Source organism: Oncorhynchus nerka, linkage group LG20, assembly GCF_034236695.1.
Source record: "Oncorhynchus nerka isolate Pitt River linkage group LG20, Oner_Uvic_2.0, whole genome shotgun sequence".
In the NCBI taxonomy this organism is placed as follows: domain Eukaryota; kingdom Metazoa; phylum Chordata; class Actinopteri; order Salmoniformes; family Salmonidae; genus Oncorhynchus; species Oncorhynchus nerka.
This window is the reverse complement of record NC_088415.1, coordinates 71,299,479-71,371,567: the sequence shown is the minus strand read 5'-3', so window position 1 is coordinate 71,371,567 and position 72,089 is coordinate 71,299,479. Positions and strand designations below refer to the sequence as shown.

At 40.8% G+C, this 72,089-nt stretch overlaps 1 long non-coding RNA gene across 1 annotated transcript; it reads right to left on the bottom strand.

Annotated features, from left to right (window-relative positions):
- Positions 1-21,740: 21,740 nt before the first annotated feature.
- On the bottom strand, positions 21,741-59,101 carry LOC135563036 (uncharacterized). Its single transcript, XR_010460222.1, has 3 exons — positions 59,020-59,101; positions 58,584-58,835; positions 21,741-22,518 (listed from the first exon to the last, which is right to left on the bottom strand). It is a non-coding gene; the product is annotated as an uncharacterized LOC135563036 (long non-coding RNA).
- Positions 59,102-72,089: the final 12,988 nt, after the last annotated feature.

Below are 72,089 nucleotides of genomic sequence, written 5' to 3'. Positions count from 1 at the left end.
GCTTTAATATTACAAATATATTGTAGCTTTCATAAATGTAATTGTCTGCATCACTTCCAATCCCCCATATATGTTATAGCAAATATATTTACACAACTGGTCAAAAGTTTGACTATTTTCTACATTGTAGTAGTGAAGACATAAAAACTATGAAATAACACATATGGAATAATGTAGTAAACAAAAAAGTGTTAAACAAATACAAATATACAGTGAGGGAAAAAAGTATTTGATCCCCTGCTGATTTTGTACGTTTGCCCACTGACAAATAAATGATCAGTCTATAACTTTAATGGTAGGTTTATTTGAACAGAGAGAGACAGAATAACAACAAAAAATCCATAAAAACGCATGTCAAAAATGTCATCAATTGATTTGCATTTTAATGAGGGAAATACGTATTTGACCCCTCTGCAAAACATGACATAGTACTTGGTGGCAAAACCCTTGTTGGCAATCACAGAGGTCAGACGTTTCTTATAGTTGGTCACCAGGTTTGCATATATCTCAGGAGGGATTTTGTCCCACTCCTCTTTGCAGATCTTCTCCAAGTCATTATGTTTTCGAGGCTGACGTTTGGCAACTCAAACCTTCAGCTCCCTCCACAGATTTTCTATGGTATTAAGGTCTGGAGACTGGCTACGCCACTCCAGGACCTTAATGTGCTTCTTCCTGAGCCACTCCTTTGTTGCCTTGGCCATGTCACGCCCTGACCGTAGATTGCTTTGTATGTTTCTATTTTCAGTTTGGTCAGGGTGTGATGTGGGTGGTTATTCTATGTTTTGTTCTATGTTTGTATTTCTATGTGTTTGGCCTGGTATGGTTCCCAATCAGAGGCAGCTGTCAATCGTTGTCTCTGATTGAGAACCATACTTAGGCAGCCTGGTTTCGCCCTTGAGTTGTGGGTAGTTGTTTTCTGTTGTGTGTCTGCACCAGCCAGAACTGTTTCGGTCGTTCTCTTTGTTATTTCTGTGTTCATTAAATAAATATGGACACATATCACGCTGCACCTTGGTCCTCTCCTTCCAACAGCCGTTACAGGCCATGTGTTTTGGGTCATTATCATGCTGGAATACTCATCCACAACCCATTTTCAATGCCCTGGCTGAGGGAAGGAGGTTCTCACCCAAGATTTGACGGTATATAGCCCCGTCCATCATCCCGTTGATGAGGTGAAGTTGTCCTGTCCCCTTAGCAGGAAAACACCCCCAAAGCATAATGTTTCCACCTCCATGTTTGACGGTGGGGAGGGTGTTCTTGGGGTCATAGGCAGCATTCCTCCTCCTCCAAACACGGCGAGTTGAGTTGATGCCAAAGAGCTCCATTTTGGTCTCATCTGACCACAACACTTTCATCCAGTTGTCCTCTGAATCAATCAGATGTTCATTGGCAAACTTCAGACGGGCATGTATATGTGCTTTCTTGAGCATTGGGACCTTGCGGGCGCTGCAGGAATTCAGTCCTTCACGGCGTAGTGCGTTACCAATTGTTTTCTTGGTGACTATGGTCCCAGCTGCCTTGAGATCATTGACAAGATCCTCCCGTGTAGTTCTGGGCTGATTCCTCACCGTTCTCATGATCATTGCAACTCCACGAGGTGGAGATTGACAGTTCTTTTGTCACCTTCTCACCAAGCTGCTTTGCGATGGTCTTGTAGCCCATTCCAGCCTTGTGTAGGTCTACAATCTTGTCCCTGACATCCTTAGAGAGCTCTTTGGTCTTGGCAAAGGTGGAGAGTTTGGAATCTTATTGATTGATTGCTTCTGTGGACAGGTGTCTTTTATACAGGTAACAAGCTGAGATTAGGAGCACTCCCTTTAAGAGTGTGCTCCTAATCTCAGCTCGTTACCTGTATAAAAGACACCTGCGAGCCAGAAATCTTTCTGATTGAGATGGGGTCAAATACTTATTTCCCTCATTAAAATGCAAATAAATGTATAACATTTTTGACATGCATTTTCTGGATTTCTTTGTTGTTATTCTGTCTCTCACTGTTCAAGTAAACCTACCATTACAATTATAGACTGATCATTTATTTGTCAGTGGGCAAACGTACAAAATCAGCAGGGGATCAAATACTTTTTTTCCTCACTGTAGTTAATATTTGATATTCTTCAAATAGTCACCCTTTGCCTTGATGACAGCTTTGCACACTCTTGGCGTTCTCTCAACCAGCTTCACCAGGACTGCTTATCCAACAGTCTTGAAGAAGTTCCCACATACAGTGGGGCAAAAAAGTATTTAGTCAGCCACCAATTGTGCAAGTTTTCCCACTTAAAAAGATGAGAGACGCCTGAAATTTTAATCATAGGTACACTTCAACTATGACAGATGAAATTAGGAGAAAAAAACCCAGAAAATCACATTGTAGGATTTTTTATGAATTTATTTGTAAATTATGGTGGAAAATAAGTATTTGGTCACCTACAAACAAGCAAGATTTCTGGTTCTCAAAAACCTGTACCTTCTTCTTTAAGAGGCTCCTCTGTCCTCCACTCGTTACCTGTATTAATGGCACCTGTTGAAGTTGTTTTCAGTATAAAAGACACCTGTCCACAACCTCAAACAGTCACACTCCAAACTCCACTATGGCCAAGACCAAAGAGCTGTCAAAGGACACCAGAAACAAAATTGTAGACCTGCACCAGGCTGGGAAGACTGAATCTGCAATAGGTAAGCAGCTTGGTTTGAAGAAATCAACTGTGGGAACAATTATTAGGAAATGGAAGACATACAAGACCCCTGATAATCTCCCTCAATCTGGGGCTCCACGCAAGATCTCACCCCGTGGGGTCAAAAATCCCAGAACCACATGGGGGCACCAAGTGAATGACCTGCAGAGAGCTGGGACCAAATTAACAAAGCCTACCATCAGTAACACACTACGCCGCCAGGGACTCAAATCCTGAAGTGCCAGACGTGTCCCCCTGCTTAAGCCAGTACATGTCCAGGCCCGTCTGAAGTTTGCTAGAGAGCATTTGGATGATCCAGAAGAAGATTGGGAGAATGTCATATGGTAAGATGAAACCAAAATAGGACTTTTTGGTAAAAACTCAACTTGTCGTGTTTGGAGGACAAAGAATGCTGAGTTGCATCCACAGAACACCATACCTACTGTGAAGCATGGGGGTGGAAACATCATGCTTTGGGGCTGTTTTTCTGCAAAGGGACCAGGACGACTGATCCGTGTAAAGGAAAGAATGAATGGGGCCATGTATCGTGAGATTTTGAGTGAAAACCTCCTTCCATCAGCAAGGGCATTGAAGATGAAATGTAGCTGGGTCTTTCAGCATGACAATGATCCCAAACACACCGCCCGGGCAACGAAGGAGTGGCTTCGTAAGAAGCATTTCAAGGTCCTGGAGTTGCCCAGCCAGTCTCCAGATCTCAACCCCATAGAAAATATTTGGAGGGAGTTGAAAGTCCGTGTTGCCCAGCAAAAGCCCCAAAACATCACTGCTCTAGAGGAGATCTGCATGGAGGAATGGGCCAAAATACCAGCAACAGTGTGTGAAAACCTTGTGAAGACTCACAGAAAATGTTTGACCTCTGTCATTGACAAACAAAGGGTATATAACAAAGTATTGAGATAAACTTTTGTTATTGACCAAATACTTATTTTCCACCATAATCTGCAAATAAATTCATTAAAAATCCTACAATGTGATTTTCTGGGGTTTTTTAAACTCATTTTGTCTGTCATAGTTGAAGTGTACCTATGATGAAAATTACAGGCCTCTCTCATCTTTTCAAGTGGGATAACTTGCACAATTGGTGGCTGACTAAATACTGTTTTGCCCCACTGTATATACTGTACTCTATACCATCTACTGCATATTGCCATCTTGATATAATACATGTATCACTAGCCACTTTAAACAATGCTACTTTTATATGTCTACATACCCTACATTACTCATCTCATATGTACATACTGTACTCGATACCATCTACTGTATCTTCCCTATGCCGTTCTGTACCATTACTCATTCATATATTTTTATGTACATATTCTTCATTCCTTTACACTTGTGTGTATAAGGTAGTTTTTGTGAAATTGATAGGTTAGATTACTCGTGGGTTATTACTGGATCTAGAAGCACAAGCATTTCTCTACACTCTCATTAACATTTGCTAACCATGTGAATGTGACAAATAAAATTTGATTTGATTTCCAAAGATCTATCTGCACCTTTCAGTGATAATTTTTCTTACTTTCTCCTCAGGCTTGGCCCCGTTCTCATGTGAAGACGATGGTGTGCCATCCACAATTATGTTATTACTCCTGCATTGTCCCTCAGATAGTATTCCCAGTCATTGTTAATAATGATTCACAGACAATGCAGATGTCTTCTCATGTTGACTTACAGTTGTCATCTTGCTGCAAATCTCTCAGGACATCCACCTCTACCTAGGAGAACTTCAAACTGTTCCTAAGGTCCTGGATAGTCCATTATTTTGTTCGTTTTGTCAGTATTTCGACAAAGCTCTTGAAGCTATTTTCCTGTTTTAACAACTGCTTGTAGAACTATTTTTGTTTAAATTATCCTTCACCTGGGATAGAGAAACATTGTCCTCTCTGTTACTCCCACCGGCTTTTGCTTTGGATGCCATAGTAGCAATGTCACGGCAGTCAAAAGAAGTGGACCAAAGCGCAGAGTGGTGAGCGTACATTTTCCTCTTTATTTTGGAATGGTGCCAACAAAACAAGAAACAAAATGAACAACCGTGAAGCTTACAGGGCCAAGTGCCACTAACAAAGATAACTACCCACACTGAAAGGAGGTAAAAAGGACTACATAAGTATGATTCCCAATCAGAGACAACGATAGACAGCTGTCCTTGATTGAGAACCATACCCGGCCAACACATAGAAACACAAATCATAGAAATAAAGGACATAGAATGCCCACCCAAATCACACCCTGACCAAACCAAAAAGAGACATAAAAAAGGCTCTCTAAGGTCAGGGCGTGACAAGCAACGTAGACTAACACTGGTACTCCACGCAGTTCCAGACTGGGCAGGTCGCAGGGCAGATGGAAACAGCAGCAAACAACAAGGATTTAGATAGCCACAAGCCTCAGTCCCAGCCACAAGGGCTACCGCGTCACGGTCTGTGTAGAAGCTGTTAAGGAAAACTTGCTAGCTTCATGGCTAGTTAGCAGCTAGGCTAGATGAGACACCAAGCATTTCTTCCGAATTTTGTTTGGCAGGATGCCTGGACAGATAGTAGCGGTCCCAGCAGCTGATGCTAACCCCATTGCGGGATCCAAATTCAAAATGTAGCTACCTAGTAACCAAACTTTTTCAATAGAACACTTTTTCATCAGGCATGAAGTGGACGCAAACGGTCCTGAATGGTGAGGTACTATCTGAACTTGTCCAATAAGAAGCACTTACGTTTTTTGTTGTACACCTGTTTTAGAGTGATACATAATATATCTGAAAGAGGCCAGTGGTCAAAGTTACCATGTACCCAGATGGTCCTATACCCTTCTAAACCTCATATCACTATTACTCTTGAGTGGTAGCATATGTCTGTCATTGATTCTTTTAGTCAATTGCTCAATTTAGGGACTTTTTAGAGGTCATAAGGTTATTTAGATGTCAACCACAAATTAGTCTAAAATTACAACGATTGAATTTAAAGTCGACCCAATTAATCTTAATTGTTTGGCCCTCACAAATAGATTATTCTGCATTGAATACTATGGCATGTTAACTTGGGAAATGAGCCATCATCACTTGAAGGATACATGTTGCATTTACTTCAACACAGACCATCCTACAGAGAACCATACTGATCTGGCAACCCTTATACAGGATAACATACTGCTCTGGCAAAATTGGGCCAATAACTGAATCTTTAGAATTGGAATCCTACAACACTACACACTCATGAATCCTGTCCCAGAAAATATTAACTCACATGCACAGTTCTTGTCATTATTTGGGCCAACAAGTTATCTATCCTTATTATGGGGTTAACCTTTGTCCTGTGGTGGAATGAATGTTTCCCCCAACATGCCCGTCAAGCTGCAGAGGGCCATGTTAAGTCTTTGTCCCTGGTCAACACCCGTGGGTGATCCCTCCATTGTCCCACACTGGTCCTGTTGACCTGAAACAGAACAAGGAAACAGTGCCCAACTCTGTCATGTCATTGTTTGACACATTGAGAAGGAAATTGAATCATTCACAAGAAACCTGTCCCAATTCAAGGATTAAAGGGTTTTATTCATTCATTGGAGGAATTGGTTTGGCAACTCAAAGAATTCTGTGGGTGGAGGTCTGGTCCATGCAAGGATCTGGGTGGTCCAAAACAGATTGTGAATATACATAAAATGTGTGCATTTTGAGTGGAATTGTCCAATCTAATTGATATTGTCATATCTTATTAAAATATACTCTGACCTTAATCCCTTCCCTACAGCACACTAAGGCTTTTGATGGGTTCGTCCATCTGGTGGCTATTTCTAGCTCAGCATTTTCACTGAGCCTGCCTAGACCATACAGTTGGTTCCATGGCTTCCCTCATTGCCTAAAACACTGGATTTGAAGAGAATTGAGTGAAATAATCCATATAAGAATATGTTTCATGATTATTCAAAAAGGTCAATGTTGCAGCTTTCGGATTAGAATGGGAAAGTACAACAAAATCAAACAAGCAACAAACACTGGCCTGAATGGTCACGCAATCCTTTGAAAATATGAGAAAAGAGCAACTGAATATCACATGTAGAATTACAAAAGTGTATATTTTCATATTTGATTATGCCATAATTAACTATATACAGGACATATAGACATGCAAATTCAGAAGAGGAAGAACAGCATGGAAATAGGGAACTAGTAGAATGCCACTCCTTAATGTACCCTTGTTGTGAGAACTAATGTTCCGGTGAGACTTTGAGACTGACAATAGAGCTAATCATAGTCTGTTACTTCCAACTTCAGTTTTTATAAGACAACACCTGCATGAGTTAGCCTTATTCTTTTCATGAATTTTCCTTGCCACACTTACAATGAAATCAAAAGTTATTTCAAGCTATTGTATTGTGCTACATCAATAACAATCCTGTATAAATCTGTTATTACTAAGGAATCCGAACATTGCGGATAGCTGATGTAAATTAGAAAGAATGTGTCACGATCAACAAACTAAGTGTAATAAGTGTAAGTATTGTTCCTACAGCTTCTCGAGGGGCTTTATTCAAGGTTGAAAAAGGTTTTATATCCTGTAAAAATAAAAATAAATCACGAGAGGCAACCACATTGTCCACAAGCGTTTTATAGTCGCAGAGACAGAGAAAGAGAAAGAGAGGGAGGGATAAGGGAGAGAAAAAAGGTCAGCCTGGAGGAGTGCATTGCATTGCTTACACATCATCCTCTGTGGAGAGACATCACTCCCAGTTACCAGAAGTTTAATTCAGTTGAATGTGTAAGAGTGAAGCATTATGTGAGGCATGGCCAGGTGATATACAGGAAGCAATGACTGTTTAAGGAGGTCTTTGACCATTTGACATCTCCAAATGCTTTATGACCGGAAGAAAAGCTCCAACTCCCCTCTCTACACCCCTACACTACCCTGTACAGAGTTCCAGAGGATTTACTATTCCTTCTCTGGTAAATCATTCTTAATCCCCACTGATATGAAAATAGGAGCTGTTTTTCTGGTTTGGAGAGATTGGGAGTGTAGGGTTCTGTAAACTATGGCAGTTGACCTCTTTTACTCCCCAACTATATACAGTAGGCTTATATTCTCAGTGTACAAGACCGTCCGAATGTTTTCAGAATAAATAAGGTCATCATTAATGCAATGTTTGGATGAGGACAATGTTAATGTTATAACACACATGAAGAATGCCCTGTCAGCTAAATGCCATGTGCAGCTAAATGTCTGTTTTGTAGACAGAAAAATGTGGAAATCTGTTGTCTCATTTTTGACACGACAAAAGGTCAAGCAGCATCGGCTGTCATAAATGCCTAAAAGCATCTGTACGACTATGGAAAACAATATGGTATGGTAGGAGTTGTCTGACAGTAGGAAATCATTCAAAGCCTTTTACTTTCGGAAACGATTTGAAATGAAAAGTTTAGTCTAACTTTTTTATTATTAAGGATTGTACAATCTTAGGTCATTTCAGCAGCTCAGCTCGAAGGCTCATGCTTTTCTAATTTCTTTCAAGGTGTTATTCTTGGAAGGACAGAGTAGAACATGCCGTTTCAGTTGGTTTTGTGCAGTTGCTTAAGAGACAGGGAAATGTCAGGAATCAAGGTAAAACCCAGATGCAGACACGTTAAATTGACAATGGTTTAATATTCCGACAGGGGCAGGCAATAGACAGGTCAAGGCAGGCAGGGGTCAGTAAACCAGAGGTTTGGATGGCAGACAGGGTCAGGGTAGGCAGAGGTCAACAATCCAGAGGTGGAGCAAAGGTACAGGTACAAAGGTACAGGTCGGCAGGCAGGCTCAGGGTCAGGCAGAGTGGTCAGGCAGGCAGGCTCAGAGTCAGGACAGGCAAGAATCAAAACCTGGAGAGTGAGAAAAAGGAGAGACTGGGAAATGCAGGCAAGGGTCAAAACCAGGAGGGTGAGAAAAAGGAGAGACTGGGAAAAGCAGGAGCTGAGAACAAAAATGCTGGTTTACTTGACAAACAAGACGAACTGGCAACGGACAAACAGAGAAAACAGGTATAAATACACAGGGGATAATTGGGAAGATGGGGGACACCTGGAGGGGTTGGAGACAATCACAAAGACAGGTGAAACAGATCAGGGTGTGACAATAACAGAGAAACAAACAGATACAAAGGGACACATTGCTACACTACATATTTAGAAAACTGAAGAAAAAACATTGTACAATATACCAGATCAAAACAATAAACCAGATCCCTCTTGAACAAAACATAAGGACAACTATCTCCATCTTTTGATTTCTCTTTGCGTTTGTTGCACCATTTTCCTAGAAAAGCTCAGATCAAAACACACCAGGCACAATGGGATCCATATAACATTAGAGGGCCCCTGGTGAATTTGATTTGGCAACCATTCTATTTACAGTCCACCAAACCTCACAGGGCCTTGATTTAGCAGAATTCCTCCCAATGCATTAACACAGTGACAATTGAGAGAGCGAGAGAGAGAGAGAGAGAGAGAGAGAGAGAGAGAGAGAGAGAGAGAGAGAGAGAGAGCTGCAAGCACGAGTGAGGAAACAGAATGCGGTTGGTTTATTTTTTGTTGTTCCTGGCTCAACTGAATAATATACTGGAAAATAAACATGGTCACGCTAGATTTCCTCATGGCTAGCTGTTGCTCCTCTTCTTCTCTGGTTGATATGATATTGGAAAGTTGTCACTTCACATGGTGAAAAGGGTCAGATTTTGTATATGCTGATACTGAGATAACATTCATTAGAGCTCAGAAAGGGACAACAAATATGACAGATTCATTCTTCCATCAGCACAATGGAAAATATGCACAGTTTTTATAATAAGGAAAGTATATCTGAAACCTAACACGTAATACATTTGAGTATGCAGTAGAATAACTGCAAGCTCCATATCTCTCAATGTAATTATCAGCTCCTCAGCAGACCAATCAGTGCCAAGCATGTGTCTCGAGAGAGAGAGACAGATTTATTATCCTTTTGAAAACGACACCGTTTGGCATTTCTACCAATGAATAAATCAATAGCAGTAGTCCATCCCTCCCTCAACATATGGTGCCTGTGTCACATGATACACTTGGTTCACATAGGATGCTCAATGCTGGGGTTTAAGTATATGAAGTCATGCCATTTTTTTTTAACCTTTATTTAACTTGGCATCAGGATGAAATCAGAGTAATAAAAAGTAATAATTTGAGGGCAGTTATGCCACTGATAAAGGGTCTTTATTGGACAAATTATCATTATGTAGTTAAAGTATAGACCTATGGAAAAGGAGGCCTGTTTGTTTCAGTATCTCTTAATTCTCTCGTTTCTCTATACTTCCCCTTATGTCCAATTGGTGCACAGTTCCATCACAGCAGGCCTCTGCAACTTATTGTGGTCAGACCATCTCCATCTGTCCACTGTTATCAGAGCCGTGTACATCTACCTCCACCTTACCTATCTTTTGTGTTAAATGTGGCTGTGAGAAGTTGCCATTTGAGGGAGGTCTCTGATCACATCGGCGTGAGGGCCCAAGGTTAGCCTTCGATGTGTTTATATTAGCAGTCTGCTGGGATTGAACCACAAGCCCCAATCTCTTTCACCACAATCTCACAGAATTGAATGGTGAAGCCAAGAGGTTCTCGCACTATTCGGGTTCTGTTCAATCAAATGACATTCTAGATCTGCCAAGAGTAGAGGAATGCCTCAGGCAAATAGTAAGACGGCAGCATTCAATTAACCTTTACAAATGTGAAGGGAGATTGCAAATGAAGACTCCTCACAAACCATACTGTACACATTCACTCTTCTTTCTTCTGAAGGAGCACATGTACAGTGCCTTCAGAAAGTATTCTTACCCCGTGACTTATTCCCCATTTTGTTGTGTTACATCCTGAATTCAAAATGGATTAAATATATTTTTTTCACCCATTCACACACAATACCCCATAGTGAAAACATGTTTTCAAATGTGTTGAAAATGAAATACAGAAATATCTCATTTACATAAGTATTCACACCCCTGAGTAATGCTTTTAAAAAGCACTTATGGCGGTGATTACAGCTGTGAGTCTTTCTGGGTTAGTCTTGCCATAATTATTTTCAAAAATCTTCAAGCTCTGTCAAATTGGTCGTAGGTCATTGCTAGACAACTATTTTCAAGACTTGCCATAGATTTTCAAGCAGATATAAGTCAAAACGGTAATTAATCCACTCAGGAATGTTCCCTGTCTTCTTGGTAAGCAATTTCAGTGTATATTTGGATTTGTGTTTTAGGTTATTGTCCAGCTGAAAGGTAAATTCATCTCCTAGTGTCTGGTGGAAAGCCAACTGAACCAGGTTTTGCTCTAGGTTTTTGCCTGTGCTTAGCTCCATTCAGTTTCTTTCTTATCCTGAAAAACTTCCCAGTCCATAACAATTACAAGCATACCCATAACATGATGTAGCCAAAACTATTCTTAAAAATATGATGAGTGGTACTCAGAAATGTGTTGTATTGGATTTGAACCAAACAGTATTACTTTAGTGCCTTGTTGCAAACAGGATGCATGTTTTGGAATATTTGTATTCTGTACAGGGCTTCTTCTTTTCACTCAATTAGGTAAGTATTGTGGAGTAACTAAAATGTTGTTGATCCTTCCTTAGTTTTCTCCTGTCACAGCCATTAAACTCTGTAACTGTTTTAATTTTCCCATTGGCCTCATGGTGAAATCACTGAGCAGTTTCCTTCCTCTCGAGCAACTGAGTTAGGAAGGACGCCTGTATCTTTGTAGTAACCGGGCGTATTGATACACCATCCAAAGTGTAATTAATAATAAGGGATATTCAATGTCTGCTTTTTTATTGTTACCCATCTACAAATAGGCACCCTTCTTTCCGAGGCATTCGAGAACCACCCTGGTCTTAGTGGTTGGATCTGTGTTTGAAATTCACTGCTCGACTGAGAGACCTTACAGATAATTGTATGTGTGGGTAGAGAGATGAGATAGTCATAAAAAAATAATGTAAAACACTATTATAGTCCATGGAACTTATTATTTGACTTGTTAAGCATATTTTTACTCCTGAACTTATTCAGGCTTGCCATAACAAAGGGGTTGAATACTTACTGACTCAAGACATTTCAGCTTCCCATTTTTTATTAATTTATATAAAAAATATTTAAAAAATAACATATTGTAATTACACTTTGACATAATGGGGTAGTGACCTAAAAAAATCTCAATTTAATCAATTCAGGCTGTAACACAACAAAATGGGGAAAAAGTAAAGGGGTGTGTATATTTTCTGAAGGCACTATAGCTATTTGTCAGACAACCAGTCAATCACAAACAAACAACAATAACATCCACCTTATTGCCTGAATGCCCACTCTCTGTTTCAACATAATTCCTTTATACCCACAAAATTAATTTGATCAGCCTTTTTGTTATGGACATTATGAATGATTTATTGAGTAATTGACTGATCTGCTACACTATTGAAATAATAACGAATTGAACCACCTCATATAATAAAAACAATAACGGTCTTCAAAACTTGGCAAATGGCTTTGTATCAGTCACCAGTTATTTATGCAAAGATATTGTTCTTATCACATTATGCCCCCCTGATACCTCAGATTATGCTTTCAAACGATGTTATCCAGGGATTTTTGAATGGAATTAAACTGTAGTGTATTAAATCGATTACAGTAGCAAACGCTATAGCACATTTGCTATCCCTCTATTCTGTCTGAAGGGTGACACCTTAATCCGTGGTGAGAGTGGTGTGTTATTCAAACTGGGGGATCAGACAGAGCAGGTCTGCAATAAGGCAGACATACTATAACATACACACTCCTCTCTCCTTCAGTACACAACACCATGGAACAATATCAGCATCTGATCTTACTCTCAGTGGTTTGCCTTTAAAATAGGTTACAGGTTTTGGTTTTTCCATTTATGTTTTGAGGGAGGATTTTATCACGTATAGCTTGTTAGCACATACGGCGCACCGATTGGTGTCACCTCGTTAGTCAGTATGCGTTACATCTGTTTTGGTTGCGATCTCGTTAGTGGCAAGGTGTTTCACCTGTGCTGGCCCAGGTGCTATTTAATAGTGGCTGGCCCAGTTATCCAGTTGTCTTGAGAGATGTGGAGGGTCAACACCTTTAGTTGGCACGTCATATTTGATTGCCAGACAAACATTCCTTTGTCTGATCTTTCCTGTTTTTGTTTTGCTCAACTTTTTTGTTTGCTTCCTGTCTTTAAGTTTGGTGTGGGTTTTAGTTCTGTTCGACTCTTAGTGGGCAAATGTAGTGGGCGCACATGGTGGGTGTCCTTTCAGTTCTAGTTTTTGTTGGTAGTCAACTTTCAGTGGACACCCCCATGAGTGTCTTTCAGAACCCCAACTGTTTCGTTTTGATGTTGGTCAGTGACTCTTAGTTAGTTACCACTTCTGTTTGAGTGAAGGTTTTGGTTTTCTTGCTGGGGAACGTAACAAATGTATAGAACATTTCTTACATAGTTAATACGCTTTTACTATTGGCATTACAAGTTGTGTGCATAATAAACTCATCAAAAAAAGAAACGTCCCTTTTTCAGGACCCTGTCTTTCAAAGATAAGGACTGGCAAAAATGCTCTTCACTGACGAGTCAAGGTTTTGTCTGGTGGTCAGATTTTTGTTTATCGTCGAAGCAATGGGGATTGATCTGGAGGTGGAGGGTCCGTCATGGTCTGGGGCGGTGTCACAGCATCATCAGACTGAGCTTGTTGTCATTGCAGGCAATCTCAATGCTGTACATTACAGGGAAGACATCCACCTCACTCATGTGGTACCCATCCTGCAGGCTCATCCTGACATGAACCTCCAGCATGACAATGCCACCAGCTATACTGCTTGTTCTGTGCATGATTTCCTGCAAGACAGGTATGTCAGATTTCTGCCATGGCCAGCGAAGAGCCCGGATCTCAATCTCATTGAGCATGTCTGGGACCTGTTGGATCAGAGGGTGAGGGCTAGGGCCATTCCCCACAGAAATGTCCGGGAACTTGCAGGTGCCTTGGTGGAAGAGTGGGGTAATATCTCACAGCAAGAACTGGCAAATCTGGTGCAGTCCACAAGGAGGAGATGCACTGCAGTACTCAATGCAGCTGGTGGCCACACCAGATACTGACTGTTACTTTTTTTTTTACATTATTCCATTTCTGTTAGTCACATGTCTGTGGAACTTGTTCAGTTTATGACTCAATTGTTGAATCTTGTTATGTTCATACAAATATTTACACATGTTAAATTTACTGACAATAAACACAGTTGACAGTGAGAGGACGTTTCTTTTTTAGCTGAGTTTACTACTTGGCACTGTATGTCACAACCAAAAAGTTGTTGACGTGGTAATACTACTGTAAATTACTACTGTGTAATATTAACACTACAATCAGGTATTATTGTGAGGGGCCCAAGACCATGTGCATAAGGTTAGAGTTGAACAATACCAATACTGTGCATGCTACTGCATATCTCCATGCATTAGAATAATAGTGCAGTTTAGGCTGCTTTGGATTAAATTACATTTGATCTTTGGGGAATGCTGCGTAGTTAAATGAATATACATTAGACTAGTGACAGCTACGGTAGCTTCCTACAACCTATCTATTGAATTGGTGATCGGCCATGGAACATTTTTAAGAACAATTCATGTTGTAGCCCTAAACTGACAAAATATGAGGTCATGTCCCCTAATGCTATAATAGGGCATAGCTTAACCTGTCTTAACACAGCATCCTATCAGATCATTTACACATCAATTTGATAGAATAACAAAGCTGTCTGTCTTCTACAGTCCACACAGTCCCAATAGCCCAAATGGGTCCCTCTCTCATATCCTGATATTTTGGAACCGTAGTAAACCACTACTGAGAACATCTGCAATACAACATTTTACTTTGACTTTTCGCTTCATTATGCTTCAGTAACAAGAGTATGAACCTGTTCCTCTCAAGCCCATCTCTTTCCTGGAATTATCATACAATGACAAAGCTGACTTTTACATTGTCCCAAAGAGCCAAAACGTGGGTTTCTCTTCTGGTTGAAATCCATCTTACAGAATTGTTGGAACATTACCCACTATAGATGAAATAGATGACCTTGTATGCAACCCAAATGACACCCTATCACCTAAGAGTGTAGGGTGCCATTTGGGATGCATCCTTCGCAAGGGTGCACTGGTCATTCGCACCGGCTTGAAAAAGGGAAGTAACATTAGCTAATTGGCATGTCTCGTTGACATCCATTAGGAACACTAGCTAACTGTCATCACAGATGAATGGGGAAACCAGTTAGATATATTTGCTTACCTCACCTACTAGGGACACTAACTAGGATAGCTAACTATCTTCACTCTACCATAGCAAAATCACACATTTTTGCTTCCCTCCATAGCTGTATACCATCTAGTCCCAAAGCTACGCTCTTTCTCTGAGCACAGAGATATAGATGCCCAGACTACACTATAGCACATCACATCCTACCAGGAGACTGCAGTGACACAATTTACCCAGCACATCATTCCATCATTACTAAATTCAACACATATAAAACAGATATTTTAGCTTCCTGTTATTCAACAGCTTTTTATCTTCTATCACCTTGTTTTTTTTTGTAATTAGCCAGAACAGTTCTTTTTGATTCATCAAAGCACTTTCTCCATAAATGAGGCATTATCCAATTGTTCCAACCCTTACTTTTCTTATGTTATTTTTTTACAATCTTTTAATTGTTCTAGGCAATTAAGAATTTGATGAGAGGCGTTGCTTCTCACTCAGCAATCTAAATCTGTTGCCATAATAAAAAAATAACCTTACGCTTCATTTCACGGCTCTAAATCAAACTACATTATATTTTTACTACCATATTTTGAAAAGCAGTACGCTAGTCAATGGACAGTTAATCATTATTCATCCCTACAGTATCTCATCTAACTGTTGCTACAAATAAAACATCTACCATGATTGAAACAAAATATCAAATGTCAACATCTGATTTTGTGCAGCATCCCCCCCAAGAGAGAAATGAATGAAAATGAACAGCACACTCTAAAAAAAGTTGCTATCTAGAACCTAAAAGGGTTCTTCTGCCGTCTCCATAGGATAACCCTTTGAAGATCCCTTTTTGGTTCCAGGTAGAACCCTTTTGGTTACACAGAGGTTCCTACCTGGAACCCAGAAGGGTCATCCTATGGGGACAGCCAAATAACCCTTTTGGAAGCCTTTTTTCTAAGAGTGTAGAACAATAGAGGTTTTCAGTTCTTCCACTTGTGGACAAGCCTTTTGTGTTTGCATCATTTTCATAGCCTTGTTTAACAATTGCATTGAATCACCATTTAGGAGTAATACAATGTCAGGCCCATGACTATACAGAGTAATTGAAACAGCAAGCCAAAAATAGACCATTGAGTGATGCTCAGGGACATGTTGAACTGACAAATGGAACCACACAACACAAAACTTGGTCCATGTGTTTCCCTGAAGAGACCACAGCTGGGGCTGGGAAATGGTTAGGTTAATAGAAGAAGGAGATTCTCTAGTGTGGTTGTCTTGTAAAGTATCAACATTTCTTTCTCTCTCTCTCTCTCTCTCTCTCTCTCTCTCTGTCTGTCTGTCTGTCTGTCTGTCTGTCTGTCTGTCTGTCTGTCTGTCTGTCTGTCTGTCTGTCTGTCTGTCTGTCTGTCTGTCTGTCTGTCTTGTCTGTCTGTCTGTCTGTCTGTCTGTCTGTCTGTCTGCCTCTGTCTGTCTGTCTGTCTGTCCTGTCTGTCTGTCTGTCTGTCTGTCTGTCTGTCTGTCTGTCTGTCTGTCTGTCTGTCTGTCTCTGTGTGAGTAATCCGTTACCTGTCCAAAATTGTAATCAGTAACATAATCTGATTACATTCAGTTACTTTTAGATTACTTTCCCTTTCTGAGTCATTAGAAGAAGACGAAAATGTATGTTACCAATTGAACAACATCTATTGCAGGATAAATCAACATTAAAGTTTACATAGCTGGACGTCTATGAATGCAAAATTTTACTTTATGGGTTGGTTATGTAGGCTTCTTCTAACCCATCTCTTTCTACTACATATAATAATAATACGATTCAATTATATCTTTCCATTTAAAAACAAAAGTCTAACAGAATTCCAATATGGAAGTATGGATTAGCCAAATAGTTTTCCTCGGCATAATTTATTAGCTTAATACTGATTGGGCTCATTGATTCGAGTTGTAAAATAAATTCTGCGCTCATGGAATGGCATGCTTTGAGCACTACTAAAAAGGGCTATTTACATGTGAAAAATGAATGACATATGCTGCATTTACTGTAGTCCTATTGTTCACCTTTTTGTTGGTGACATTTTGATATCTTGATAATATGCAGCTGTTTAAAGGGCAAATCCACAGATGAAACAATAACAAAACAGTCGCCCCACCTCTGTTTTGGTAAAAAGCTGAGGGATGTGCCTGGAAAAATGTAACCACTCTCAGATTAATATACAGAGCTATGGATGCAAGGACTGATCATCCATGATATCAAAATGACTGTTTTAAAATGGTATGAGTCTATAGAGTGTTTACATAGCTCTGCCTATAGACAGAGACTAAAACAGGAAGCTCAACCACTCAGGTCTGTTCAACACTGGTCCGACCAATCTGATTCCACGCTTCAAGATTGCTTTGATCACGTGGATTGGGATATGTTCCGCATTGCGTAAAAAAAAACAACATTGATGAATACGCTGATTCGGTGAGCGAGTTTATTAGCAAGTGCATTGACAATGTCGTACCCACAGCAACTATTAAAACATTCCCAAACCAGAAACCATGGATTGATGGCAGCATTCGCGCGAAACTGAAAGCGTGAACCACTGCTTTTAACCAGGGCAAGGTGACCGGAAACATGACCGAATACAAACAGTGTAGCTATTCCCTCAGCAAGGCAATCAAACAAGTTAAGCGTCAGTATAGAGACAAAGTAGAGTCGCAATTCAACGGCTCAGACACAAGAGGTATGTGGCAGGGCCTACAGTCAATCACGTATTACAAAAAGAAAACCAGCCCCGTCTCGGACCAGGATGTCTTGCTCCCAGACAGACTAAACAACTTCTTTGCTCGCTTTGAGGACAATACAGTGCCACTGGCACGGCCCGCTACCAAAACCTGCAGACTCTCCTTCACTGCAGCTGACGTGAGTAAAACATTGAAATATGTTAACCCTCGCAAGGCTGCAGGTACTCCCTGTTCACACACGACTGCGTGGCCATGCACACCTCCAACTCAATCATCAATTTTGCAGACGACACTACAGTGGTAGGCTTACAGGGAGGAGACGGCCTATAGGGAGGAGGTGAGGGCCCTCAGAGTGTGGTGTCAGGAAAATAACCTCATACTCAATGTCAACAAAACAAAGGAGATGATCGTTGACTTCAGGAAACAGCAGAGGGAGCACCCCCCTATCCACATCGACAGGACAGTAGTGGAGAGGGTAGTACGTTTTAAGTTCCTCGGCGTACACATCACGGACAAACTGAATTGGTCCACCCACACAGACAGTGTGGTGAAGAAGACGCAGCAGCGCTCAGGAGGCTGAAGAAATTCGGCTTGTCACCAAAAGCACTCACAAACTTTTACAGATGCACAATCGAGAGCATCTTGTCGGGCTGTATCACCGCCTGGTACGGTAACTACTCCGCCCACAGCCGTAAGGCTCTCCAGAGGGTAGTGAAATCTGCACATCGCATCACTGGGGGCAATGTATGTATATACTGTACTCTATACCATCTACTGCATCTTGCCATCTTTATGTAATACATGTATCTCTGGCCGTTTTAAACAATGCCACTTTTATATGTTTACATACCCTACATTACTCATCTCATATGTATATACTGTACTCGATACCATCTACTGCATCTTCCCTATGCCGTTCGGTACCATCACTCATTCATATATCTTTATGTACATATTCTTCATCCCTTTACACTTGTGTGTATAAGGTAGTTGTTGTGAAATTGTTAGGTTAGATTACTCGTGGGTTATTACTGCATTGTCGGAACTAGAAGCACAAGCATTTCGCTACACTCGCATTAACATCTGCTAACCATGTTAATGTGACAAATAAAATTTGATTTGGTTTATATTTACAATGTTTACAAACATATATTGTGGGTTCTCATGGAGTGTGACAGTTGAACTAAGCTTATGAGGCATTTATAAGGGATATTCTAAAAGAATCAATGATATATATATATATATATATATATATATATATATACAATGTAGAAAATGATAAGAAATAAGGAAAACCCTTGAAGGGGTAGGTGTGTCCACATTTTTGACTGGTGCTGTAAATATAATAAATATAAAGTCCAAACATGAATGTAGCAACTACATATTGCCATATTTATGTCTATCAAACGTGTGCGAGTTTGAGTATGTCTCCATTAGGCCTATGGATTTTAAATTAAAAAGCCACACTTTCCATAGGCTGTGATCTGCACTATGCAGCTGTTGCAAGAGCTCATTTTCACTGGCTGTCCACTGGTTTTAAAAACAATGATTGACAGGCAGCTTAAATATCTTGAATTCAACCAATATTGGGTTAAAATAGACATTTAGATTTGTGAACAGCCATCCACAACAACCACAATCCGTAATGTGCATATAGCTAAATGAGTTAGCAGCAGTGTGATTCACATCAATGCGCCATGTTGATCTCAATAATAAGTGATATCCGTATCGCCGTAGACTACACCCCTGCTGTCATCCTTACCTCCAAGCGTTTATTCAAATTGGATCATCTTTGGATGCCGACAGCAGTCGTGCCATTGGAAGACATAGTTTGGACTGTAGCCTACAAAAGCCTATTCCTGCTCTTTTCCTGCGATCCATCAAACACATTTGGTGTGTCATCACAGTGGTCTCTGATTTGTGGTCAGACTCGCTCTGGTGGAACAAACTTATTAAACTTGCTGATTTGAATGTCATTGAATCATCTAGTTTTTCAAAAGTATCTGTAATCTGATTACAATATTTTTGCTGGTAAATTAACGGATTACAGTTACCGTTTTTTTGTTGTAATCCCTTACATGTAACGGTTTACATGTTGTCCATTACTCCCCAACCCTGCTCTCTCTCTCTCCAATTAAAATTTAAGAGTCTTTATTGGCATGGAAAACATGTTTTTATAATGTTTTTATTGAACACACACAAGAATGATGTACAGTGCCTTGCAAAAGTATTCATACCCACTTGGCGTTTTGCCTATTTTGTTGCATTACAACCTGTGATTGAAATTGATTTTTGGGGGCGATTTCATGTAATGGACATGCACAAAATAGTCCGAATTGGTTAAGTGAAACAAAAAAAATTACTTGTTTCAAAAAATAAATTAAAAATTAAAAAATCGGAAAAGTGGTGTGTGCATATGTATTCACCCCCTTTGCTATGAAGCCCCTAAATAAGATCTGGTCCAACCAATTACTACCTTCAGAAGTCACATAATTAGATTGGACAGAGGTGGACTTTATTTAAGTGTCACATGATCTCAATATATATACACCTAAGCAAGGGGCACCACCAAGCAAGCAGCACCATGAAGACCAAGGAGCTCTCCAAACAGGTCAGGAACAAAGTTGTGGAGAAGAACAGATCGGGGTTGGGTTATAAAACAAAATCAGAAACTTTGAGCATCCCACGGAGCACCGTTAAATCCATTATTAAAAAATGGAAAGAATATGGCACCGCAGCAAACCTGCCAAGAAAGGGTTTCCAACCAAAACTCACAGACCAGGCAAAAAGGGCATTAATCAGAGAGGCAACAAAGAGACCAAATATAACCCTGAAGGAGCTGCAAAGCTCCACAGCGGAGATTGGAGTATCTGTCCATAGGACCACTTAAGCCGTACACTCCACAGAGCTGGGCTTTGCAGAAGAGTGGCCAGAAAAAAATACATTGCTTAACCTCTCTGGGATATGTGGGACGCCCACCTGGCCAAAAGCTAGGGAAAATGCAGAGCGCCAAATTCAAATAAATTGCTATAAAAATCAAACTTTCATTAAATCACACATGCAAGATAGCAAATTAAAGCTATCTTGCATGTGTGATTTAATGTTGTGAATCCAGCCAACATGTCAGATTTCAAAAAGGCTTTTCGGCGAAGGCAAACGATGCCATTATCTGAGGATAGCACCATAGTAAACAGGCGCAACACAAAATGCAGAAATAAAAATATAATTCATGCCTTACCTTTGACGAGCTTCTTTTGTTGGCACTCCAATATGTCCCATAAACATCACAAATGGTCCTTTTGTTCGATTAATTCCGTCGATATATATCCAAAATGTCCATTTATTTGGAGCGTTTGATCCAGAAAAACACCAGTTCCAACTTGAGCAATGTGACTACAAAATATCTCAAGAGTTACCTGTAAACTTTGCCAAAACATTTCAAACTACTTTTGTAATACAACTTTAGGTATTTCTTAATGTAAATAATCGATAAAATTGAAGATGGGATGATCTGTGTTTAATACAGGAAGAAAACAAACTGAAGCATGCTTTCTGGTCACGCGCCTCTATCTAACAGTACACTTCAAGTGACCCTCGTTCAAGATAGCCGTACTTCTTCATTACACAAAGGAATAACATCAACCAAATTCTAAAGACTGTTGATATCCAGTGGAAGCGATAGGAACTGCAAGAAGGTCCCTTAGAAATCTGGATTCCCAATGAAACCTCATTGAAAAGAGAGTGACCTCAAAAACAAAACAAATCTGAATGGTTTGTCCTCCTGTTATGCTCACAGGCATGATTCAAACAGTTTTAGAAACTTCAGAGTGTTTTCTTTCCAAATCAACTAATAATATGCATATCTTATCTTCTGGGGATGAGTAGCAGGCAGTTGAATTTGGGCATGCATTTCATCCGGACGTGAAAATACTGCCGCCTGTCACCAAGAAGTTAAGCTATAGCCCCGACCGTGAACTCAGCTTTGTTAGACTGTTCATTTGTAAATTCAGAGCATTTCGCTCTCGGAGCGTTCAGAGCGCACACTGGACGCTCTAGCCGAGGAGCAAGGTTGATCCGAGCGTTCTATCCTAACAACAGCAGTCAAGCTGTTAGCTACTTCCAAACACAAATGAGAGAATCAAATCTAATCAAATCAAATTTATTGATATAGCCCTTCGTACATCAGCTGATATCTCAAAGTGCTGTACAGAAACCCAGCCTAAAACCCCAAACAGCAAACAATGCAGGTGTAAAAGCACGGTGGCTAGGAAAAACTCCCTAGAAAGGCCAAAACCTAGGAAGAAACCTAGAGAGGAACCAGGCTATGTGGGGTGGCCAGTCCTCTTCTGGCTGTGCCGGGTAGAGATTATAACAGAACATGACCAAGATGTTCAAATGTTCATAAATGACCAGCATGGTCGAATAATAATAAGGCAGAACAGTTGAAACTGGAGTAGCAGCACAGTCAGGTGGACTGGGGACAGCAAGGAGTCATCATGTCAGGTAGTCCTGGGGCACGGTCCTAGGGCTCAGGTCCTTCGAGAGAGAGAAAGAAAGAGAGAATTAGAGAGAGCATATGTGGGGTGGCCAGTCCTCTTCTGGCTGTGCCGGGTGGAGATTATAATAATAAGGCAGAACAGTTGAAACTGGAGTAGCAGCACAGTCAGGTGGACTGGGGACAGCAAGGAGTCATCATGTCAGGTAGTCCTGGGACATGGTCCTAGGGCCCAGGCCAGTTGAAACTGGAGCAGCAGCATGGCCAGGTGGACTGGGGACAGCAAGGAGTCATCATGTCAGGTAGTCCTGGGGCATGGTCCTAGGGCTCAGGTCCTCTGAGAGAGAGAAAGAAAGAGAGAAGGAGAGAATTAGAGAACGCACACTTAGATTCACACAGGACACCGAATAGGACAGGAGAAGTACTCCAGATATAACAAACTGACCCTAGCCCCCCGACACATAAACTACTGCAGCATAAATACTGGAGGCTGAGACAGGAGGGGTCAGGAGACACTGTGGCCCCATCCGAGGACACCCCGGACAGGGCCAAACAGGAAGGATATAACCCCACCCACTTTGCCAAAGCACAGCCCCACACCACTAGAGGGATATCTTCAACCACCAACTTACCATCCTGAGACAAGGCCGAGTATAGCCCACAAAGATCTCCGCCACGGCACAACCCAAGGGGGGCGCCAACCCAGACAGGCTGACCACAACAGTGAATCAACCCACCCAGGTGACGCACCCCCAGGGACGGCATGAGAGAGCCCCAGTAAGCCAGTGACTCAGCCCCGTAACAGGGTTAGAGGCAGAGAATCCCAGTGGAAAGGGGAACCGGCCAGGCAGAGACAGCAAGGGCGGTTCGTGGCTCCAGAGCCTTTCCGTTCACCTTCCCACTCCTGGGCCAGACTACACTCAATCATATGACCCACTGAAGAGATGAGTCTTCAGTAAAGACTTAAAGGTTGAGACCGAGTTTGCGTCTCTGACATGGGTAGGCAGACCGTTCCATAAAAATGGAGCTCTATAGGAGAAAGCCCTGCCTCCAGCTGTTTGCTTAGAAATTCTAGGGACAATTAGGAGGCCTGCGTCTTGTGACCGTAGCGTACGTGTAGGTATGTACGGCAGGACCAAATCAGAGAGATAGGTAGGAGCAAGCCCATGTAATGCTTTGTAGGTTAGCAGTAAAACCTTGAAATCAGCCCTTGCTTTGACAGGAAGCCAGTGTAGAGAGGCTAGCACTGGAGTAATATGATCAAATTTTTTGGTTCTAGTCAGGATTCTAGCAGCCGTATTTAGCACTAACTGAAGTTTATTTAGTGCTTTATCCGGGTAGCCGGAAAATAGAGCATTGCAGTAGTCTAACCTAGAAGTGACAAAAGCATGGATTCATTTTTCTGCATCATTTTTGGACAGAAAGTTTCTGATTTTTGCAATGTTACGTAGATGGAAAAAAGCTGTCCTTGAAATGGTCTTGATATGTTCTTCAAAAGAGAGATCAGGGTCCAGAGTAACGCCGAGGTCCTTCACAGTTTTATTTGAGACGACTGTACAACCATTAAGATTAATTGTCAGATTCAACAGAAGATCTCTTTGTTTCTTGGGACCTAGAACAAGCATCTCTGTTTTGTCCGAGTTTAATAGTAGAAAGTTTGCAGCCATCCACTTCCTTATGTCTGAAACACATGCTTCTAGCGAGGGCAATTTTGGGGCTTCACCATGTTTCATTGAAATGTACAGCTGTACAGCTCACTCTGACCATTTTACTCAGACGAGAGTGCTCTGAAATTGGAGTAGATAGCCAGAGCGAATTTACCAGCTACGTCTATCAGCAGTTGTCGCATTGACATGGAACATTCAATTGAAATGGTTACTTGCATAATGGAGTATTTTGTTAAGACATGCAGCTAGCTAAACAATTAACCATATTCCCAACTCATGACGTTACTAACATGCATGTATCTGCAGGTGGCTAATAAACCAGGTTCAATGTTAGCTAATGTTAGCAAGCTAGCTAACAGTACACTAACTTGAAATGAACACAACTTTCTGACAATATTTTAGAGCTTGTAGCTACTTGTAGCTAAGATGTAGCTAGCTAGACTATCTTACCCGTAAACATAGATGGACGCCTCTCCCTCTCTGTCAAGGATGACATGGTTGCCCTTAGTTTGAAGATGTAATCCAGAGACAGGTGTTAACTTCATCTCCTTAGCTATCATACTCTAATTCCTCTTATTTCAAAACTCGATTTCTCGGCATGTCCAGGCCACTCATTATCTCAGCCAATCGTGGCTAGCGGGAATGTTTCTGTCTTTTTCTGTGACTTATTAAGAGGGTGTGAACGATGCTGAATGAGTGTAGACAAAGAAGACCTCTCCAGTGGTGTGCCAAAACATTCAAAGGCCATTTTCTCAAAAGTGAGGTTACAAGTTTATCAACTTTCAAAGTATAATTACTTTTCCATTGTTCCTCAGCTGTAGTGTAAGATATATCATTTTCTAGTGTAGTCTCTAATGTAAAAAAACACTATTTAGAAATGTTGTTACAGAAGACTGAATCGAGCCGGACGGTCAGATATGTGTCTCTAATAGGGTCATACATTTGGCAGGAGGTTAGAAAGTGCAGCTCAGTTTCCACCTCATTTTGTGGGCAGTGTGCACATAGCCTGTCTTCTCTGGAGAGCCAGGTCTGCCTACAGCGGCCTTTCTCAATAGCAAGGCTATGCTCACTGAGTCTGTACATAGTCAAAGCTTACTTTAATTCTGGGTTAGTCACAGTGGTCAGGTATTCTGCCACTGTTAACTCTCTGTTTAGAGCAAAATAGCATTCTAGTTTGCGCTGTTTTTTTTGTTAATTCTGTCCAATGTGTCAAGTAATTATCTTTTTGTTTTCTCATGATTGGGTTGGGTCTAATTCTATCTCTCCCTCTCTCTCTTTCTGCCCGCAAACCACTCCCCTTCTTCCGTACCAACTCCCTGCTGTCTGACCCCAGGCCAGTATGGAATAGGCCACTTACCCATGCCCTCAGGAAGAGCTAAATAGAGGGCCGCAGATAACAGGGGACTGAGGGGAGACTCTCCATATTTCAACAATGGCATCCAAACTAGCCGCAAACTGCAAGGAATCAGTGAATGTGCAATCACCCAGGTATCAAATCTGAATCACCAACGCGATTCAAGACAGCATTAGCCCGCTGAGATAAAGTCTCTTTGGGCATTTGTTCTAAAGCTTAAGAAGTCTTCGGGCAGGGTTACTCATCACAATCAGGCCAGTGTGATCTACAAATTAATTCCGTCTTCAAAGCGGGATGAAAGTTATTTTCATCTTGATTTGACCAAATACAAAATGCTTGAAATGATCTCTAGGCATTGATAAAGCTTTTGGATCAATCTGGATTCAAAATGGTTTTATTCTGTCAAACCAGCATCAGTGCTTTACCATTTTCTACTGATCATTAAGAAGGGGGTTATAGATTAACATGGCACGATCCTTTATTAATATCACAACACCTGAGGATTGTGATTCATAAGGTATTGCACATTCCTCTTGTGCTCTTGCCTGTCAGTCTTACCTCAGGACTTTTACATGCAGAATCAAGGTAACGGCTGGCCTAATTTGGCAGGCAAAGATCAGCAGTGGAGCCTGATTAGGAATGTATTAAATTATTCAGGCCTCTCTGCAGAGGCAGATTGTTTCAATAATGTATCTTGAAGTGAGAGGTGGAAATGATCTTGATAACAACGGGTTTAAATCCCCCCGTAATAAATGTCCACTTTCTGACCCTTTTTCCCCATTATATTATTATTATATGACATTACCAAAGTGGGAACACATAATAAAATCAGAGGTATCTGAACAAACTGCTACACTTTGAACATATGTGATAATTTTTTTTTACAACTTTAAAATCATATTTCTGATGTTTGACGCCAAATCCTACCTGCCCTTTGTGGTGGAAATTACAATAACAAAGTCCCAGCAGTGTACCAGGTAGGGTGTTACTGGCAACCATTGCCTGTGTACTGTATAAAAGAGTACCAGGGCACCACTGAGGTGCCATTGTTACTGTGTTGTGCTCCGTCATCCAGGGGCCTCAGTGACTCAAGACAAGGAATGTCTGGCTTCAGAACCTCACCTCCCCCGGTCTCCACTCCCTCCCCCTGGTCCCATGCCCTCTTGTAGCCGCCTTCCTCCAGACCTTCTGTGCCCTCCCACCCTCCCGCCATGTCTGCTTTGATCACTTAAGGCAGTGTGGTTCAGTAGTCGCCAGTCATAACCCTTCCCAGTTCCACATGGCAAGCCTGCCCACTCATGTGGCCCTCCCACAGCAGGCCGCTGTTAACCCTTTAAACAGGGACCCTTAGCCACCACCACCCTGTTACCTAGTTACACACAGCTCTGTGATAATTTCACTGCGTGATCAAACTACGTCCGTTCAATTTGACAGGGGAATTCAAGTGGTAAGAGCCATGATACTGCCACCAACTGGAATAATCTTCCTTGGCTCCCTCCCATTGGTTGATAAGGGTTCCCTGACCGTGATTTCATTGCAGAGGCTTTCCATTGTCTTGTCTGCAAGGAAAACATATGGGGAAAGGAGAAGTGTGCACTTCAATGAATGTTTCCCTCCTCTTGACAAAAGACCAACAGATAAAGAAATGGATGTTCCCACTCTCCAATTCATGCGTGGACAGAAGACACAGCAATAAAATGGACACATAGCTAAACTTGACATGGGATAGAGTAATATACTACTCCCAGCTGAATGGTTGAGGTCTGAGAGCCCCGAGAGCTGTGAGATAGCCTGAGAGGAAACCACAGTAAGTGCCTGATCAGCACTCAAGGGTGTTCTTCAAAGGCCATTTGAAGCCCATCTGTCATTGGCTATGTCTGGGGTTAGCGCATGTCAAGAGAAAGGTCCTGCCAGACAAGGTCTTCAAAGCCGCCGTAACCTCCACAAGACAAAGGCAATTCTCAGGACAACGCTGCCTACTGTTTCCTCCTCTGGACAGAATAACACACACGGAAAGAAAAAAAAAGGGGCAACATTTTCTACACATTTCCTGTCATGAGGACACTGAGGTTTCTGTGATGATCAATTCCACCGAGAGTTGGTTGGAGGAATGTTATTACATTATGGCCACTAGATAAACACATTAACAAGTAAATTGTATTTATGCCACATCAATACTTGTATGATATAATTGAATAGAAAACAACCAAATACATAAAACTTGTGGGAAGATTTTTACATGGATTTGCATTTCACATTCCACTCACGACCATCCGAAATTAATCCAAACAACCCAACTGATTTTCAAATGAAACCATGACAATTATCCACATGGAACACATGGCTAGAACCAAAAGAACCCTTCAATAATGAAAACCCATTCAAATGAACTATAATCTAATTCTCTGAATGACTGGCATTTATAACTGTATTCCCTTTCACAGGGTGTTTAATGAACCATTTCACTTCCTACTGAGATATCTGTGACTCAGTAGTGGTCTAAGACTGTGGCGGCATGCAATAGATAGAGCACTGTGTGTCTTTACTCTGAAGTCTGCCGTCATATCGTACTTAAAGGCCACACACAGGACGCACTTTTCTCTCCAAGCTGCCACCTCGGCTCTATGGAGCTCCACACCACCCAGAAAATGGCTGTCAGCCAGCCCTTTCGGTCGGAGGCCCTGTCAACTATAAAAGCTCTTTAGCATCAAGCTTGGCCCCCCTCAACCTTGAGTTAGTGCTGGTCACACAGAGCAACACAGAGCAGTGTGTCAGTCAGGGAAGACATGGCACCACCACATCACTGTCTGCCACGGCAGCCCCCCCACCTCCCTGCTTGCTACCCTCAGAGGGAGGGCAATCCTGGTGCTGAGGAGATGGACCAAGGCCGAAGACACAGCCAGCTGGGCTTGTTTTTTATATTCTGGATTTGTTTGTTTATTGGACTATAATAGCTCAATTAAAGTGTGTCAACTGGACAGGACGGCAGGCCATGATCCTAGTTGCCTGTCTTGTCATGGGATTAGGAAACTGCTGAACTCTTATGAAGCAGACATTCAAGGATAATAAAAACCCTAAATTGATGGCAGCTATTGCTGGCACAAGATCTGAAGATGTAATACGCTCTCCTTGCATGTATTGAACAATCACTGGAGGCATGAATGGAATAAGTCAGTCACTTGCTGGACTTCAGAGTTTGAGTTGAATGAGTGGGGTGTATCCATAGTGACTATTATCTGCCGACAGAGATATTATATGACCTGCTAACAGACCCACCATCTTGGTAGTTTTGGAAGAGGCAACTCCTCTAATGAAAAGCCTGTGCTAACTTTAATGGCTGCAGAGTTGAATGGCTGTCAAAAGCTCAGGAGGCCTGGTTTAATAAGTGCCAAGCAGTACTCAGAGGAACTGGCAGATTCTGAAACTGCAAATGGAGGAGCAGCTCTGTGCCGTGTAATGGAGTGCCATGCTACTGGGAATAGCAAACCGTACTCATTTAGAGAGAATGGCATTCAACTGCCTGGTTGATGTTTGGAGGTTTCGGGCAGGCTAAGCCCCCAATGTCATGTTACCCATCCTGTACACACCCAGACGACAGCTATAACCCAGCACATTTAAAAAAAAAAAATAGGAAGTATTAATAGCCACTGGTTAATTCTGAATATCACTTAATGTGGGATAGGGAGATTACGGTGCAAAAGGGAATTATAAGTTTCTGGTTGGAAATTATTCAAGAGGCACTTCCACAGCAAATTCTTTCCTCTGTTCACAGTAGTTTGGATGTGGGGGTTTTTCAAGTTAGAAACGTCTCACTTTTTAAGTTACTGTTTATTTCGTTTTGCATGAGAATTATATGTAGTAGGGTGATCCTTTGATCCTTGGGCATAAGGTGTGTTGGGATTGTGCTTTCCCTCACAAACTGGCTTTGGGGTAGGATGGATGATGGGGAGTTGACTTTGCTATGGAAACTAGATGGTTCATTAGAGGGTGGACTGGAGGCTTAAACAGCTGTCAGGCTTCAAACTTCTAACCATGGAAAATAACTGCAACTATGGCCTGCAGATAAAAATCAATTAAATGTTACACATTCCCAGAAATTTGACTTTCAAAAGAACATTCTAGAAATTGTTTCATCACTTCACAGTTTTACCGATTGAATGAGTTTTTCTTCTGCTGTCCTATTCCTTTCCCCTTCGTATGGTTGGGGATGACCGGCATGAGAAAATAACGTGTTCCAAGATGCTTTTTAATGCCAACATGCATCAGTTTGAACAGGCACATAGCTGTAGGCAAAGACTCAAGCTAGAGAGATCTGTGCCAATTAAGCGTGTGAGCTTTTCGGAAAAAGCCTGTTAGATAAGAACATCTTCAACAGCATTCTGGCATATCAATACCATATTCTGTCCACATTTTCTTTCTAAGATAACACGTTATACTCCATGGGTAAACCTTGGCATGTATACAATGTATACAAATGTATAAAAAAAAGGCACTGCACTTCCCACTCTTTTGAAGAACATTGTTGCCACCCTCTATCTGCTGTTACTACTATCACAACAAGCCAATGGAGATCAGCAGCTTGTTTTGTCAATACCTGGTGGCTCACTGGAGTTGTGCTTTTGATCGAACAGCATGTTCACTACATAAGAGCAAAGGCAACAAGAAAATTGACACCGCGAGTTTTCTCAAAGCCCCTGCACGGTAGTCTTTTAAGCCTTGTTTTGGATTTACTTGTATATCACAAGTGTGATACTGTCTTGACTCCCCATGTAAAACAAGCATGACTTGTTAATAGCACAAGGCACAACATGCACAAAGGGTTCACTTGATCCGTGTTTGATGTGACACTAGCCGTCACAGTTAATCGCCTGCTATCCACCAATGCCGGCTCGGTTCCCTTCCACCACACTTGTGAAAGCACAGTGCACAGAGTGTCACAGGCCACAGGAATCGGGCTGACACACAACACAGTCAGAAAAGATTGTCAGGGGCCAAAAGAGTAGGATCGACACTCAACACAGCAAGAAAATATTGTGTATGAGTTGGGTTTTCCTCGGTCTAGTATCCTCGGTCACCACAGAAGATTAAGGGCACACAGCTGAGGCTCCTTTAGGCCACATTCATGTCAGACAATTATTCCATCATGGTCTTGATCATACTCATGTAACTGCTACATAACTAGGGGAATCAATGACTAGGATATTAAGCAGCTTTACAACTCAACTAGTCTAAAGATGGCCAGTTTTATTGCTTCTTTAATCAGTACAACAGTTTTCAGCTGTTCTATCATTATTTCAAAATGGTTTTCTAATGATCAATTAGCCTTATAAAATGATGAACTTGGATTAGCTAACACAACGTGCCATTGGAATGCAGGAGTGATGGTTGCTGATAATGGGCCTCTGTTCGCCTATGTAGATATTTCATTAAAAAATCTGCCATTTCCAGCTACAATAGTCATTAACAATGTCTACACTGTATTTCTGATCAATTTTATGTTATTTTAATGGACAAAAAATGAGCTTTTCTTTCATAAACAAGGACAATTCTAGGTGAACCCAAACTTTTGAACCGTAGTGTATTTATACTCTGTGGTACAATTATTAACCCAATATTTACTGCAATGGTTCATGGTACAGGATTCGGATATGAAACACTTAAAAAGTTCTTTGTCATACTCCAGGGGAATGTTAACCTTTGGCTGTAGATATGATTTTGGGGTGTGCATTGAACACTTCACTACACCACAGGGGGAATGACTCCATATGGATAATATCCATTACCAAGCCACATGCAAGACCATTTATGTTAATGCAATCAACTTTTTATCTTGGTAATATATTTAAACAGTTTCTTAATTAGACCTTGACCTTGAAGCGAAATTCACTTGGGGGAATTGTACAAATTTGAAATGAAACTGAGTGCAGAATGGTTACAGACTCTCACTCAGCAGAAACTGGCAATACAGTTATCATAATACTTTGGCTGTGCAGATTCTGTTTCATTAAGCTGTCAAATTATTACTTTTGTTTTGAGATAAATCCCTTTTTTAATGTAAAAAAATGTTTTCCTAAAATAATAAAAAGCACAGTTTGGGCGTACATTTAAAATTGAAAGATTGTAATTTCTGACATTTAAAACAGTACCACTGGCATGTTTTCAATGTATTCTATTAGTTAAGTGCTAAACAATTTAGGATAATGGGGAAACAAAAACAATCCTCTAACTATACCATCACTGTAGCACCAAATGGTGATTTCTCCCAAATGCATTGGGCATTTGTTATTGCATTACATATGTGAGCAGAAGTGTGTCTGCAATCCATCCTAAGTGCACAGCTGTTGACTTTTTAAATGGCCGATCTTAAATCTGATAGCCATTTGGTGAGAGCTACAGAAAGGGAGTGCCAGGGGCGACGGCAGGCAGGCAGGCAGCAGGGACAGGAGAATCTCAAGAGGGAGAGACCACTTACCAGGCCGGGAGGGAAAGGGGCTGGGGGAGAAGGGATGGAGGGGAAGACGGGGGCAGAGTGGGTTAGGCCGAGTTTGGAAACTGCTACCGCAATTTATTTGACCGTAGGTTCACTTTGAAACTCCACAGAGGATTATCTACAGACATGAATTGTGCGTTGGCTCTTGGCTGACCGACCCTGTTTAGCCACGTTATTACTGTGGTGAGAAGTTAACATACTGTGTTATATCAGGATAGGCTTGTACAGTAGTTTTAACATACAGTATCATTATTGAGTGTTGGGATATAAATAAATAAATGAATGATCAGCATAACATCCTTGATAACGTCATAAACGTATTGACTAGTCAAATCCGGATAGAGTAACAGTAATCTGATGCACAACACCATGCAATGCATAATTCAACAGAACCAATGTATCTGTATCACATCAGTGCTCGTATGTCAGCAGATGTGAGTAAAAGTGATGAATATCTTTGTTAAAACCCAGACAATACCACTTTAAGTGGCGCCTCATCTCCCCAATGGTGGGTGAGGCAATGTGGGTTGAAAAAATAGGTTGTTTTTGTCCCTGGGGGGGGACCCCTGCACATGTAAAGTAGGACATCTATAATGCAACAGTAGTTTGGGTCTTAGTCGGAGGACCGGGAATGTTATTTTTCACTAACTTCCCTCTCTCCCTTCTTTCATCATGGGAACTGTAACTACCAATGGATCTCCAGATGGAATGTTAAAATGTGAGGGTGATAGAGCTGTCTCTGTACAAGTCTCCTAAATTGTAGAGTTCTCCACCCAGACGACATAAAACATGCACAATCTGTGTCTAATGGATGGATTTACATACAGTATGCTGTATGTTCATGACAGGGTGAAGTAAAGGTGGCTCTGTGGCTTCATGTTTTGTGCCATCCCATCCTATGGTCCTTTATTTGTTACGTTTATTTGAAAAGGGAGAATGCACAACCAGATTGAGATAACAGTTTGAGATAATAAACGGCAAAATACATACAGTCAGTTCCAAAATTATCGGCAAAAAAAGACTGTATAAAATAACAGATACTGATACATTATATTATTTTATACAAATACAGTTTTGAAGAGAAAGATTTACTTAACAAGTAATACAAAAATCTCTAAAAGTCAGGTCAAAATGATTGGAATCCCTGTTTCTAATACTTCAGCACCCTCCCCTTGCTAGGATAACGACACTGAGACTTTTTTATAAAATGTTTTATGAGATTGGAATCCGCTATTGTAAATAATAAGTTGTTCTTAACTGACTTGCCTAGTTAAATAAAGGTTAAATAATAAATAAATAGGAGATCATATTAGACCATTTCTCTATACAGAATTTTTCCAGATCCTTGATATCCTTCGTCTGCGCTTGTGGACTACCACAGGTTTTTAATGGGGTTCAAATCCAGAGACTGAGATGGCCATTGCAAAATGTTGATTTTGTGGTCAATTAATGAACTATTTCTTTGTGAATTTTGATGTGTAATTGGCATTTATTGTCTTGATGGAACATCCCTTGCGGTCAAGTTTCAGCCTCCTGGCAGAGGCAACCAGGTTTTTGGCTGAAATATCCTGGAACTTGGTTAAGTTCATGATGTCATTGACCTTAACAAGCGCCCCAGGACAGAAGGTTTGAGGTTATTGTCTGCATATCATCAGTTTTTCGACAGGTGCATATCCAGGAAAGTACCAAATACCTACTGTAAAATATGGTGGTGGATCTTTGATGCTATGGGGATATTTATGGGGCTATATCCACTGGTGCTGGGGCCGTTGTTAACGTCAACGGCATCATGAACTTGACCAAGTAAGAGTAAAATGTTTGTCAAAAACCAACATTTTGCAATAGCCAACTCAGTCTCCAGACTTGGTCCCCATTTGAAAACATGTGGTTTGAATTGAATCCAGTAAGACAACCCCAAACACACTTTAAACAAAATGGTTAATTGACCCACAAAACCAACATTTTGCAACATCCAGCAAAACAATAACCCCAAGTACACTATAAAATAAATGGTTAATTGACCAAAAAAAAATCAACATTTTGCAATGGCCATCTCAGTCTCCGGACTTGAACCTTTGGTTGAATTGAAGAGGAGAGTTTAAGTATAAAATATAATTTTAAAATATAATTTTTTTAGAATATAGAATATAGCTGTCTTTTTTTCTCATCATTATCAAGGGTGACAATAATTTTGGACCTGACTGTATATACAGTATATCTATTTAAAGTTCAAACAGTTGTGGCAAAATATATTGGCAAACTTTGCACTTCTCTTAAAGAATTCCTTATTTCTTTTCAAATAAGTTAAAATTGGAAAAAACCTTTGGTCTCCAAACCTTATTGGATTTTCAACCTTGCAGAACAAATTTGTGCAACCAATTTTATTATACAATTTTAATTTAGAAAATAAAATAAAAATGGCAAGGACAAAATGATTGGCACCCCGGAGCAAGTACCTGGTTGCACGGCCTTTGGCCAAGACAATTCCAACCAAATGCTTCTTGTAGCTATCAATGAGCTGACTACAACTTTCTACTGGCATTTTTCAGTAGAAAATTGCTCTAATTCTACAATGTTTACGTGGGCCCTCCACCAACTGCTGTTTTCAGCTCTCACCATAAGTTATGAATGTGATTCAGATCTTAACTCGTCACTGGCCTCTGCAGAACAGTCCAGCGCTTCTTCTTGAAACACTCCAGGGTGCGTTTGATGTGGGTTTGGGGTTGTTGTCCTGCTGGAATACCAACAGCCTTAAATCTTTAGAGTCTAAGACGTTAGGGAAGGAGGGGTGCTAAGCTGACACGTGGAATTGTTTTAAGATGGTCACACTATGGATCATTTATCTATTAGATTTGGAATTTTAGGAATTTTTGGTGTTTACTACTAAAGCCATAGAAACACATTGAATAACATTCATAAATGGCAAAAAAGGACAGTCAAAGAATAAATCACAAAAAACAAGGTTTTGAAGTGTCTGTCCTAAATCTAGAAGATATATTTTTTAAAGTCCATTGCTTCTGGTTGGGATATGTAAGTACAGTCACCGTGGGGACGATATCATCAATGTACTTATTGATGAAGCCAGTGACTGATGTGGTGCACTCCTCAATGCCATCGGAAGAATCCCAGAACATATTCCAGTCTGTGCTAGTAAAACAGTTCTGTAGCTTAGCATCTGCTTCATCTGACCACTTTTTTATTGGCTGAGTCACTGGTTCTTCCTGCTTTAGTTTTTGCTTGTAAGCAGGAATCAGGAAGAAAGAATTATGGGCAGATGTGCCAAATGGAGGGTGAGGGAGAGCTTTATACGCATCTCTGTGTGTGGAGTAAAGGTGATCTAGAGTTTTTTTTCCCTAAGGTTGCACATTTAAGATGCTGGAAGAAATTAGCTAAAATGGATTGAAATTTCACTGCATTAAAGTCCCAGTCCACTAGGAGCGCCGTCTCTGGATGAGCATTTTCCTGTTTGCTTATGGCCATCTACAGCTCATTGAGTGTGGTCTTAGTGCCAGCATCAGTTTGTGGTGGTAAATATACAGCTACGAAGAATATAGATGAAAACTCTCTTGGTAGATAAAGTAGTGTGGTCTACAGCTTATCATGAGATACTCTACCTTAGGCAAGAAAACCCTAGAGACTTTCTTAGATATCATGAAACAGCTGTTGTTTACAAATATACATAGACCGACACCCCTTGGCATACCAGAGACTGCTATTCTGCAGATACCGTATATAACCAGCCAGCTGTATGTTATTCATGTCATCGTTCAGCCACGACTCGGGGGAAACATAAGATATTAAAATGTTTTATGTCCTGTTGGTAGGATATATGTGCTTGTAGTTCTTCCACTTTATTATCCAGCGATTGCACGTTGGCCAACAGTACCGGTGGCAAAGTCAGATTAGCCACTCGTCGCCGGATCCTTACAAGGCACCCCGATCTCCTTCCACGATATCTCAGTCTCTTACTCCTGCAAATGACGGGGATGAGGACCTTGTCGGGTGTCTGGAGTAAATCCCTTTCGTTCCAACTCATTAAAGAAAAATTCTTTGTCCAGTTCAAGGTGAGTAATCGCTGTTCTGAAGTCCATAAGGTCTTTTCCGTCATTAGATGGTAGCAGCAACATTATGTACAAGATAAGTTACAAACAATGTGAAAAAACAAACAAAATAGCCCAGTTGGTTATGAGCCCATAAAATAGCAGCCATCCCCTTCGGCGCCAGCGGTGGATTGAGACTCAACCAATGCAACAAAAAAAAACTGATATATGTAGTTTAAACTGATGGATTTTTGACTCTAGGGGGGTTAAATAGAGACCCAGTTTTGGCCAGTGGGTGGAACAAAAAAAACGATTTCAGGATTACTTACACACGTTGTAGCTACTGTAGGGTGTTCTTTTTATTGAATGCTTCATTTAGTCAGGAATGTTTAGAATGCCGTGACTGAACGCCCCTAGAATCAATATTAATTTCCCCCAATGATTTTAATCAGAATATAACTTAAATTCCATTTAGCTGCTGTTTTTGTTGTAGTTCTCAAGTCAAAAGAACAAAGCAAATGATCCCAATTGTAGTACGGTGAAGCTTTCATTCAATTGCTCCTCTGTAACGCTCCGGATGTCGTGGGTGTGGAGTCAGACGCAGGAAACAGAGAGTGCAATGCTGTGCTCTTTAATGCACTAACGCAACACTGGGTGCTCAAAACCAAAATGCCCCAAACACGGGGGACGAAAATAGTACAGCAGAAAACACGACCAGGAACAAACACGTTCCTCTACTACACATACAACTAATGATTCACAAACAGGTGCTAACAATAAACATACAAGGAGGGGGAGGAAAGACAATCAGTGGCAGCTAGTAGGACGGTGACGACGACCGCCGAGCGCCACCCGACCGGGAAGGGAAGCCACCCTTGGTCGGACTCGTGACATCCTCTCTGTTGCACGCAACAAGGTTCCAAGGGGATTTATGGCTGATTTAAGATGAAATCGTCAACCCTGTTACAGTCAAACCTGTTACTTTATTTGGCACTTAAAAGGCACTTACTTTAGTCATTCATTTTTTTAACCCCTTGAGATGGGAAAACTTTTTTTTTTCATGTGCTTTTTATGACAGAATGTTAAAATGGTTCAAACTGGCATCTTCATTAAATAGTACCCGCAAATCACCAGTCTCAACATCAACATTGAAGAGGCGACTCTAGGATGCTGGCCTTCTAGGCAGAGTTGAAAGAAAAAAAAGCCATATCCCAGACTGGCCAATAAAAAGAAAAGATTAAGATGGGCAAAAGAACACAGACACTGGACAGAGGAACTCTGCCTAGAAGGCCAGCATCCCAGAGTCGCCTCTTCACTGTTGATGTTGAGACTGGTGTTTTGCGGGTACTATTTAATGAAGCTGCCAGTTGAGGACTTGTGAACCGTCTGTTTCTCAAACTAGACACTCTAATGTACTTGTCCTCTTGCTCAGTTGTGCACCGGGGCCTCCCACTCCTCTTTCTATTCTGGTTAGAGCCAGTTTGCGCTGTTCTGTGAAGTGAGGAGTACACAGCATTGTACGAGATCTTCAGTTTCTTGGAAATTTCTCGTATGGAATAGCCTTCATCTCTCAGAACAAGAATAGACTGACGAGTTTCAGAAGAAAGTTTTAAAAAATCTGGACATTTTGAGCCTGTAATCGAACCCACAAATGCTGATGCTCCAGATACTCAACTCGTCTGCAGAAGGCCAGTTTTATTGCTTCCTTATTCAGTACAACAGTTTTCAGCTGTGCCAACATAATTGCAAAAGGGTTTTCTAATGACCAATTAGCCTTTTAAAATTATAAACTTGGATTAGCTAACACAACGTGCCATTGGAACACAGGAGTGATGTTTGCTGATAATGGGCCTGTGTAAGCCTACGTAGAAATTCCATTAAAAAATCTGCCGTTTCCAGCTGCCAATAGTCATTTACAACATTAACAATGTCTACACTGCATTTCTGATCCATTTTATGTTAATTTAATGGACAAAAATGTACTTTTATATAAAAAACAAGGACATTACTAAGTGACCCCACACTTTTGAATGGTAGTGTATATATAATATTGCTGTTTAATATCTCAAACTAGACATAAAACATGATTAATTGAACTCAATCATATCTACCTTCAATAGGCTGTAATAGATTGCATATAGCACTATGTTGGTCTCAAAATGGTTCATTTTTGTATGGCGGTAAAGGAGCTCACCTCATACACCACCCTTGAGTAGCCCCTTGAATGCTATTTTGCACCCACCAACACATTGGCAATCACAGTAAACAGATGAGGAGTGATTGTGTGAATATGAAGCTGAGGGTGATGGATACAGGAAGAGCCACAACACCATAGTCTTTCCTACCGGCTGCTTCTCCTTTTCACATAAGGAGAGGCTGAGGGTCCGAATTCTCCGTAACTCTCTTCCCAATAGCTAAAGCTTCGAAGCCTGTACTTTACGCACAGTCTCTGCTTTACTCATTCGGCTGCCCAGAGAACAGGCTATTCGGGTGATGAATGGAGAATGGTGGTCTTTTAAAATAAAGTTAGATCAAAGCTGTATCAATGTCTGCAAGATCACATAATGATACTGTTCTACATAACAGAACCAAATGTAATAACATAGTATAACATTACTGTAAGACAAAAAAGTCAAAAGGCAAAATATGTGCTTTGATTGAAACAAAACACAAGTATACTATATTTTGTTAACAACAGCTGCTATAAAATTCACTCACTGTACATAATTCAAAACAACACCGTTCTTCCAAACAACACTGTATATAACTCAAAACAACACCGTTCTTCCAAACAACACTGTACATAACTCAAGACGATCAAAATGCATATTCACATGAAACTGATTGAGATCAAATGGTTGCATGCAGATTCTGCATGGACATTTCACTGGTAAAACATATCATTATCATTCATGATTGACAGTGAGAAATGTGAAGGGAGGGAGTGACCACAAAAATGTGTGCGTAAAGTAGAGGTAAATGAACACATGAGCGTATGGATCTTTAGCTCTGGGTAATAGGGTTCCAAGGGGGAGTGACTGATGCAGAACCTGGCGGTTACCTTCAGTTCCACAGCCTTTCAGATAACTGTCTCGGCCACTATTAACCTCTGATTCTGTTTCCTGGGACAGCATCTGGACACTGAATATGATCTGAATAGGAAGGCAGACAGAGAGAGACCCCAACAGAGACAGAGAGAGATGCCACTGACTACTGTAAATTGGGCCCTTGAAGGAAACACATTCATTTAGGAGAAATCATGATAATATAATGGAACCTATTCATACCCAGAGGTCGTTATCTTCAAAGGACTAAATACAAGCTTTCCCTTGCACAATAGTGTTCTGTATTTTCTCTGTGAAATTACTAAAATATGATTGACCAATAAATGACCACTCAAAGGAAGACAAAAACTTCAGTTGTCTTATGGTCCAGAATGTAAAAAAAAGACATGTTTTCATCTCTTACACTTTCTGATGTCTTGTAAAGCAGTGTTTTGATAATGTAGAAGGCAAGCACAGACAATTTCATTAACCTATAATTTTCATTAACCTATAATTTTTTTCCTAGACAGGAAAATGTTTAATTCATGCAAATAGATGCAAATAGAACTAAATGTCGCCCTGACTGAAAATGTTTACAATGGTTATTCTAGGTAGCTTTGTTCACAATATATAAAATATTTATTTATGTAGCAGCGTTAAATCTCAGTTATGTACATGATCTTCCCATTACAGTTTTTAAGCAACCTAAAATCACAGTATTCATTAAGTAACACAAAAAACTACTTCATGACACTCTATGTCTGATCTTTTGGCAAAATGTGTTTATACAGTATAAATCTTTATATTCTCCTAGACTTGCAGTTGAATTTTCATCTTCAAGCTTCTAAATCCTTATACCCCACAGATGTCAATCAGGTTTGGAGACATTTCTCTCCATCTTTGACAATCTTCTATTGTTTCTCCTCAAACAATTGAACCAATTCAGTGTGATGATTTTAATCCCAATCAACACCGGGTTGATTGCTTGTGCCTTTCTAAAGTTTGAATGGGCCCTATTCCCATCAGGACTCATTAATAATTAATTGGTTGACGCTCAACGCTACCATCATATCTAAGCCAATATGACACCGATGTCGAAGAATATTCGCAATCAACTTGATTGGAGGTACACAACACATTCCCCGCCTCTCGTAGTCATCCGTCCGGCCGTTATCAAGATCCACTATACCAGATTTTTGACAGGGTAGTTAATATTAAGGTTGTCAGACAATTGTTTGCCCAAATCTAGATCAAATTCCAGACGTCGGATTAAAACGAGGCTACAGCGTCCATAAGGTGACTATTAGACATAGATCAATTTGGACTGTAAAAGGTTGTAGGTGCAACAGTTTTTTATTAAATTCACAATTTATCGCTCTCACGTGCAAATTCCCGCCGAATATAAACAAACAATGTACTACCTTTTTATAACATTTCTGACAATGCTAACATCTTTTCAGCCGAAACTCAAAGTTCTAAAACCGGGTGCAACTCGGCTGCTGCGCAACAGTAGCAGCTAGCTAGTAGACGGCTAGGAAGGTAGCTAGCTAGCAAAAGTAAAAAGTGGTAGGGGTGTGGGTTACACATGAAGAATCCAGGTAAAACAACGACATCATAATGATCATTGCTTGCTTACACCGACCTGTGTGCAGTCAAAAAGAAAATGCCATGCTTGCTAAATTGGTTAGCTATGTGATCAAATTAAACTGTTTTCAACCCATCAACCGTATTTTTGATTTCTTTTTACCAAACAAGAGAAATAAATGTTCAATCAGTATTGAGTGAGTGAAGAAGAAAAATTTACGAATGCGTGCTGTCATTACCAGACTGACCATTTAAATAGAGTGTCAAGTGGACATATGTATAACAGGGTTTGTAACGTTACAGTTAGCATCACCGCCCTTGGATTTGAAGGTACTGGGTTCACCTACTGGAGGGTATACTTTGACCATTCTCTTTCGTATATTGTTTTTGACACCTTTCTCCCATTCCCAACACACACCAGTGAGCACAAGCATGCACAGTGTCTGCTTATTTTCATTTATTAGGTTCATCTTAAAAGAGTCTTTGCGTTCATTGGGCATCGTTGTGTGGCAAAGGACAAGGAGTGTGATGTCTACTACTACTAGCGCGCACCTCTTGCTACTACAGACGAGAACGGTGGAGAGACCAGCTCATAAAATCTCAATGAAGATGTTCTTGCCCTCATCTATCAGGTGTACACCATCCCTACAATACAAAATGCATGTGATAAGTTGCACAAGTTGTAAACGTTTTTCCTTTTTCAGGCGCCACTTTCTGTCATTTGAGAAGCTAACATAAATGTGTCAAGCTGGCCCATGTTGCGCTGACAAACGACTTACGCTTATTCATATGCACACAGTACATCGCACACAATCAGTAGCACTTATGTATGTTCTGTTCCAAATCTGTGAGTACTCACATCTGTTTTTGTATTCATACTGACATTTATAAATGTGGGAATGTGGGCTCTTTTACTGGAGTTGGACAGCTGTGTACACAATTACTAAGAACATTTGTAGCTAAAGGATTTTAAGCACCTATTCAATAGTCAGATTTGTAAATATGTGTTCTTAAAAGTGTTTTGTACTTGTCTAATGACTTTGTTTCTCAGCAGTTTGTCATTTGTCACAGTGTTTGTATCAGGAGTTACCAAAAGTGCTATTGATGAGCCACAGGGTTATGCAGGCTTTTTTTGTTCAAGCCTAGTGCTACCAAATCTGATTCTACTACTCAGCTGTTCATCAAGACCTTGAATAGTCGAATCAGGTGAGGTAGAGCTGGGCTTGAACAAGAATGCCTGCATAACCCTGTAGCTCTTCAAGAGCAATTGTGGCCATCCCAGAGTTGAATGTACAAAGTTTACTATATCTGATTAAGATAAGTATGATTGTAAATTGTATATTTTGTAATAACTCACTCTTATTTACAGGTAATGTAGTACTAACATTTGTCATCATATGTCTGTGTGGTGGTCTGTCTGGCTGTGCAAATTACAAACAAGTGCAAAAATTAGATTTACCAGAGATTTACCCCGATGCTGCCAGTGGTTTGCGGCTATCAAGAATGATGCTTACAGTGATCAAAGGTTATCAAATGGATTTTCAGGCTGAACGGATGGGGAATCCATCTAGACAACAACTGAGAAGTGATGCGATGCCATAATTATCTCCCCTTCACAACAAAAGGGAAGATTCTCGATTAGAGGTAACGTTGGCTGGACTAGGTAAATTAGCTACGCTAGCTAACGTTACAGTTCTGTATTGAACTCTGAAAGCCATCAGCTAAATCACATAGCTAGCTATATTTTGGATACACACTGTCAATCAATTTCACATATGCCTTGGTAGTCACTGCTAGACTGGTAGCTACCTTCAGCAGAGTAAACATATTTGTCTGTTTGTTTTATCCTTGACTAACGTTAGACAACGTAAGCTAGCTAACATTAGCAAATAAGAGTAACTCAATCTGGTAGCCATCTATTCCACCCTTGTCTGGAAAAAACTCTGTTACTAAAAATGGAATTGTCTGGGCCTCCCGAGTGGTAGCGGTCTAAGGCACTGTAGTGCTTGAGGCGTCACTACAGATCTGGGTTAGATCCTGGGCCGTGTTGCAGCCGGCCACGACCGTGAGACCCATGAGGCGATGTACAATTGACCCAGTATCGTCTGGTTTAGGGGAAGGTTTGGCCGGCTGGGATGTCCTTGTCCTTGTCCCATTCCGCTCTAGCGACTCCTGTGGCGGGCCAGATGCATGCACGCTGACACGGTCGCCAGTTGTACTTGTTTCTTCTGACACATTTGGGCGGCCGGCTTCTGTATTAAGCAAGCAGTGTGTCAAGAAGCAGTGCGGCTTGGCAGGGTTGTGTTTCAGAGGATGCTTGGCTCTTGACCTTTGCCTCTCCCGAATCCATACGGGAGTTGCAACGATAGGGCAAAACTGTAACTACCAATTGGGGAGAAAATAGGGTAAAAAGAAAAATACATATAAATAAAATATACATAGAATTGTCGATATAGCTAACTCACTCTTGATGTGTTGGTAGTAATGATGAACATATATAAATTGTCTTTGGCTCATTTGTTGGTTCTCAGCTGGCTAGCAGTCTTGCTGCCAATTTAGTGAAGCTAACTAGCGAACAGCAAGCTGACACTATTGAAAGGGTCCATGTTAGGTGTGCTAAACTAGCCAGTCTAATAGAGATCAATACACACTGTAATGGTACATAATCGGATTCCACCAGCATGTTTTTCCAACCTTTACTGTAGCTCTGCACAAGGTGATGGTAAGTTGTCAAAAATATGTACAAGCTGACAGCTAAGAAAGCTCAATTTACAGTAAGCATGGCATAAACATGAATTGGGTAGTGTTTGTGTTATAGGGTTATAGGTTAGCTATAGTGACAGGTGGTTAGATGTAGCCTGAGGAAACACAGAGCACCTTCAAGACCATATAATCAATTTAGTCTACCCCTTTTTTCTTTTTACCTTTTCTCTTTGTGAAAATCAAGATATCTGGAGTCCTCCACATGGAGCAAAGTCCTTCCTCATGGAGTAAAACAAGATTGTGGGACAAAAAGCAAGCAAGAGACACTGAAAGGTATAAAATCAAGACTACAACAGTAATGACAACCACCTCATTCTTCTCTCTGCTGTTTCTAAAAACACAATACCAAGACAAGTTTCCAAAAATCCCCTGCTGCTATTGATTAGAATGATCTGTCGAAGTCAATGGGCTGGGGGGAGTTTACAGATAGGTCTTTGAGATGAGGAAGGGGGATTTGGTTGTGCTTAGAGACAGTACATGTCTTGTTCTTTATGAGAACGATTGTGAAGAAGGTGCCATTTCTCTTTCATTTCCATACACAACAATTACGTACAGTGTAAAATCTGCCCTCGAAGACTTTTCATAAGTTCTGCAGCCCCCCACCCCAGCCAATTCACTTTCCTCTCAAAAGCAGCACCCAATGTTCCTCATCGTCCCTAAACAATACACTAGTCTGTCTCTAAACACTTAGGTCCCAACAGGTTGACACCTTTACCAACAAAGGTGTGTTGCCCTACGTCCCTTCCACAAAAAGTGTAAAATGGTAACACCACAACCATGTTGTCACGCCTACTCCTGCTCTTCCCCCCTTGGCCTCCAGGCTCCCCAGCATTGCACACTCCTGCCACCATCATTACGCACACCTGCCTTTTCCCGTCACGCGCATCAGCGATTATTGGACTCACCTCTGTCATTACCTCCCGTATATCTCCCGTATATCTGTCTGTTCTCCCACTCTGTTCCCCGCTTCAACATTGATTGTCATATGGCCCTGTAATACCCGTGTGCTGACGTTGTTCCTGTCTTGTTCCATGTCTGTTCCGATTAAATGTTTGACTCCCCGTACCTGCTTCTCTAATCCAGCGTTGCTCCTCACAGAATGCTGAAGCAACCAAACTAAGCATCGGGGAGTGCTGGCTTTCCAGTTGGTGGAGACGTCGGGTCCGGGAGCTGCCACCGATGCAACCAGGGGTGCCTAAGCCAACTCATCGGGCTGTCACGCCCAAGCTGGCTCGAGAGGTTTCTTGCCCCGGTTGGCTCGGAAGAGGCGCATCCCACGTCAGGACTCAGCCGGCTCGCCAGGCTCTCCCGCCTCTGTCAGTTAGTCAGGATTTCACGCCCAGCTGGCTTGTCCAGCGCTTCTGCCTCGGCTGGCCCGTCAGGCTCGCCCAGGTGGGATGCCTGATGGCGCCCCTAGAGGCGGGGCTACTGTCACAGCTGCTCCCGCTGTTCCCCCCTGGTGCTCGAGGGTGCCACACTCCCCAGCTTTACATACTCCTGACACCATCATTACGCACACCTGCCTTCCCCCATCACGCGCATCAGTGATTATTGGACTCACCTGGACTCAATCACCTCTGTCATTACCTCACCTATATCTGTCTGTTCCCCCGCTCTGTTCCCCGTTTCAGCATTTATTGTCATACATCCTTGTATACCCGTGTGCTGACCCTGTTCCTGTCTTGTTCCAATGTTTGACTCCCCATACCTGCTTCTCTACTCCAGCGTTGGTCCTCACACATGTCTATCCAGGAGACGTGTAGTATCAGCAAATCTTCTGCAAATGGTCCAAACAGTTGGTGGTTAAGGTCTTCGAAGCCTACACCAGCTGTCTTATCCAGCTGGCAATACACCACAGATAGGACAAGATTATTCGCCACAAGCATTCTGCTTTCACAGCCCACCATGCCAAACATCATTGCCAGTGTACCAAAGCTGAATAAAGGACCTTGGATATTTTCGATAAATCCTCTACATTTGTCTGCCTATATGGATTCACAGAAGATATTTATACAAGCTGTACAGGGCTCTGTAGCATCAGACATATGTAAGACATTCAGATATATCCAAATAATGTCTATTTGTCAAAATCTAAAATACAGGGGAGTGTACAATATGTAATGATAACTTAAAAAGAGAGCTGGGTATTCAACAATAATGTTACATAGTAAAAGTAACATACAAAAAATACAGTACATCGTAGTACAGTTCAGTGTTTCTCAGATGAAGGAAAGTATAGAGAATTGTAGCTACAAATTTTTACAAAAGATAATGTGATTTCACCAAATATTGTTGGTGCCCATTATTGGGAGTTACAGGAAAGGTACTGTTTGGTATAGCACAGAAAATGTTAAACCAACCTTACCTGGGTGATGCGGTCTTCATCCTCGATTCATGGAAAAATGAGTCTCAAAATGTTTGTGTCCGTTGGAAAATGCTTTGTTATTATTATTATTTTTAATTCTCCATGAAGTAATCCAACAGTGTACGTCGCCATCTTATCTATTTCAATTCTTCTCTCATTGATCGAGACAGGTGAGTATCCCCAAAGTATTGCATGGCATGGTGACAGATACCTATCTCGATCAAGGAGAGAAGACTTGAAAAAGACAAGATGGTGGCATACACATTGTTGGATTACTTCATGGAGCAAAAAAAGTATTTATTTTAATAACCAAGCGTTTTCTAAAATGACCCTCTGTAACTGGACATTTTGAGAGACTCCTGTATCCATGAATCGAGGACAAAGACAGCAGCCAAGCTAACACACTGACCACACTGCTCTCATAGCGTGCGCAAGCATTGCAAAATAAATGTACACATACATGTTATTCAATCATTGCACCCAGACTGCTTGTGCGCGTCTCCGTTATCAGGCGCTAAAATAGAACTTGGTTCTATTTGTGACGCTTGATACGCTGCAAGTCCCACCTCTCCCATCTCCTCATTGGTTTTTAGGAGCATATAGCCACGTGGGTGATTGAAAGATTAACTGAGTCCCACACTCCAGTCCAGTTGGTAGTGGTAATGCACCTTAAAGTTGGTTGCCATATAAAGCCCAAAGAAGAGGAAGACTGAAGAAGGAGATATTACTAGAAACAAACTTTTACCCTTTCATCTGTGGATTAATTATCGGTGTAGAGGACCTTGTGCATTTCAGGTAAAATAACAACCCAATGTTAATATCCCAGGACACATTTGCTAGATACAGAAAGCTAGCTAGCTAAATTGCCATATGTGTTTAATGCTTTATGACCTGTCCCCAAATTAATATAGTTAGTTCAGAGTTTGCTTTGATATTTCAACCCACGTGTCTTGATCACGTCTGGTGTTGGGAACAAAATCAACATGCGCGCAATGGCACACCCGGATGAGTGATCTGGTCAGCATGTTATGTTGGTTGAAAATTCTGTGCTACACCAAACAGTACCTATCCTGTAACTCCCAATAATGGATACCAAAAATCTTTGGATAAATCACATTATCTGTAGCTAAGAGACCTGGTGATCAGCAGATGATGGGAGAGGTGGACATGATGAAATTGTAGTTCATAAGAAACTTACAGTAAGTTCAGGGAACACTGTGGGAGGAGTGTTGTCATGACCAAACTGCCATTCAGATCCTCTTGAATCATCTGCTGCTTGAAATCCAGCAATAATGTTCAATCCATCGAGAGGTGTACAGTTATACTCCATTGCACAGATTGAACGACATTTGAACTGTGGCAGCATAACACTATTAGGGTAGACTAGTTGAACATGCATAAATGTGCATAGGCACAGAGATTACATTTAAAACAATATCTAACCTAATAGAAAGAAATATGGCATAACCCTCAACCTTTGCACAGCAACCAGACTGTACAATGTACCTAGGTAGGTAGGTAGGAACAGTGCCTTGCAAAGGTATTCATCAACCTTGGCATTTTCCCTATTTTGTTGCATTACAACCTGTAATTTAAATGGATTTTTATTTGAATTTCATGTAAAGGACATACACAAAATAGTCCAAATTGGGGAAGTGAAAATAACATTTTTTTTTAAATTAAAAAATGTATTCCCCCCTTTTGCTATGAAGTCCCTAAATAAGATCTGGTGCAACCAATTACCTTCAGAAGTCACATAATTAGTTAGATTACACACAGGTGGATTTATTTAAGTGTCACATGATCTGTCACATGAGCTCAGTATATATACACCTGTTATACAAGGCCCCAGAGTCTGCAATACCACTAAGCAAACTGCACTACTAAGCAAGCGGCACCATGAAGACCAAGGAGCTCTCCAAACAGGTGAGGGACAAAGTTGTGAAGTACAGATCAGTGGGACTTTGAACGTCCCACGGAGCACCATTAAATCCATTATTAAAAAATGTAAATAATATGGCACCACAACAAACATGCCAAGAAAGGGCCACCCACCAAAATTCACAGACCAGGCAAGGAGGGCATTAATCAGAGAGGCAACAAAGAGACCAAAGATAACCCTGAGCTGCAAAGTTCCACAGCAGAGATTGGAGTATCTGTCCATAGGACCACTTTAAGCCATACACTCCATAAAGCTGGGCTTTATGGAAGAGTGGCCAGAAAAAATCCATTGCTTAAAGAAAAAAATAAGCAAACAGGCTTGGTGTTCGCCGAAAGGCATGTGGGAGACTCCCCAAACATATGGAAGAAGGTAATCTGGTCAGATGACATTAAAATGTTGCTTTTTGGCCATCAAGGAAAACGATATGTCTGGCGCAAATCCAACACCTCCCATCACCCCGAGACACCATCCCCACAGTGAAGCATGGTGGTGGCAGCATCATCATGCTGTGGGGATGTTTCTCCATCGGCAAGGACTGGAAAACTGGTCAGAATTGAAGGAATGATGGATGGCACTAAATACTTGGACATTCTTGAAGGAAACCTGTTTGTCTTCCAGAGATTTGAGACTGGGACAGAGGTTCACCTTCCAGCAGGACAATGACCGTAAGCATATTGCTAAAGTAACACTCAAGTGGTTTAGGGGAAACATTTAAATATCTTGGAATGGCCTCGTCAAAGCCCAGACCTCAATCCAATTGAGAATCTGTGGTATGACTTAAAGATTGCTGTACACCAGCAGAACCAATCCAACTTGAAGGAGCTGGAGCAGTTTTGCCTTGAAGAATGGGCAAAAATCTCAATGGCTAGATGTGCCGAGCTTTGAGAGACATACCCCAAGAGCATTGCAGCTGTAAATGCTGCAAAAGGTGGCTCTACAAAGTATTGACTTTGGGGGGGTTGAATAGCTCAAGTAGTTTTTTCTTGTTTCACAATAAGAATATTTTGCATCTCCATAGTGGTTATGCATGTTGTGTAAATCAAAATATATATATATATATTTTAAATTCCAGGTTGTAAGGCAACAAAATAGGAACAATTATTACATTTACATAAGTATTCAGACCCTTGACACAGTACTTTGTTGAAACACCTTTGGCAGCGATTACAGCCTTGAGTCTTCTTGGGTATCACGCTACAAGCTTGGCACACCTGTATTTGAGGAGTTTTTCACATTCTTCTCTGCAGATCCTCTCCAGCTCTGTCAGGTTGGATGGGAAGCGGCGCTGCACAACTCTCCAGAGATATTCGATCGAGTTCAAGTCCGGGCTCTGGCTGGGCCACTCAAGGACATTGAGACGTGTCCTGAAGTCACTCCTGTGTTATCTTGGCTGTGTGTTTAGGGTCATTGTCCTGTTGTAAGGTGGACTCTCGCCCCAGTCTGAGGTTCTGAATGGTCTGGAGCAGGTTTTCATCAAGGATTTCAATGTACTTTGCTCTGTTCATTTTTCACTCGATCCTGACTAGTCTCCCGGTCCCAGCTGCTGGAAAACATCCCCACAGCATGATGCTTCCATCATCATAATTCACTGTAATGATGGTGCCAGGTTTCCTGGAGACGTGACGCTTGGCATTCAGGACAAATAATTTGATCTTTGTTTCATCAGACCAGAGAATCTTGTTTGTCATGGTCCGAGAGTCCTTTAGGTGCCTTTTGGCAAACTCCAAGCGGGCTGTCATGTGCCTTTGTCAGAGGAGTGGCTACCGTCTGGCCACTCTTCCATAAAGGCCTGATTGGTGGAGTGCTGCAGAGATGGTTGTCCTTCTGGAAGGTTATCCCATCTCCACAGAGGCACTCTGCAGCTCTGTCAGAGTGACCATCGGGTTCTTGGTCACCTCCGTGACCAGGGCCCTTCTCCGCCAATTGCTCAGTTATGCCAGGCGGCCAGCTCTTCCCCATATCTGTCCCTCGACACAATCCTGTCTCGCAGCTTTACGGACAATTTCTTCAACCTCACGGCTTGGTTTTTGATCTTACATGCACTGTCAACTGAACCTTAAATAGACAAGTGTGTTTACCTTTCCAAATCATGTCCAGTCAATTGAATTTACCACAGGTGGACTCCAATCAACTAGTAGAAACATCAAGGATGATCAATCGAAACTGGATGCAGTCTCATAGCAAAGGTTTATTTCTGTTTTTTATTCTTTTTTTTTTGCTAAAATAAAAAATAAAAAACTGTTCACTGTCAATATCGGGTATTGTGTGTAGATTGCTAAGGATATTTTTTTTTTAACCATTTTAGAATAAGTCTCATGTAACAACATTTGGAAAAAGTCAAGTATGGAACACTTTCTGAATGCCAGTCAAATGTTTGGGCACACCTACTTATTCAAGGGGTTTTCTTTATTTTTACTATTTTCTACATTGTAGAATAATGGTGCAGACAAAAATAGTGTAGTAACCATAAAAGTGTCAAACAAATCAAAATATATTTTATAATTGAGATACTTCAAAGTAGCCACCCTTTGCCTTGATGACAGCTTTGCACACTCTTGGCATTCTCTCAACCAGCTTCATGAGGTAGTCACCTGGAATGCATTACAATTAACAGGTGTGCATTGTTAAAAGGTAATATGTGGAATTTCCTTCCTTCTTTATGCGATTGAGCTAATCAGTTGTGTTGTGACAAGGTAGGGGTGGTATACAGAAGATTGCCTTATTTGGTAAAATACCAAGTCCATATTATGGCAAGAACAGCTCAAATAAGCAAAGAGAAATGACAGTCCATTATTACTTTAAGACATGAAGGTCAGTCAATACGGAACATTTCCAGAACTTTGAAAGTTTCTTCAAGTGCAGTCGCAAAAACCATCAAGCGCTATGATGAAACTGGCTCTTATGAGGACCGCCACAGGAAAGGAAGACCCAGAGTTACCACTGCTGCAGAGGATTAGTTCATCGGTGTTACCAGCCTCAGAAATTGCAGCCCAAATAAATGCTTCACAGAGTTCAAGTAACAGACACATCTCAACATCAATTGTTCAGAGGAGACTGCTGAATCAGGCCTTCATGGTCAAATTGCTGCAAAGAAACCACTACTAAAGGACACCAATAATAAGAAGAGACTTGCTTGGTCCAAGAAACATGAACAATGGACATTAGACCGGTGGAAATCTGTCCTTTGATCTATTGAGTCCAAATTTGAGATTTTTGGTTCCAACCACCGTGTCTTTGTGAGACGTAGATTAGGTGAACGGATGATCTCCGCATGTGTGGTTTCCGCATGTGTGGTTCCCACTGTGAAGCATGGAGGGGGTGAGATGGTGTTGGGGTGCTTTGCTGGTAACACTGTCTGTGATTTATTTAGAATTCAAGGCACACCTAACCAGCATGGCTACCACAGCATTCTGAAGCGATATGCCATCCCATCTGGTTTGCACTTAGTCCCACTATCATTTGTTTTTCAACAGAAGAGTGACACAACACACCGCCAGGCTGGGTAAGGGCTATTTGATCAAGAAGGGGAGTGATGAAGTGCTGAATCAGATGACCTGGCTCCACAATCACCTAACCTCAACCCAATTGAGATGGTTTGAGATGAGTTGGACCACAGAGTGAAAGAAAAGCAGCAATCAAGTGCTCAGCATTTGTGGTAACTACTTCAAGACTGTTTGGAAAAGCATTCCAGGTGAAGCTGGTTGAGAGAATGCCAAGAGTGTGCAAAGCTGTCTTCAAGGCAAAGGGTGGCTACTTTGAAGTTTGAATTTTTGATGTCATCACTATTCTTCTACAATTTTTAAAATAGTGAAAATAAAGAAACCCTGGAATGAGTAGGTGTGTCCAAACTTTTGACTGGTACTATATATCCTCCTGAGACCCGGGCACCGCGTGTTAACTGTCCTGTTGCGTCACAATCATATTTCGGAACAGTGAGTGCATTCTGTCAGTTTTCAATGACATGTATTGTTAAAATAAAGGTTTCAGGAAATACAAGCAGGCATCACATTACTAGAAGACAAACAACTCACTCAGTCAAGCCTGATGGTGTTGCGTGCTTTCATATAATATAAACTAAAGCCTGAAAAGGTAGTAGAATGGGGTAATGTCTTAGTGTGGAGTGGGAAGAATACAGAACAGTACAGGACCTTGAATGCAGTACAAATCCCATTATTGTGGGATCACCTCCTCTAACATGCTGACCAGACCGCTCGCTCACGTGAGCATAGCGCGCATGTTGATTTTGTCCACCCACACCAGACGCGATCAGGACACGCAGGCTGACATATCAAAACTGAACCAATGATATTACATTGGGGGCGGGATGATGTTGTTAGCGCCTTTTCTTGCCTGAATTTGTTTCTGATTCTTCTGATTTGGTAAGATGGCTAAGTACATGACTGCATATTGTACAATAGTGATATTATTGCCAATAGTGATTGCCAATAGTGATAGTATTGCCAGGATAAGAGTATAATTTAATAAATTCAAATTGTAGTTTCATGCATCTCAGGCACTCTCCTTTCACAGCGTCCCATATGCTTATGGTATACATGATGACAGGCTGAGTACATTAATTAGCCTCTTTAACCCTACAACCAAACCACTCTAGTATGCGATATAAACAATGCATTTACTGAATTAAAGCTCATGAAATAAGAAACTGTAATATTATACTCATCTGAACAAGTACAAAATAAACAATACTTAGTATGCTTTTCTAAACAGCATGGATTAACAGATGCCACCTGCTAAGATAGAAGTTGGTCGCCTTTGTATTATTGAAGCGCAGACAGGGAAGGATGTTATGGCTGCATCCCATAAGCTACTCTTGGACCATGCCTGACATCACTGATACATCCGGATGAGTGCAGAAGAGATAGTCTTCTGTCTTTCGTTGGCCCAGACCTCACCAAGCAGATGACCAACTACAGGACCCCAATAGAGACAAAGCAAAGACTAGTTCTCACTTGAAGGTAAGTTATTGGAAAAGGGTGTATTGTGTAAGAAGGTGCATGGAGAAGAGCAGTATACTATAGTGTAAAGAAACTCCAGCACACTGGCGATCATGATGCTCCATGGATGTAGGCCTATGTTCCATTACATTTAGGGAGCAGCAAGATCACCAGGTGCTATAGTGTCTTTTCATTATACTCAAGGTAAGTAAGACAAACTGTTCTTTGTTTAGTATTTTATTTATAATTATTCAAGGTGACATTAACAGTCACAACAAGGCATGGTGCACCTGTTGTAGGTGAGATGAACAGCCACAGCATGGCGTGTAAACAAAAAATGGCATATCCCTCCCAATTACAATATTCACTGAATATCAAAAAAAAGTTAAATACAAGGTTCAATGCAAATATAACTGCAACAACAAAGAAGTGCAAATAGTGCACTTAGTTCACTTGCTTTGGCAATGTTAACACATGTTTCCCATGCCAATAAAGCCCTTGAATTGAATTGAATTGAATAGTGCATACATAAACTTTTCCCTTTTCAAAACTCCTTTTTAGGAGGGGATTATCAATGTGACTGGGATTCTTGGTCCCAGCTCTTAAGAAAATGTACTGAAGCTGTCATCCCAGCTATGTGTTGGAGATCTAAGTTCTGGTGAGTATTGATCCCTGGGCTCATCGTACATTATTTATTTATTTTACCTTTATTTAACTAGGCAAGTTAAGAACTAATTCTTATTTTCAATGTCGGCCTAGGAACAGTGTGTTAACTGCTTGTTCAGGAGCAGAACGACAGATTTATACCTTGTCAGCTTGGGGGTTTGAACTTGCAACCTTGTGGTTACTAGTCCAACGCTCTAACCACTAGGCTACCCTGCCACCCCACATGATTGGCTGCAGTCCACCTTTTCCCCGCGGAGTATTTGCGGGCTGTGGTGGTGGCAGTGGTGTTGCCTGCTGGTCATCCTAGTTATGTGTTGGAGAACCTAGCTCCTGGTGAGTAGGACTATTGATGCCTTGGCTGGCTGTACATCATAGGCTGCAGTCCAACTCTTCCATGCTGAGCATCAAAGAGCCATTGTGGTGGTGGAAGTGGTGGCAGAGGTGTTGCATGCTAGTCATCCCAGTTTACAATCAATGATAGTAGTTGCACTTTCAGACTTCCCTTGTTTCTTCCTGACACAAGGCTGTGCACAAATACCTCATCCACATCATCATCATGTATTTGTATGAACATAAGATTCAACAACTGAAACAAAAACTGAACAAGTTCCACAGACATGTGACTAACAGAAATGGAATAATGTGTCCCTGAACAAAGGGGGAATCAGAATCAAAAGTAAGTCAGTATCTGGTGTGGCCACCAGCTGCATTAAGTACTGCAGTGCATCTGATCTTCATGGACTGCTCTGACATTTATGGGGGAATGGCCCTAGCCTTCACCCTCCGATCCAACAGGTCCCAGATGTGCTCAATGGGATTGAGATCCGGGCTCTTCGCTGGCCATGGCAGAACACTGGCATTCCTGTTTTGCAGGAAATCACACAGAACGAGCAGTATGGCTGGGCCTGCAGGATGGGTACCACGAGGTAGGAGGATTTCTTCCCTGTAACGCACATCGTTGAGATTGCCTTTAAAGACAACAAGCTCAGTCCGATGATGCTGTGACAAAGCGCCCCAGACCACGCCCTCCACCTCCAAATCGATCCCGCTCCAGAGTCTAGGCTTCAGTGTAAAGCCCATTCCTTCGACGATAAACGTGAATCCGACCATCACCCCTGGTGAGACAAAACCTCAACTTGTCAGTGAAGAACACTTTTTGCCAGTCCTGTCTGTTCCAGCGACGGTGGGTTTATGCCCACCAACGTTGTAGCCAGTGAATTCTGGTGAGGACTTTCCTTACAACATGCCTACAAGCCCTCAGTCCAGCCTCTCTTAGCCTATTGTGGACAGTCTGAGCACTGATGGAGGGATTGTGCGTCTTCATGCCTCCTTGCATGCATGCCTAAGGCATGTTCACGCAGATGAGCAGGGACCCTGGGCATCTTTCTTTTGGTGTTTTTCGGAGTCAGTAGAAAGGACTCTTTAGTGTCCTAAGTTTTCATAACTGTGACTTTAATTGCCTTCCATCTGTAAGCTGTTAATGTCTTAAGGACCTTTCCACAGGTGCATGTTCATTAATAGTTTGTTTCATTAAACAAGCATGGGAAACAGTGTTTTAACCCATTACAATGAAGGTCTGTGAAGTTATTTGGATTTTTACAAATGATCTTTGACAGATAGGATCCTGAAAAAGGGACATTTCTTTTTTTGCTGAGTTTATATGCCCACTCCCCACTTGGAAGGGCAATGGCCTCAAAAACCCTGCAGATGCCCCAAGATGACTTTCTGCCTGTGGGTGAAGATTTGGGAAAGATACCATTCACAATGGTGGGGGACGCTGCCTTCCCACTAAAGCCCTACCTGATGAAAACGTAAGCCTGGTACAACATCAGCTACGAGAAATAAATATTTCTCAACACACACAGAAAATCAACCTACTGCCAAGCAAACGTTGATAGCCTACTCGTTGCAATGTGCATCCTCCATAACTTCCTCACAAAGCCTTGTGATGTGATGTGGCTACAGCAGAGTGGGGCAGGGATGTGGCAAGGCATGAGAAGCATAGCCATCCAGGCCAACAGAGTAGGTCAGGAGGCAGTTTACAAAGTATTTCACATATGTGGCAGGTAGAATTGGATTCCAGAACAGAATGGTTGTGGCACTGTGTGTGTGTGTGTGTGTGTGTGTAGTAGTTTTAAAAAATCCTTCTACTTGATTTATCAACATGGGACAGTAAGCTCAACTTTGACATCTTAATTTGTTTTGTGTATTCATTCTACACTGCACAATTCCACACATTGTTGTAAGTACAATAGACCAACATAGCTACTGTACTAGGTCAAAGCTGTGTGCTGGAAAACCTTGGAAGAGCATTGGTGAAGTATGCATTGTGGTTCTTTTTTGTATGCAGTTATGCATTCCTTTCTTTTTTGGCTTCAGACCAATGCCTTCTTCTCACTGAAAACATTGTTTTTTGTTATAAGACTATTATGTAAGTATACTTTTAGCATGGAGATAAACTTAAAATAAAATGCGTAACATTATAATAGTAGAAAAACATTTCTGAACATGACATGCTGTACATTTAATGTATTTTGAGTTGTCTTTTTTAAATGATTATCTAGGGTTACCATCGCAATGTAGGTCTACATTCCTCATGTTTTCTGTTAAAAGTGAGGCCCACACTGTACAAATTAGGTGAAAATTAAACCTAAAAAACCCTTCAAGCAAAAACACATTCACTGAGTTTGACAGAGTGATGTCATTAGTCCGATCTTACACAGCACTCACAGACTGGATGGATTGTTTAAGTTTTGATGAAAAAGCTTTTAAATGATTGTTTTACTTGCTACAGGGATTATAGGATCTAGTTGATCACAGAGATATGGTTTCAGAGTTCCCTGTTACCCCATTCCCGTTGTTTCCATTTGGGCTTCACAGTAGATTTCCCACCAGCCACCATCATTAATAATCACCTAGTATCCTATGAGTAATTACACAAGTACCTTGTCACTTACCCTAATCCCGCTGGGCACAGCACTGCCTAAACACAGCCCTTTTATGGGATAGCCATACAGGCCAGACATGGGTTTGGTGCCAGGAAATGGTATTGCACATGGGAGTGTGGATTAACTCTAAAAACACACTCTAATCCCCCCAAATTAATATTTCTCTCCACACTAAGAGGAAATGGTTGATGGTTTTGAGGAACAGAATTGTGAGTTATCTAAATAAAACATTGTATATCTGAAGTCATCAGCTGACTAGGACTGAAAAAAGAATAGAACTGGGTGGGTTTAAATATTTCCGAGCATAAGTCTCCAATATAAAGTTCCAGTCAAAAGTTTGGACACACCTACCGGGTGTGCAGGGTTTTCCTTAATTTGTACTATTTTCTACATTGTAGAATAATGGTGAAGACATAAAAACGATGAAATAACACATGGAATCGTGTAGGAACTAAAAAATTATGAAACTAGTCAAAATGTATTTTATATTTGAGATTCTTCAAAGTAGCCACCCTTCGCCTTGATGACAATTTTGCACACTCTTTTTATTCTCTCAACCAGCTTCATGAGGTAGTCACCTGGTTTGCATTTCAATTAACAAGTGTACATTGTTAAAAGTTCATTTGTGGAATATCTTTCCTTTTTAATGTGTTTGAGCCAATCAGTTGTCATGTGACAAGGTAGGGGTGGTATAAAGAGAGAGCCCTATTTGGTAAATGACCAAGTCCATATTATGGCAAGAACAGCTCAAATAAGCAAAGAGAAATGGCAGTCCATCATTACTTTAAGACATGAAGGTCAATCAATCAAAACAAAAATCAAGAACTTTGAAATTTTCTTTAAGTGCAGTCGTAAAAACCATCAACCGCTATGATGAAACTCTCATGAGGACGGCCACACAAAAGGGAGACCCAGAGTTACCTCTGCTGCAGAGGAAAAGTTCATTAGAGTTACCTGCACTTCAGATTGCAGCCCAAATAAATGCTTCACAGAGTTCAAGTAACAGACACATCTCAACATCAACTGTTCAGTGGATACTGCATGAATCAGGCCGTCATGGTCTAATTTCTGCAAAGAAACCACTACTAAAGGACACCAATAAGAAGAAGAGACTTGCTTGGGCCAAGAAACACCAGCAATGGAAATCTGTCCTTTGGTGTAATGAGTCCAAATTTGATATTTTTTGGTTCCAACCGCCGTGTCTTTATGAGACTTAGAGTAGGTAAACAGATGATCTCCGCATGTGTGTTTCCCACCGTGAAGCATGGAGGAGGAGGTGTGATGTGTGGGGGTGCTTTGCTGGTGACACTGTCTGTGATGTAATTAGAATTCAAGGCACACTTAACCAGCATGGCTACTACAGCATTCTGCAGCTATATGCTATCCCATCTGGTTTGTGCTTAGTGGGACTATCATTTGTTGTTCAATGACCCAACACACCTCCAGGTTGTGTAAGGGCTATTTGACCAAGAAGGAGAGTGAAGGAGGAGATGAAGTGCTGCATCAGATAACCTGGCCTCCACAATCACCCGACCTCAACCCAATTGAGATGGTTTGGGATGAGTTGGACAACAGAGTGATGGAAAAGCAGCCAACAAGTGCTCAATATAGTGGGAAATCTTTTGAGACTATTGGAAAAGCATTCCAGGTGAAGCTGGTTGAGCGAATGCCAAGAGTGTGCAAAGCTGTCATCAAGGCAAAGGGTGGCTACTTTGAAGAATCAAAAATATATTTAGATTAATTTAACACTTTTTTGGTCCCTCCATGATTCATAAGGGTTATTTCATAGTTTTGATGTCTTCACTATTATTCTACAATGCAGAAAATAGTCACAATAAAGAAAAAACCTTGAATGAGTAGGTGTATCCAAACTTTTGACTGGTACTGTAGGTCTTGAACATATTGACTCATACTGTTTTTACTTTAGGCTACACGGCAGAAGTATTATGGTAGAACTTTTCTGACGTAAGGTGATGCTCAGATATTGAGTAATGACAAAGAACATGCAAGCCAAACCAATTTGCTAGAATACAATTCATCTAAGATATTGTTCACATTTCCATCATCATGTGAAACATACATCTTGCCGTTTCAATCTTCCCCTATTAAGGTATAAATCACCCTGGACAGTCATGTTCAAATGAAATATGCTGTCTATGAGGGTTGTCAGAGGGACCAGAGGTTTGTGCCAGTCCTAATCACCCTCTGAGGGATGGAATAGATGACGCTGTCATCCAGATCGAGACAACCTGTCAAATGTCACCCTTTAACACAGAGACACACCTACACTGCGCTGCAGTCAGTTTACATCAGTACCTTCATAGTAACACACTGTATCTCCTTAGTACAGAAACTCAAGACTTCAAGTACTGTGTTCACACAACACTGTACCAGAAAAAGTGAGTGAATAGTATGACTATTTTTTAAATTTGACCTTTATTTAACTAGGCAAGTCAGTTAGGAACAAATTCTTATTTTCAATGACTGCCTAGGAACAGTGGGTTAACTGCCTGTTCAGGGGCAGAACTATGTCCGCCCCACCACCTATACAGCGGCGGCATTATCTTCAGCAATTTCTCCCTACCTCCAACGAGCTGTGTGCCTGCCGTGGTAGTCTTATCTTCATCTTCACCCCGCCTTTCCCTGAACCAAGCGGTGTGCTCATCAAGCCTCCACACTTTATTTCCCAGCAGTTGTGCTGTTGCCTGGCGGAGAAGTGAAACCGTTTTCAGTTATCTGAAATGCCACCATGTGGGCAGTGTACACCGGGGTCACCGTTGGTTACACCCTGATGCCTGGAACGAAGCGGCGCTGCGGTGATACTGAAATCCTGTTCCTAAGGATACAGAGAGAGGAAAGAAGGCAAATAACACACGGCTTTATCTGTGTAACACGTGCTAACATGATGAGGGACGGGGCAATATCAAGGCCGAGACACAACAAAGACAGAAGATTGCTTTAAAAGCAATATAGCTATAATTAAGATGATTATTTGACAAACTTAAAAACAATACACTCACAGTAAAGGACCAGTGTTCTTCAGCGCAAGGTTGACTGTTTGGTATTTTTGATGTTGCTGGGCAGACAGACAGTCACATAATGTCACCTGGGGAGGGGAAACACATTGCAAATGGCATTGGTTTCATGGTCTTCCTTTCCTGTTGCACCCAAGTCCTGTTGATGGACAAGGTTACATTTCATTTGGTTATATTCATGACTGAGAATAAAACATGATGACTAAAAACAGCATATTAAACAGTGGGTCTTTATGCTGCAATATACTACTAGTGACATATTTTAGGCATTTATGGGTAATTTACATTTCCTTTATGAAACTTGAATCTTTTACATCAGAAATCAGGAAGACAGAGAAAAGGTTTGGCTAGTATACAGAGGACTCTCGTGTGTGCTTCCAAAAGCATACACAAGCTTAGAGACAAGGCATAACCTCAACAAGCAAGTGGTGGTCACAAGCATGAAATATCAATGGCCGGATGTTGAACCTTATTTTCTTATCCCAGTGTCCTCGTCTAGTTTTTGTTCTGTCCATTCTCATCATCTTGGAATGTGAAAATCCTCCTAGAGATCCATCTGGGAAGTGAATGAGAAAATTCAGGGGAGCTCAATGCCTTGGGCATTGAGGCGCAATAATGCGTTTGATTTATATTGCTCTTATGACAGCAGATTTATAGCAGGGGCCACTTTATAAGTGCCTGCCACTGGCAATAAGTATTGAGTAGTACAGAAAATAGGGAGTATTTGATTTATTCATTAGAAATGTATTATGTTGGGTGCGGGTGAATATTTCACCCTATCACTAACATCTGATTTCATAAAACAATAACAAGAAACACATCTAAAGATGTGGTTTGAGAAGTTATCTTCTTGTGGCTAGGGATTCCGCTCTACAACATTCCGCTGAATAGGCACCGTGCGAAATTCAAAAATATTTTTTTGAAATATGTAACTTTCATACATTAACAAGTGCAATACACCAAATGGAAGATTAACAAGAATTGTATCTACCTATCGTGTCCGATTTCAAAAAGGCTTTACAGCGAAAGCACACCATATGATTGTTAGGTCAGAGTGTAGTCACAAAAACACACAGCCATTTTCCAGCCAAAGAGAGGAGTCACAAAAAGCAGAAATAGAGAAAATGAATCACTAACCTTTGATGATCTACATCAGATGACACTCATAGGACTTCATGTTACACAATAAATGTATGTTTTGTTTGATAAAGTGCATATTTATATCCAAAAATCTCAGTTTACATTGGCATGTTACGTTCAGTAATGTTTTGCTTCCAAAACATCCAGTGATTTTGCAGAGAGCCACATCAATTTACAGAAATAGTCATCATAAACTTTAATATAAGATACAAGTGTTATGCACAGAATTAGAGATATACTTCTCCTTAATGCAACCGCTGTGTCAGATTTCAAAAAAGCTTTACGGAAAAAGCAAACCATGCAATAATCTGAGTACTGCGCTCAGACAACAAATGAAGCCATACAGATATCCGCCATGTTGGAGTCAACAGAAGTCAGAAATAGCATTATAAATATTCACTAACCTTTGATGATCTTCATCAGAATGCACTCCAAGGAATCCCAGTTCCACAATAAATGTTTGTTCAATGAAGTCCATCATTTATGTCCAAATATCTCCTTTTGGTTCACGTGTTTAGCCCAGTAATCAAAATGCTCAATGCGCGATCGCTTAGTTCAGACGAAAAGTCAAAAAAGTTATATCACAGTTCGTAGAAACATGTCAAATGGAGTATAGAATCAATCTTTAGGATGTTTTTATCATAAATCTTCAATAATGTTCCAACCGGAGAATTCCTTTGTCTTCAGAAATGCAATGGAACTCAAGCTAACTCTCACGTGAACGTGCGTGACCAGCTCGTGGCACTCTGACAGACCATGGACTCAATCCCCTTTCATCCCCCCCTCCTTCACAGTAGAAGCATCAAACAAGGTTCTAAAGACTGTTGACATCTCGTGGAAGCCTTAGGAGGTGCAATTTGACCCCATAGACACTGTATGTTCGATAGGCAAAGCGTTGAAAAACTACAAACCTCAGATTTCCCACTTCCTAGTTGGATTTTTCTCAGGTTTTCGCATGCCATATGAGTTCTGTTATACTCACAGACATCTTTTCTGACAGTTTTAGAAACTTCAGAGTGTTTTCTATCCAAATCTACTAATAATATGCATATATTAGCAACTAGGACTGAGTAGCAGGCAGTTTACTCTGGGCACGCTTTTCATCCAAACGTGAAAATGCTGACCCCTATCCCAAACAGGTTATACCACATCATTTAACATAAAAATATATTATGGAAACATAAGATAAATATAGAAAATGTGAACACTTTTTTTCCTTCATGCACATTTATTCTCATGAATATAGAGCAAACATATAATGAGAATGCACACCATCAAATATCTCACAAATTATTAATTACTGCAAACTTAAGGACTTATGTGAGGTAATGAGGTGAATATAGAATGAGAAATGGTGACAGTAGGATATTTGATATGATGAGGGCCACAGGACAACAGCCTGTCATGGCGACATGGGAGGCCAGGAAACCAACCCTCTAGAGACTTTCTCTCTATGCTGAGAGGAAAGAGGGGGAAGAGGGTGAGAGGGAAGGTGTGTGATGCAAATGTGTTGAGACCGGCAGCAGGTCTCTCAGTTACACCAGATAGCCAGCTAGTTTGAAGAAGTGGACAGGCCTCTGGGGTTGAATTTCAACAGGTAGACTGACAGATATAGGAGAGGATGGAAACGTAAAGGATTCACAATGCCTGTGACTAATCACAGGTGGAGGCATATTGCTTACGATAGACGCTTGATTTAGTAGCTTAACCCACTCATGGCACAGCAGCCTCCCATCTGGTGTTTATAGGAGTGCTTTTAAATTAGCTCTAAAATAGTTTGTAACCTCTCCTTAACAAAATCACTATGACTCAGAAGAACACAACTCTATAATGAACACCTCTAACCTGGCTATCACCAAAATAGCATACCCGAAATGTATTTCACCCCAGCTTGCTGTTCTCATTAAATAAACAGTTTTCATGTGTTTTGATTTCGGGCCTTATCTCTGAAGACCAGCTGTGAGGTGAGCACTTATCTATACTCCCCACATCTCACAGGGAAGATAAGTGATATATGCTTCACTCTTGCATGTATTCAGATGTGGGATGGACCAGACAGCATAAATAAGCAAGCAGTTTCCTGACACATTGTTATTGCCAAGAGGGTGGAACAGCGAGGTACATGTTATCACCTTTCTGACTCCACGTTGGACTCCCCCTGATACCCCCACAGAGTATTTCACTATCTCCCCTCTATCTCTCCTTATCCCACCCCCACCACCCCTCTCTCTTTCTCTTTCAACAGTTTGTAGACCTTTTTCACTTGTGGCACTGCCCAAAGGCACTGCTGTTTTACCATCTCAATTTTGGTGTTGGGACAACAACAACAAAACACTCTGTCCGTTCTGATTCCAAGGAACAAGATGCATGATATGGAAGAAAACATCCCAATCCAAACAGAAAATAGGAAGCCAGAGTATTACAGACCAGCGTCATGACAGCTCCACTGACTGACTGGATACACAAACTTGTAAGATGGAACCGATGGTGACACGCTATGAAACATTTATTTGAGTGGAATGGTCTGGAAAATAATGTGACACTGTGTCCAGCTGTTGCCACTGCCATGGCGACATGGGAGGCTCCAGGACCAATCTCCTCAGTCTCCAGCGATCCTGACAAGGTCTGTGTGGCTGTTCCCTCTCCCACACCTGTATGATGACTAACTTGGATAGTTTAAAACACAATACACACGCACATGTGGGTAATGCATTTAAAGTCATCGAGGATGACACAAACAAGTTTGACAAGTTTTATCTATTGTGGTTCTCTGAAATGAATGTCTCAAAAAATGTACAAACATAACATAGTAGGCCCTAGGTTACTAGGCATATTTGGGTAACAGATATAATAATAAATATATTTTTAAATTTGTATAGAGCTTTTCAAAGAATCTCAAAGCACATTAAACGTTTTAAATGATGGAGATTGAAAGTCTCTGTCGTCTTGTAATGAAGTCCAGGAAGTTTAAGCTGAAAAGTCAGTGTAAGTTCAGTGGAGGGGGCAATCGATGGGACAGCCAAGCGTAATAGACAGTCTGAAAAAACATACCAGGAGCTCTTCAACAGCGCACCACACCTGCTTCTCTGAATGGTCAGTCACTCCATTGGAGCCGCTTCTCTGGTATTTTTCCTCCATTGCCAGTAATGTAGCATCCACCTGGCTGATGCCATGGCTGTTGGAAAGAGCATGAAAAGCCAGGGGGGACTGTAACTGTGCTGCATTCGTAAAGTCAGCAGTTATCCTGCGCTCTGGCACACTCAGACGAGTGCTCTGAGGAAGATTATGGCATAGGGTTTCACACAAGTGTGTCATTTAATGTAGACGCAGTGAGTCAGATAACAAGTGCAGTGTGAGTTTAATGAACATGGAACAAATACAAAACACAAGAATCGTCTAACAAGGAAACATAAACAATACTACCTGATGACTGACAGAACAGAGTGCTAGATAAATGGTAAGTAATCAAGGTAGTAATGAAGTCCAGGTGTGACTGATGATGAGGTGCAGGTGTGCGTAATAATGGTTGCGAGGTGAACGTAATGATGGGTTGCCAGGAACGGTGGTTAGTACACTGACGACGTTGACTACCGGGGCGGGGATAAACGTGATATTTAAAATCCATTTAATCAGTTTTATTTCGAAATTATCTAATTATGAGTCTAGTTGTCTTATTTTAATTATTTAAATACATTATGGGGGGATGGTGTTGCACATGTCACCATTAATATCCGCACTGCGGAGATTTGATGTAAAGTTCCTCTTTAAACTCACCTGCACATTCATTTTATTTGCTATTTCTTTGTTGTTCCTTTACCATACAATCCAATATGTACAATTGCACTGAATATTATTTGAATAATGCAAGATTTGAAATTCAAGCAGTCTTTAAAATGACATTCAGGAGCAAAAGGTTTTCAATAGATGTTTTTAATACATTAAATAACACCAGAATATAATATTTAATAACAATTACTTGACTAATTCATTTCTGTGTAACATTGATGTGGCAACTTTACTGTCCTGCTAATGTGCCTGGACATTGTGGGCAAAACTGATGAGAAAAACAGCATAACTGATCCAAATGGTTGCCCAATTAGGCAGACTATAAGCAGTTATTTTGAAATTAACATACAGTGCATTTGGAAAGTATTCAAACCCCTTGACTTTTTCCACATTTTGTTACATTACAGCCTTATTAAAAAATGAATAATAATAAAACATTCTTAAGCAATAATGACAAAGCAAAAACAGTTTTTTAGAAATGTATGCAAATTTATTACAATCAAAATACAGACCTCCTTTATTTACATAAGTATTCAGACACTTTTTTAAATACTTTTTTTTTATCTTTAAGGGGGAAGATCAACTTTAATATTGCAGATATATTGTAGCTTCCATCAATTAAATTGTCTGCATCACTTCCAATCCACTGTAATTGTTTTTGCAAATATATATGCAAATACATACACTTATGTTGGAGTCATTTAAACTTGTTTTTCAACCACTCCACAAATTCCTTGTTAAAAACTATAGTTTTGACAAGTCGGTTAGGACATCTACTTTGTGAATGATACAGTCATTTTCCAACAATTGTTTACAGACAGATTATTTAACGTATAATTCACTGTATCACAATTCCAGTGGGTCAGAAGTTTACATACACTAAGTTGAGTACATACACTAAGTTGAGTACATACACTAAGTTGAGTACATACACTAAGTTGATTGTGCCTTTAAACAGCAAGGGAGATTCCAGAAAATGATGTCATGGCTTTAGAAGCTTCTGATAGGCTAATTGACATAATTTGAGTAAATTGGAGGTGTACCTGTGGATGTGTTTCAAGACCTACCTTCAAACTCAGTGCCTCTTTGCTTGACATCATGGAAAAATCAAAAGAAATCAGCCAAGACCTCAGAAAATAAATTGTAGACCTCCACAAGTCTGGTTCATCCTTGGGTGCAATTTCCAAATGCCTGAAGCTACCACGTCCATCTGTACAAACAATAGTACGCAAGTATAAGCACAATGGGACCACGCAGCCGTCATACCGCTCAGGAAGGAGACACGTTCTGTCTCCTAGAGATGAACGTACTTTGGTGCGAAAAGTGCAAATCAATCCCAGAACAACAGCAAAGGACCCTGTAAAGATGCTGGAGGAAACAGGTACAAAAGTATCCATATCCACAATAAAACGAGTCCTATATCGAATGAACCTGAATGGCCGCTCAGCAAGGAAGAAGCCACTGCTCCAAAACTGCCATAAAAAAGCCAGACTACGGTTAGCAACTGCACATGGGGACAAAGATCGTACATTTTGGAGAAATTTCCTCTGGTCTGATGAAATAAAAATAGAACTGTTTGGCCATAATGACTATCCTTATGTTTGGAAGAAAAAGGTGGAGCCTCGCTAAACAAAGAACACCATCTCAACTGTATAGTACGGGGGTGGCAACATCATGTTGTGGGGGTGCTTTGCTGCAGGAGGGACTGGTGCACTTCACAAAATAGATGACATCATGAGGATGGAGAATTAGGTGGATATATTGAAGCAACATCTCAAGACATCAGTCAGGAAGTTAAAGCTTGGTCACAAATGGCTCTTCTAAATGGACAATGACCCCAAGCATACTTCCAAAGTTGTGGCAAAATCGCTTAAGTACAACAAAGTCAAGATATTGGAGTGGCCATCACAAAGCCCTGACCTCAAACCTAAAGAAAATGTGTGGGCAGAATTTAAAAAGCTTGTGTGAGTAAGGAGGCTTACAAACCTGACTCAGTTACACCAGCACTGTGAGGAGGAATGGGCCAAAGCTCACCCAACGTATTGTGGGAAGCTTGTGGAAGGCTATCCAAAACATTTGACCCAAGTTAAACAATTTAAAGGCCATGCTGCCAAATACTAATTGAGTGTATGTAAACTTCTGACCCACTGGGAATGTGATGAAAGAAATTAAAGCTGAAATAAATCATTTTCTCTACTATTATTCTGACATTTCACATTCTTAACGTAAAAGTGGTGATCCTAACTGACCTAAAACAGGGAATTTTTACTAGGATTAAATGGCAGGATTTGTGAAAAACTGAGTTTAAATGTATTTGGCTAAGGTGTATGTAAACTTCCGACTTCAACTTTACATATACATACATACACATATCTTTATTACCCTACCGCCCTTCCCCCAATTGTTGCAAACTAGTGGGCAACAGACCCTTCACTATGAGACTCGAAAATTGAGCTCAGATGCATCCTGTTTGCCTTGATCGTCCTTAAGATGTTTCTACAATTTGATTGGAGTACACCTGTGGTAAATTCAATTGACTGGACATGATTTGGAAAGGCACACATCTGTCCGTACAAGGTCCCACAGTTGACAGTGCATATCAGAGCAAAAAACCAAGCCATGAGGTCGAAGGAATAATCCGTAGATCTTCGAGACAGGATTGTGTGGAGGCACAGACCTTGGGAAGGGTACCAAAACATTTCTGCAGCATTGAAGGTCCGGTCCCCAAGAACAAAATGGCCTCCATCATTCTTAAACTGAAGAAGTTTAGAACCACCAAGTCTATTCCTTGAGCTGGCCGCCCAGCCAAACTGAGCAATCGGGGGAGAAAGGCCTTGGTCAGGGAGGTGACCGAGAACCCTATGGTGACTCTGACAGCACTCCAGAGTTCCTCTGTGGAGATGGAAGAACCTTCCAGAAGGACAACCATCTCTGCAGCACTCCACCAATCAGGCCTTTATGGTAGAGTGGCCAGACGGAAGCCACTCATTAAAAGGCACATGACAGCTCGCTTGGAGTTTGCCAAAAGGCACCTAAAGAACTCTCAGACTATGAGAAACAAAATTCCCTGGTCTGATGAAACCAAGATTGAACACTTTGAACGGAATGCCAAGTATCACGTCTGGAGGAAACCTGGCATCATCCTTACGATGAAGCATTGTGGTGGCATCATCATGCTTTGGGGAAAATCTTCAGCGGCAGGAACTGGGAGACTAGTCAGGATCGAAGGAAAGATGAACGGAGCAAAGTACAGAGAGATCTTTGATGAAAACCTGCTCCAGAGCGCTCAGAACCTCAGACTGGGGCAATGGTTCACTTCCCAACAGGACAACAACCCTAAGCACATAGCCAACAATGCAGGAGTGGCTTCAGGACAAGTCTCTGAATGTCCTTGAGTGGCCCACCCAGAGCCCGGGCTTGAACCCGATCGAACTTCTCTGGAGAGACCGGAAAATCGCTGTGCAGCGACTCTCCCCATCAAACCTGACAGAGCTTGAGAGGATCTGCAGAGAAGAATGGGAGAATCTCCTCAAATACAGGTGTGCCAAGCTTGTTGTAGCGTGATACCTAAGACGACTCAAGGATGTAATCGCTATCAAAGGTGATTCAACAAAGTACTGAGTAAAGGTTCTGAATACTTATGTAAATGTAGTATTTCAGTTTATTTTTAATACATTTGCAACATTTCTATTAACCTATTTTTGCTTTGTCATTATGGGGTATCGTGTGTTGATTGATGAGGGGGGAAAAAATATTTAATCAATTTTAGAATAAGGCTGTAATTTAAATGTTTAAAAAGTAAAGAGGTCTGAATACTTTCCGAAAGCACTGTATGAGTGGCATGCAAATGTCCCTTTCTGGACCTTCTAAACTTTCAAGAATAGACCCAAACTGATCCAAATAGTTGAATAATCAGTCTTAGGCTGTTGTCCTATGCAGTTATTTCATCTTGAGACAAAACAGGAGATGTGAGCAGTTATTCAAATTAGCCTACATCACTGCAGTTTACAGCCTTTGGACAATACTTGTGTATTCACTTGACAACTATAATACATTCCTCATTGCACTGTACTGTTGTAGCCCAGGGATAATGATAATTATTCCACATCCAGTGTTCAGAAAAGTGAATTGGCATTAGGCACATGTACAGTACCTTCAGAAAGTATTCACACCCCTTGACTTTTCCCACATTTTGTTGTATTACAGCCTACATTTCAAATGGATTACATTTAGATTTTGTGTCACTGGCCTATACACAATACCCCATACTGTCAAAGTGGAATTATGTTTTTAGAAATGTTTACAAATGAATTAAAAATGAAAAGCTGAAATGTCTTGAGTCAATAAGTATTCAACCCCTTTGTTATGGCAAGCCTAAATGAGTTCAGGAGTAGAAAAGTGCTTTACAGGACACATAATAAGTTGCATGGACTCACCCTGTGTACAATAATGTGTTAAACATATTTTATGTCTATCTCTCTACCTCACACAAACAATTATATGTAAGGTGTCTCATTCGAGCAGTGCATTTCAAAACCACATTCAACCACAAAGACCAGAGAGGTTTTCCAATGACTCACAAAGAAGCAGACATTGAATATCCCTTTGAGCATGGTGAAGTTATTAATTACACTTTGGATGGTGTATCGATGCACGTAGTCACTACAAAGATACATGCGTCCTTCCTAACTCAGTTGCCGGAGAGGAAGGATACTGCTCATCGATTTCACCATGAGGCCAATGGTGACTTTAAAATAGGTACAGAGCTTAATGGCTGTGATAGGAGAAAACTGAGGATGGATCAACAACATTGTAGTTACTCCACAATACTAAACTAATTGACAGCTTGAAAAGAAGGAAACCTGTATAGAATAAAAATATTTCAAAACATGCATCCTTTTTTCAACAAGGCACTAAAGTAATACTGCAAAAAATGTGGCAAAGCAATTTACTTTTGGTCATGAATACAACGTCTTATCTTTGGGGCAAATCCAATAGAACACATTACTGAGTACCATAGTGGTGGCTGCATCATGTTATGGGTATGATTGTTAAAGTTAAGCACTGGATACATTTTCAGGATAAAAAATAAATGGAGCTAAGCACAGGCAACATCTTAGAGGAAAACTTGGTTCAGTCTGCTTATTCCACCAGACACTGGGAGATGAATTCACCTTTCAGCAGAACAATAACCTAAAGGCCAAAAATACACTGGAGTTGCTTACCAAGATGACATTCAATGTTCCTGAGTGGCCTAGTTATAGCTTTTGACTTAAACATATGGCAAGACAAGAAAATGGCTGACAATTTGTAAAAGAATAAGGTGCAAATATTTTACAATCCAGGTGTGTAAAGCTCTTAGAGATTTACCCAGAAAGACTCACAGCTGTAATCACTACCAAAGGTGATTCTAACATGTATTGACTCTGGGGTGTGAATACTTATGTAAATGAATATTTCTGTAATACATTTTCAATACAATTGCAAAACCTTCAAAAAACATGTTTTCACTTTGTCATTATGGGTTGTTGTGTATATGTGGTTGAGAAAATAAAATATTTAATCCATTTTGAAATCAGGCTGTAACACTACAAAATGTGGAATACGTCAAGAGGTATGAATACTTTCTGAAGGCACTGTTTATTTCTAATTTGCATATTTTGTTACTGTATTTGTATTTTATATGAAGTGAAAAAATAACATGTCAAGTATGTTAACAAATACATGCTTATTTGTTTGACCAGGTTTCCTGGTGTCTTTTTTAAATATCAGGTGTTGAATCTACTTTAAAAAATAAGGCCACAAATTTACATACATGTTTTTTAATTTACACAATTAAAGTAAGCTGAGGGAAATAAGGATAACAGTATAAATGTTTTGGATTTACCGATAATATGATTAAATATGAGGGTTTTTTAAACTCAAAAATATAGGACACCTACTCAATATGTGTAAATTGTTGCCTTAATTGTATAAAAGTAGATTCAACACCCAATTATTTACAGGGTATACAGTAAGGTATTTCCTCTCACATGGACAGTCCTCTCTCTTATCTATATCCTCTTATCATGGCCATCTTCATTTAGATTAAGCCTGAATTTCTGAAGGACATATAGTAATTGTCATAGCCACAGAAAGTAGGGGTGCTGAGGGTGTAATACAAAAACAACATTTTTTTCCCCCACAAAAGTAGTGCACTGGGCTTTTACTAGTCCTGTATTAGATTCAACATTTTTAAAAGTTCGAAACAAAGCCATTACTCCACAGCATATCCTCCACGACGACTAAATGGCTAGCACAAACTCAGAATCAGCGGAGAATTTGATTCCCATAGCCTGGAATGCATAAATACATATTTCAATGCAGGTAAATCCTACCAGATTTGCCAGACAATATAATATGGTAAATACATCATTTATCCTTCCAGCACCCTAAGCAAAAAAAATCGATCAATTGTAATTGCTGGAGTCAGGAAAACTGTAATAGAGAAGACTATTTTGTGTCAAGGATGCTGTCATAAGAGATAAAATGTGTGGTTGGACCTCTTCATTTTGTCACTTTACATGGCATGGTGGTGGATAGCGTGGTAGTCGGATACTATCAATTAATGAGATGTCAACAAGCATTTGGTGTTGCATTATTCACGCCAGCTCTGTGATACATACTAAGACCTCTTCTGGGTGGATTTCCTCAACAAACATAAAGCTGAACAATTTCTGAGCCTGTGGACTCTGTGGACTTATTTAAAAAAAGATACAGTAGAGCGACCCAACCACACAGACTATAAGTCCGTCTAAAGGATTGTGCTTCAGGCAATGAGCCTTTCGGTGTGGGAGGATGAAGAACAGAATGAATCCATCACTGCACTGCACACTCTTAGAAAAAAGGGTCGCAAAAGAGTGTGTGTGTGGGGTCCAACATTTCTCATATAGAGACGTACTTCAGTTAATTCCATGTAAATATAGGGACATTATTGAGTTATTTCAGTGTTGAACATCCTTGACATTGCTTTATTGTCAATAGGCTATTCAATCCTTAAGACCTTCATTTTCAGCTTCATTTTAACTTTGTGGGTAGGATGTTTAACTAGAGGTACCCTCTGCACCTCGGTCTTTTTTATGGACCTCCTAACAATGCTTAATTGTGCTTGATAAACTATTTCGAAAAGAAGAATGTAACCAGGGATTTATGACGTGACAAAGATAAGCAGTCCAATTCCTCCCGCAGTGACGATTCACATCTGACAAAAGAAACAATACAGACCTTTTATGAGTTGCTTGCTCTTTTATTTCATAGTGGCAATTCAGTTTGACACTTGAGAAAAAACACTATCATTGACAATTGTTGCTCTGTGGAGAGTCGTTGGCTGAATGATGTCACTCGTAGTCCTCCCGTGAGGAACATTCCTTGTTCCATTCTGAACCTCAGATTGTAATTAGAACCATCACTTAGGTCAATATCTGCTCGAGGAAGAATGTTTTTTTATTTTCCTGCTGATAATTTTTTTTCAGAGAAAGATAATACTTTAGTTCAAATTGCCGTAGAATAAACATCACGTGCTAAATCGCTATGTCTTGAAATTATTGATAAATATTTAACAATATTTTCATACTCGTATTCAAATACAGAAAAATATGATTTATTTTCATTTTTATCTGGCAGACGCTCTTCTCTTTGATTCTAACTGCTCCTCTAATTGCACTTGCTGGTGACAAAACGCAGCCATCAAAGTTATCCATCTGTCTGCTTGACCTGATGATGTTTTTGACGGTCAACCTTGTGGACATTTGCAGAGCACAGCACAGTTTGGAGGAGCTGACAGCTGACAGGCCTGCAGGCCGCCAAGTGATGTTCCCTGGCAGAGAAACCCTCTGTTCAGTCCTCAGTCTCTCTCTCTCTCTAGAACTTCCTTCCAATGACTTTCCATACACCCTCTGACCATTAAATGTATTTTTCATTTATACATTTACTTAATTTGTGCCCTTGCCTGACCACTGGCCTAAACACTTTTCATTTTACTTTTGTCATTCGTGTCCCTGAGATGAGTCATACGTGGGGCAAACTTAGTGCTTAAATGATTCCTGTCTGTTTCATCCTCCTCATCGGTAGTCTTGCAACCCTCTACATAC